Here is a 72089-nt window from a genome sequence, read left to right on the forward strand (position 1 = left end):
TGTCCCTCATTGCTTTGAAAGACATAAAAGCAAAAGGACTGACTTTATCGGATGCATGGCCGGCACAAGGGGAACCATACCATCCTTCTTTTGCATATTCGTAACAGTACAGGGTCTCTGACCTGTACGGGAAGCATGCGGATCGTTTTTGAGCCTCAGCTGTTTCAACACCGCATTTTCGTATGTAAAAATTATTTAAAGTACGAGTCAGCTCGACGGGCATGCAATGCATGTGTTCAGGAATTCCCTGGTGAAGTGCAATCTTCATGAGCACGGATTCATATAATTGTAAATGAATTTGAAACAACTGACTCAGTGCTCGATAAGAAAAATGGGCAAACACGAACAGTTTTAACAGAGGAAAAGCTAGATGACATTGATGCAAATCCTGAACGTACACCGAATAAATGAGTCTCAAAATTAGCACAAGTAGGGGGTTTCAGTTTCTTCTATGCACAGAGCTACATCAAACCGTACAGGTTTACATGGGCACATTGTTTTAAACCAGCCACTTAATGATCGCTTATTCGACCCACAGCTTGTGAGACCTAGCTTCATCTTAATGGTCGTGTGAACAGTCATAACTCACGCGGCTGAAACACTGTGCGCTCTGCCTGGGCTTATAAGAGAGATCCTGAGCAGCCCATCAAGCAATACTTGGGCACCACCTACACCAACAATGTCTTCTTCCATTGCAAGCCACTCATCATCATTGTACAGTTCCAGTTTCCCTGGTATTGTTTATGAGCCTCTTCCACTTCTTCTTCTTCTTATTCTTCCTGCCCATATACAACTTGTCATGGAGAACATCATCCACTGTCCATCCTCTGGCAACTAGATCAACCTTGATCATGCCCATCCATCGAGTTTTGGGTCACCTTGCAGATCTTTTCCCCTCCACCTCTCTTTCCAAATTTATTCTGGCTGTGCCAATTCTAATACGAATTTGTTTATTCCGGCTTCTTTCCTCACCTCTTAATTTCTTAACTTGTCCATCTTGGTCTCCTGGATGGTGGATCTAAGAAATGTCATCTCTGATGCTTGTAGTCTTATTGAATCTCTTTTTGTGAGGGTGCACACTTCAATACCATAGGTCAATATTGGTATGAAATAGCTGTTAAACATAATCAGTTTGGCCGGTTTTGGAATCATGTCATCATAAAAGCGTTCTTACTTCTTGGTAGAATTCTGATCCCTTTTGCACTCTGTTTGTAATTTCCTTTCTGACCACATTATCACTGGAGATTATACTTCCAAGGTAAGAAAAACTATCCACGCACTCTAGCTGGTGGTCTCCTAGTTTTACACTTGCTGGACGCCCTTCTCTGTTGACTGCCATCACCACTGTCTTGGCCTCACTGATGCTTGAGGTTATATTCCTGGAACTGGGATTTCCATACGTTGAGTATGGTCTCTACTTCCACTTCTGTTTCACCCCAAATCATGACATCATCAGCAAAGGCCACTGCATTCAGTTCACCTAACTTTTCCTTGACGTTCTTCATGATACTGTCCACAACAGTGATGAACAGTAGTGGGGACAGTGTACTTCCTTGCTGAACTCCACTCTTGGTCTCAAACCATGGTGATCGAACTTTCCCAATTTGTACACAGCTAGTACAGTCTTTGTACAACATCTGAATTTTCCTTACCAGTCCTTCAGGCACTCCCAGATCTTATCTCTTATAACACCATCATAGGCATTTTCTATATCCAGGAATACAATGTCCAGTTTCTTGCCTTTCTACAAATACTTTTCCATTAGCATACGGGTGCTAAAAATTAGATCTATTGTTGATCTGTTAATTTTGAATCCATATTGCTCCTTCTCTAACTGTGGTTCATTGATGGTTCTCAATCTCCTTACTGTGACCTTCTCTAGAATTTTTAGCCCATGTGACAGCAGTGTGATTCCTCTATAGTTGGTGGGTTTCCATCTGCTGCCTTTCTTAAACAGGGAAATATAACGCCCTTGCTCCAATATGCAGGTATTTCGTTGTCTGTCCATACAGCATTTAGTACTCTGTGCAGCCATTGTAAACCCTGGATGCCGGCTGCATTTATCACGTCCGCATTCACTTCATCTGCACCTCAACATTTTTCTTTAGACATAGATTTTAAGGCTGCCTCAGTTTCTGTCCAGATGATGGGAGGTTCCTCATTGTAGGCTTGGATTTCCGGTTCTGTATTTTGTTCTTGAACTGGTCTATTCAGTAGGCGGTCGAAATGGTTCTTCAGGCTTCTCACATCTGTCCAAACCAGATTTCCATTTTCATCATCAAGTGCATTTGTGGTATTCATTGGCTTACTTTAACCTCTGACAACACTATGCAGTAGTTTCATATTGTCTTTGCTGTCTTCCATGCTTTGGTGTTTTCTTCTGTAACTGTTCTTTTAACGTCCGGTTTCTTGTTTCAGCATAATTGTTTGAGGTTTGATCTTTGCCTCGTCTCTAGTAAGATCCGGTTTATTTTTCTCCCGATACATTCCTTTCCGTAAGAGATTTCTTTCCCTGATTGCTTCTCTCACTCTTTCTTGGTTTGAGGTTACTACGTTTTCATAACTGTGTTCTGTAATGTGTTAAGGTAATTTACATGCTAGCCACCTAAGTAGTTTGAGAATAGCCCCTGTTTCATCGGCCGAGAGCCCTGTAGGATTTTAATTCTTTGTCATTATGTCGGAACGCAGTTTCGCCGCCATTCAGTTTGTGTTCGGGCCGTTTATTTAACCTGTTCTTCTTCGCAAATACCCTGTAGGTTGGGTACTAGATACCCCTGTATTAAGCAGTTCAGTTTGTAAATTGTGGCTTGAGAGGCCAAAGATTGTAAATTTTGATGTAATGTTGCCTTGAGCCTGAGGAACTGAGAGCCTGTTAGCACTTTTTCAAAGTTTGTAAAAGTAACGTGTGCCTCTGGAAGGCTAGATATTGTATTGTGGGAGCAAGTCCTCTTGAATTAGAGTATTTCTGCCCTTAACTAAATAATGCCACTTCCATTTGTAAATTTGTAACCTAGGGGCTTGAAGCCCAGAATTGTCAAAGTCTGAATCTTGAATTTTCCAATTAATGAAATTGTCATTGTACCTGATGTTTCATTGTTATGAAAAATTGTTAAGTTTGAAGTTCTAAAAGAAATATAATTAAATTAATTTTGATATTGTAGGTAGACCCATTCACCCCGTCACCTCCTTTAAACTCATTCTGCTCCACGGGTATTCCCATAACAAGTGGTAACAGCGTGTGGTTGAATGGGTCTAGAATAAGCCCTTTCGTCGGCTAGAATCGAAACCGATCCGAAACTCTAAGAATTTTTCTCGGTCGCTGAATTTTTTCTCTAAATTTGTAAGTTTTCTATTATCATGTCTGGCCCTCGCGAAGTCCTCTATCCCGGGTATTTGCGCAACGAGGAATTATTTATGAATTACTCATTCGAATTGTTCAGTCTGGTGGCACGGTTGCGGCTGATACTCACAAACTTAAAGATTCCTTAGAATTGCCAATTTGTATCCCAATTTCGGGGGAGAAGGAAATTGATGAGGCTCTCTCCACTATTACGGACAACACCACCGAGCTCGCGTCTGAGCCACACCCTCCCTCAAGTAAAAATAAATACGTAGACAAAAAAAAGGAGGATAAAAGAGGAAACTGCACGTGAATCACGATCAAGAAGGGCGTATAAATCTGCCCTGAACTGGAAATGTTATTCACCTAATTAGTTCTAGCATAAACTAACACTACTAAGAGTCGAAACCCGAATAAGTGATAAATGAATGTTTATTGAAAAACAACGTTAATTAAAGAATTAATTGAAAAGGAAAACATAAGATATAATAGGGTAATACATACGTATATGGGTTAGCACCAATGACAATTAATCGTGATATCCATATCTCATCAATACGTACATGCACAGTTGCAGAATTACGCAAGGGATCTTAGCATTTTTACTCACGAAGATTTCGCATATAACAATTGCGAGAAGAATAACTAATGAGGGTCAACACATGATTACAAATCGGGAGTACCTTATTCATTCCACCCCCTACTTCTTATCCATTTCCTTTCTTCTTTTTTTTTTTTTTTTTTTAAACAATACTATGATCTCCTTTCATTAGGATCCCCCACACACCAAGGAGCGCACACACCCCAAAAAAGGGTAGACCAGGTAAAGAATAACCCCAGCGGGCAAAGAGAAAAAGATACATAGGATGAATCAATCAGATAAACACGGGCCATCGTGCGGCCAAGGAACAAAATAAATCAACATGGCGACGCCCAGGTCGAAAAAGATCAGGGCGCGCACCAAATAAGGAGAAAAATAGAACCCGAGATAAAAGGGGCAAATAACGAAAAGTTAAACATAAATTAGATAGGCCGACACTTCCTCATCTAAATACTCGACTCATTCATTAATTCATTCATTCAGCCATAGGAACCAATCGCCTCGAGGGCAGATAACAGTGACAAATGGTGCGAATAGATCAATCCAGTCAACTCGTAGAGTGCAATATTACCTAACATCAATGAGGCCAAACGTCAATAGTAGTAGAATGACAACAGCACATGTCGTGGCTTCAAGGCCACGCGTAGATCTGCCACAAACATCGCTGTGTACGGCCATAATAATTCGACGGCCGACACACAGATCATAATTCCAAACGAGAGCAAAGACGTCTCATTGAGAAATTCATTATAATGCACAGAGACTCAGATTATGAATGCACCACTATTATATCAACAACACACTCTCACACACGCCTTCCTCTCTTCGAGTATCAAGACGGGTTACGGTCGGCCAAAAAAGGGAGAAATACAAATACTAAATGGTACATCACCCACAATAACAAGCATCAGAACACGTTAATCGTGCAGCGATCAGCACGGTTTTAAACTTACGATACATCCATTTGAAAAGCACTAACATAGCTCCTGTGTGTGAGGGTCCCATATTATTATAAGCCACCATCCTCAGAACAGAATATAAACCAAGGAGAAGATAGTTAAAGACTTAGTCGAGAAAAGATCATTAATGTTCTCGACAGAGGGGGCTGTCCTCTATCGATTAAAACCGGAAACACATATAGTAACAGGTCGAAACCAATTCAGTGAAACATTGGTAATAAATTATGGAAACCATGCTGGAGCAGCATGTTTCATCATCACACCCATGCGTCTTTAAAATGTGTCCGATCTTGACGAAGGGTCAAAGGGACACATTTTAAAGTGAGGTGTAAAGCTTATAATAAGAATACATACATGAAGAAATTCTATATATATATAGTGCGCACTATATAACTAAAATTAACTAACCTAATTACTAACCTAATTAATTAGAGTAACGACAAATAACACTGAAAATCACCAACAGTCACAAGGGAGCATAGATTGGAGGATTACACATTGCTTTAAAGTTCAGTACATTAAAAGAAGGAAAGGCGCTGAATTTAATCAGTCTTTTTCCTATCATTAATATGACACTTTCACGAATCGGTTGCAGGCAGGTAGAGGATAAAAGCAGTCATACAATTTTTGTGTCCTATCAATAGGTCCGTTGTTTATTTTATATTATCCTTGTCATTCGATACTGAAATATCCTTTGACTCTTCTTTTCTTTCCCTTTCCTTTTTTCATTTTTCCCTGAAAAGAAAAAGACTTTAGAACAACGAGTCTAAGAGTGATAAACTGATCAAACCATGTTACCACCAGGTACTAATAGCTACTAGATCAATTATTTTTGGCCCGTGAATGGTAGGGCTTCAACAGACTCACGTGAGCTCTGGATACCCTCTTATTTATTTCATCCTCCAACAACACGGTAACAGGTCCCAAGAATTTCACAATACGGTTGGGACCAGACCATTTTAGGCAGAGTTTCGCTCCAATTTGGTCTGCTGCCGAGCTTGTCGGGAACCTTTTAATCATTACTAAGTCTCCAACCTTTAGGGTGACTTCTCTCCTTCCCTTGTTGAACCTTTTGGCTACACGATCTCTGGCTTTGATCAGTTGCTCGACTGCTTCCTTCCATTTTTCTTCGACGCTCTTGGTCCTTAACGGTTCGGACAAATATCCAAAATTCCATTTTAATTGTAACGGGTCAGCAACATTCCTGCCCAAGAACAACTCCGCCGGTGTGTGCCGATGCGATTCATGTAGAGCACTGTTGAAAGCTAGAACAAAGAAATTTAAGTTTTCGTCCCAACTGCGCTGGTCAGCGCTGTGGAACGCGGTTAGGCAGGCCTTAAGATTACGATGAAACCTCTCAACATGAGACGGTTTAGGGTAGTGAGGGCTGAGAAATATCTGGTTCACTCCCCACTCAAAACACAATTGACGAAAATTACTACCGCTGAAAGTGGATGCATTGTCAGTTACCAACTTTTTGGGGGGGCCATAAATTGCAAAGACGTGACGAGACAAGATGTGAACGGCGTTATTAGAATTGATTTTGCGCACTGGGAACAACCAGACGAATTTTGAGAAACCATCAATGACAGATAGGATACCAACGTTGCCTTTACGGGACTTGACGAGAGGGCCAAAATAATCTACGAATAACCTTTCTCCGGGGTACGTTGCCACATCAGCGGAATGCAACCCAACTTGAGATGATTTGGCAGGTTTAGACCGTTGACACACGTCACAGCTTTTCACGTAATCAAGCACTTCTTTTTTCATATTTGGCCAGTAGAAATCGCGAGAAACGCGATGTAATGTCTTGTACTGACCCAAATGCGCCCCTAAATAAGAGTCATGGTAATAATGTAATACCATGCGCCTTATGCTATCAGGAATGTAAATCTTGTCCTTTCCCTTATTACCACAACGACGAACTAACAATCCACGCTTAATACAAAATGATTTATCATGAAGTGACCCATCGGTGACACCTTTCATCAGTTTTTGACACTCGTCATCAGTATTTTGGTGCTCTGAAATATCAGAAAATGACCAAGGATATTTCTGCATAATATTAACACATCCAGCACCATCAGATTTATGGTATTTCTCCGCGTCATCGGCTTCACTCATGTTTATTCCGTCAAACATACGTGACAGACAGTCAGCCACGACATTTTCCTTTCCGCGAACATGTACAATGGTGAACTTATACGCAGACAGTCGAAGAATCCACCTGGCTGTTCTTCCAAGTCGTTTGACGTTGGCACTCATCCACGACAGGGCCTGATTATCAGTGTGGACAAAGAAGTGACGGTGTTCGAGGTAAGTTCTAAATTTTTCTACACCCAACACAACGGCCAAACATTCCTTTTCGTAAATGGAGTAACGTAACTCGGCCCCGTGTAGTAGCTTGCTAAAATAAGCGATCGGGACTAGTTTTCCGTCCTCATCGGCTTGGTTTAGCACGGCGGAAATCGCAATTTCACTGGAATCGCATTGGAGCACGAAATCGCGGGAGAAATCGGGGCTGTGGAGAACAGGGGCTCGACAAAGGGCATCTTTCAGCTGATCGAAGGCAAGGATTTGGGCTTCACCCCAGACGAAACGACAATTCTTCCTTTTTAGAAGATTCAAAGGGGCCGAAATTTGAGAAAAATTCTCGATGAACCGACTGTAAAAACCCACCATACCCAAGAACCTTCTTACGCCGCGGACGTTCTTGGGCTGAGGAAACTCTTTAATACATTTAACCCTCTCAGGGTTTACAGCTATACCGGAATCCGAGATGACATGCCCCAAGAAATTCAATCGTTTGGAACAGAGAGAGACTTTTTTGGGGTTGATAGTGAACCCGTGTTTGCGCAGACGACTAAGTACCTCACGTAGGTGAGCCAGGTGTTCGTCAAAGCTTGCAGAGTATATGAGGAGATCATCCAGAAAATTAAATACATAGGAGAACTTTAGATCGCCAAAGATCGAATCCATGACCCGGCTAAGTGCTTGTCCCCCTATCGAGATGCCCATGGGTACTTTATTGAAATGAAAAAGGCCAAAAGGGGTGACAAAGGCTGTACAAGGGCGACTTTTTGGGTCCAAAGGAATCTGGTAATACGCCGAGTTAAAGTCGAAGACAGTGAAAAACCTAGCACCATGAAAATGCTGAAAGGCGCTTTCGATGGTGGGCAATGGGAAGCTGTCAAATACAATGTTCCTATTTACCTTGCGGTAATCCACAATGAAACGAAAACTCCCGTCTTTTTTAGGGATTAGGAAGGCGGGGCTACCATAAGGTGACTTGGATGGACTGATGACCTTCTTTTCTAAAAGTTCATCTACACATTCTCTCATGGCGGACAACTTCGGAGGCGAACATCCGAAAGGAGGGGACCTAACAGGAGTTTTATCTTTGAGCTCAATTGAATAAGAAAAGTTTTTCGCACAACCTAACTCAGGCGTCAAAACATCAGAAAATTCCTCTATTAAACTGTTTAGCATCAAATTCTGTCCGTCGGTTAGGTCACACGACGCACTTGGAGTCACAAAAGTAGAAAGAGGGCACACAATATTACGCAGAAAGGGGGTTTCGAAAGGATAATTTACGTCAGACCGGAAGCGGAAGGCGAAACTTCGAGTAATGAAATCAATGGATAGACCCGTCGCTTGCATAAAGTCAGTCCCTAAAATGATCGGGACAGACAGATCTGCAACAACATAAAATTTCCAATTCCACGAAAGATTATGAATTTTGATGTGGCACACGACGCGGCCCACCGGACACACTTGACGGCCTTCAGCAGACATAAACTTATCTATCTTCCCGCTGTCCGAGAGATACTCTAAATGTACGGAAGACACAAGGCTCAGATTCAAGAAGGAAACGCTGGAACCGGTATCCAGCAGGGCGTATAGCGTGCGGGACCCAATACAAACTTTGGCCCAGGGTGTCGACGAAGGAAGGCCCCAGATCCTTTTGTTAACACCGACATTTTGCGCCAACGAAGGGCCATTTCGCCGGCGCGCGTTCAGTTTCCCTGCCCGGAACTACATCTAGGACATACACGCGCAGTGACACCAACGAGGCCACATTTAAAACACTTCAGTCGCGATTTTGACCGACAATTATTAGAAATATGTCCCGCCTTACCGCAATTCCAGCACTTTCTTGTAGCGGAACCGCGTTCAACAGGCGACTCGGAGGGTTGGATGGCGTTAATATAGCGTCGGGCCGGAGACACAACGCTGGTCCTTCGCTCGGGACTACTCGAGGGGCGCGACGCCGAAGGGGGCGCATCAAAGGATACTGACTTGAAGGACGTGTGGCAGGCGACGTCGGGGAAAGAGCATTCAGACGGAGTCGGAGGGGGACGATACTGTTTATTTTGACATACGATTGATTCAAACTCGCGACCCAAGTTAATAACATCATCGACGGTCTGAACCTCGGATCTCTTAATGAATAATTTGTATTGAGGGGACAGGTTTCGGTAAAACTGGTCGAAAATTTCACACTCAGGAACCTTCACACTTAATCGGTTATACAGGGTCAAAATACCAGTTGCATAGTCGTCAACACCTTCCCCAACACCTTGGGTTCTTCTAAAGATCTCTTGTTTCAGACGATAATCCATATCGGACAACCCGAAACGTTTTTTAATGCGATCAACGAAATCCTCCCACGACCGGACATTTGCTTTAACCAACCTAAACCACCTTAATGCCGGCCCTTCAAGCATCCCCGGAATTACAGGAACAAAAAGGTTAAGGGGTATCGAGCTGCATTCAGCGATGTCCTCGACTCTTTCAAGAAATTCAACCACATTAGAATTTTCCCCTTCCCCGGAGAAATTGAGCTTCCATTTCCTAACTATATCGAAAACGGGGTTAATATGAGGACTACGTTCACTACTGGGTCCATAACAGGGGGAAACCAAACCGACACGATTCTCATCGAGGCCACAATTTCTGTCAACAACAGCATTGTTATTTCCTAAGCACACATTACTCTCACTACCTGACAGGGCAGAAGCATTATCCCGATTAATACGTTCACGCCTTTCTCTTTCGACATCGCTGACCTCTCCAGCAAATACATCACTCTCACCACTCATGTCAACAACTTTATCACTTTCCATGTCTCAACCGAGGTTTTATCCGCAATGAAAAACCCACACATACACAATGGTCATCGAAAGAGTTAATTAATAAACGACACACAAGATCAGAATTAATATAACAAGTTTCAAAAGGTTAAATCGAAAAGAAATAATGGTTTTCCTTAACGTATCCGAAACAGAATACCATTCCCAGTTCTATCTCACCCGTGCTTTTTCCAGATGAGATATCTTGATCGAGCACGTCTCTGCTACCATTTACTGAGCCACACCCTCCCTCAAGTAAAAATAAATACGTAGACAAAAAAAAGGAGGATAAAAGAGGAAACTGCACGTGAATCACGATCAAGAAGGGCGTATAAATCTGCCCTGAACTGGAAATGTTATTCACCTAATTAGTTCTAGCATAAACTAACACTACTAAGAGTCGAAACCCGAATAAGTGATAAATGAATGTTTATTGAAAAACAACGTTAATTAAAGAATTAATTGAAAAGGAAAACATAAGATATAATAGGGTAATACATACGTATATGGGTTAGCACCAATGACAATTAATCGTGATATCCATATCTCATCAATACGTACATGCACAGTTGCAGAATTACGCAAGGGATCTTAGCATTTTTACTCACGAAGATTTCGCATATAACAATTGCGAGAAGAATAACTAATGAGGGTCAACACATGATTACAAATCGGGAGTACCTTATTCATTCCACCCCCTACTTCTTATCCATTTCCTTTCTTCTTTTTTTTTTTTTTTTTTTTAAACAATACTATGATCTCCTTTCATTAGGATCCCCCACACACCAAGGAGCGCACACACCCCAAAAAAGGGTAGACCAGGTAAAGAATAACCCCAGCGGGCAAAGAGAAAAAGATACATAGGATGAATCAATCAGATAAACACGGGCCATCGTGCGGCCAAGGAACAAAATAAATCAACATGGCGACGCCCAGGTCGAAAAAGATCAGGGCGCGCACCAAATAAGGAGAAAAATAGAACCCGAGATAAAAGGGGCAAATAACGAAAAGTTAAACATAAATTAGATAGGCCGACACTTCCTCATCTAAATACTCGACTCATTCATTAATTCATTCATTCAGCCATAGGAACCAATCGCCTCGAGGGCAGATAACAGTGACAAATGGTGCGAATAGATCAATCCAGTCAACTCGTAGAGTGCAATATTACCTAACATCAATGAGGCCAAACGTCAATAGTAGTAGAATGACAACAGCACATGTCGTGGCTTCAAGGCCACGCGTAGATCTGCCACAAACATCGCTGTGTACGGCCATAATAATTCGACGGCCGACACACAGATCATAATTCCAAACGAGAGCAAAGACGTCTCATTGAGAAATTCATTATAATGCACAGAGACTCAGATTATGAATGCACCACTATTATATCAACAACACACTCTCACACACGCCTTCCTCTCTTCGAGTATCAAGACGGGTTACGGTCGGCCAAAAAAGGGAGAAATACAAATACTAAATGGTACATCACCCACAATAACAAGCATCAGAACACGTTAATCGTGCAGCGATCAGCACGGTTTTAAACTTACGATACATCCATTTGAAAAGCACTAACATAGCTCCTGTGTGTGAGGGTCCCATATTATTATAAGCCACCATCCTCAGAACAGAATATAAACCAAGGAGAAGATAGTTAAAGACTTAGTCGAGAAAAGATCATTAATGTTCTCGACAGAGGGGGCTGTCCTCTATCGATTAAAACCGGAAACACATATAGTAACAGGTCGAAACCAATTCAGTGAAACATTGGTAATAAATTATGGAAACCATGCTGGAGCAGCATGTTTCACGTCTGTAGTTAGTTTTTTTGAAATAAGCGATATATCTCCTAATCAGCTTAAAAGAGTACTGGCGAGATTGTTCCATTTTTATCATAGGGCTAAGGACCTATTGTCTCTGAAATTACAAGAAGATCATGCTAAGAGGTTAGTAATTTAGTTGACCATCTATCAAAAATGTCAAATAGATTTAATCAATTGTTGACTGGGGCAGCTGCTCCCAAAACTGACCAAGCCCCTGTGATAAATATAGCGACTGAGGAGGATTCTTCAAAAATAGTAGAAAGTAGAAAATCTGTAGCAACTCAACAAATATCAACCCCGTTGGAAAATGAGTCGGGTCATCCGAAGCAAATCCCACCCTTCTTTTTGAATAATGCTGTGTCTGAAGCCTCTCAACCCTCTAGGCCATCAACAATTATGTCACCCTGTTTTAGCAGTCTGCCCCATCCACTGGCTATGTTGCTTAGGGGAATTTCTAAATTTTCAGTAAACTCCACCAAAGATGTTATTTCATTTCTCAGGTTCCTTGTGGAATTTCAAGATCACGCTCTAGTGTTTTCCCTCTCTCACTCTCAAATTCTTCAAATTATGTACCCATATTCTATAGGCGTCCTATCGGACAAGATAGTTAAGGCTATAGCGGATAGATCAACCCTAGAAGACTTCCATGCTCACCTTTTGGGAAATTTCATTCCGGCTAGGGCAATGTCATCTTTAATTCAGAAGTTCTATTTTAGGGTACACCGTCTGGGCAAAAATTTTGCGGATTACATCCAAGATATCAAATTTTATACCCGAGTGCTCGCCCTGCATTTTTCGGAAGACCAAATAGTGCAAACTATTTTTGAAAGAATCTCACAACCTTATACATCTTATATATGTTTTGAGTCTCGTCCCCAAACCTTGGCAGAAATAGAGTCTATGGCTGTCTCAGCCGAAGGAGTGCGTTATGCCGACACCTTAAGAGTTGCGAAGGAACACCTCCGTCTTCTAATAATTTTCGGCCTTTACCTCGGCGTCCTTTCGCCACCCGTAAATGCTACGCTTGTGGGTTGACGGAACATCTACGTAACAAGTGGCCATTGATTAAATCGAGTGGGACAAATAATGGAGCAGGGTCATCACACGGATGTTTCAAATGCGGCTCTTTTACTCATCTAGCCAAGAATTTCCCTAATGCTAATAGCACCACCTCTCACTCAACTTCTAGTGCAACCTCCACGAACCCCAATAATAAAAAGTGACTAGTGTCATCGGCTGAGTCGGCATGTTCATCTTCCCAAGGCTTAGTCCCTGTTAAACCCACCGAAAACTCGGGTAAGGGTGAAATTTATTCTGATCCATCATTTGAATGCCCTAAAGAAGGCCTCAGAATTGCGGGGGGGCCTCCGCACTTGTACCTCTTCCTAAAATTGAATTGAATAGTGAACCAGTCACTGCTCTATTAGACTCTGGGAGTGTTTGTTCTATTATTTCGGCTGAATGGTATTCCAGTTTAAAGACTGTTTGTAAATTTCCTAAATATTGTTCATCTTCATTCCAATGCGTTGCGGCTAATTACTCTCCATTGGAAATTTTAGGTGTCATCTTTGCCAAAATTCGTATTTCTAAATTCACCTGGAAAATAACATTGTTTGTGGCTGAACACTTGTCTTGCCGTGGATTTTTCGAGCTGATTTCATTTCTTATACCGGTCTGGTGCTCGACATTCAGAGCAAGTCGTGCACCTTCAAATTTGCTAATAATTGTAAAATTCCTTGGCTCAAGTGTAATTCTGTATCATGTTCATCTGTTTCGCCTACCCTGGATGAGATGTTAATAGACCTTAGACATCTACCTGAGGAGCAGGCTGAAGGTATTCGTAAAGTGTGTCAGTCGTTTCCAGATGTTTTTTCTGATAATCTTTGTGTTACTGACCTTATCAAATACAAGATTGAGGTCACGGATTCGATTCCAGTTAGATTTTCACCTTATATGCTGTCTCCACCTAAAATGAATGCTCTTGAGGAAATCATCGATCAAATGCTAAAATATGGTATTATTCAACCTTCTAAGCTGGCGTATTCATCGCCCAATTTTATAGTGCCGAAACCCCAAGGCGGCTTCAGGCCTGTGAATTACTATAGGGCTTTAAATCGTAAGGTGCTGTTGCCATCTGTGCCCCTTCCTGATCTTCACTCTTGTTTTTCATGGTTTCGGAAAGCTGAGTTCTTTACCATCTTAGAATTTAATCAGGCGTAAAATCAGATCCCTCTAGCTGAAGAATCGAAACATCTCATTGCTTTTGCCACGGATTGGAACTTGTATGAGTACAACTGCGTGCCTTTCGTGCTCCCCAAGATAGCGTTTTCTCCGACATCAAATTTGAACACTTGTATTACTATCTTGATGATGTCGTCGTATTTTCTGAGACATTTGAAGATCACCTGGATCATCTAAAGGAGGTACCCAATCGCCTCCGTAAGGCCGGGTTGAGGGTCAAGTTATCTAAGATAGCTTTTGCTAATCTTTCTATGTCATTCCTAGGGCATATTGTGTCGCCCGATGGTGTTTCTATTGATCATTCCAGAACAGAGTCCATCCGTAATTTCAAACCCCCTAAGGATATCAAAGGTATTGCCAGGTTCATCTGCATGGTAAATTTCTTCAGAAAATGTATTCCTAACTTTGCTAACAGAGCGGCGCCCTTGAACTTGTTCCGGAAAGGCATCAAATTTGAGTGGGGACCGTCTCAACAAGCCCCTTTCGACGATCTGAAATTAGCTCTTTGCATCGCCCCTGTTCTCGCAATGCCAGATTTCTCAAAGAAATTCATTTTCCAAACCGACGCCTCACCATCGGCGGTGGCTGCTGTCCTTCTTCAGGAAACGGAACTCGGAAGGCGACCCTTCGCCTATGCTTCTAGGACATTGTCGGCCCAAGAGACCGAATATTCCATCTATGAACTGGAGGGTTTGGCAGTTTTGTTTGCACTAGAGAATTTCCGACTCTATCTGGAGCATGTCAAGTTCGACTTAGAAGCTGATAACCAAGCCTTAAGTTGGGTATTAGCTAGGCCGCGTCGTACTGGTCGTATTGCCCGGTGTTCCATCAGGATTTCTGCCTTCCATTTTGATGTGAGGCATATCCGAGGATATGAAAATGTTGTTGCGGATGGACTAAGCTGTTTTCTCATGATGTGGAAACCACCGAACAGGTAGATAGTTCTTCTGTTCTCACGCCAATACCTTCGGGCAATAATGCCATTCTAAATGTAGCCCGCATTTGTTTAGGGATATTGAAAAATATAAACGTGAAAATCCTGTGCTGGCTCCTATTTGGAAAACCCATTCTTCTGGGGGTACATATAGTCCCTTATGTATTGAGAAACGGGATTTTTTGTTGCCCGTCGAGGCATGACCAAAAGATTAAAGTAGTGGTTCTAGCTGTTCTTGTGCCTATGATCTTCACGTATTATCATGAGACCCCATTAGAGGGTCATTTAGGCTTCTGCAAAACTCGGCAAAAGATCGGAGAGATGTTCATTTGGAAAGGTATGGACGGCGAAATTCGGGAATTAGTAAAAGCTTGTGCTTGCTTAGTAAGCCCACCATGTCCACTAATCTAAGTCTATTATCTTCTCATCGACCGTTGCGCCCCATGGAGTGCCTATATATCGACTACGTCGGACCCTTCCCCCAATCAAAGGGGAATACCATTAAATTCATTCTGGTATGTGTAGATGGTTTCACTATATTTTGTGGGTTTTTTTCGACTAAGCTGGCAACCGCTCAGTCCACCATTACTTGTTTAAATACCATATTTGGCCCCTGTCAATACATTTTTCCGACAATGCTAAGACATTCTGGCTGAGCGGGTCAATCGTAATCTTAGACCTGCTTTAATCGCATTTCATCATGAAGATCATTCCAGGTGGGATACGTCCCTGCATTGGTTAGCCTTTGCTTTAAATTCAGTGGTTCATGAGTCCCATAAGTTTACTCCAGCTTCTCTTATGTTTAAATTTGTTCCTAACACGCCGCCCTCTAACCTTTGGTCGCTTAATGATGTATCACCAGAGACAATAGATCCCGATAATATTAGAGATCTATAGAAGAAGGCTAAGCACAATTTGAAGGTTTATCATGAAAGGGTTAGGGAAAGATATGATCGTGGACGGAGGCCCACCAATTTAAAAGTTGGAGATCAAGTCATGGTTGGGAATTTTGTTCCTGCGGGGAAGCTTGCCCCCAGATTTCATGGGCCGTGCATTATATTCGATTTTTTGACGCCAGTTATATTACTGGTAAGTAATCCAGCCACAAAAAGAATCTTTAGTGTTTACCTCTCCCAGGTGAAACCTGTATAATTGCATTGCTATTTTCGTTAGCCGCCCAATTTGTCAGAAGCAGAAGGTTATATCTTATTAATTCTTTATTTCTCCAATTGGAGGCCTTCTGCCCCAATGGTTTCATTTAATAAAGGAAATGACCTGTTATGTACGATCTTCCCCTCTGGTTTTCCTGCTGTCAATTTCTTGGTGGCGTTTACAAAGCCCCGTCTCCTGCATCCACGCATTGTTCACACACACACATCTCCACCAACGCCGCCCGCTCCTCTGCCTCTCAAATAAAGATCGTACTCTCCTATCTCAAGCAACAACACTTCTCTGTCGCCTAGATCTTACTGATTCAGTGCCCTCTGGCTGTCTGCCGCCGTACTGTAACATCTTGTTAGGGACACGAGAGAGGAGATAGGGTACACTTCGCTCTAGTAAGGCTTCCTTCTGAACGGCGCGCCGGAGTCCATCTTCCCGGCAAAGGCTGAAGTGCGGTGACCCTACCGCCAACATATCTGGGGACTGCACATGTATATCTCAACTGCGGCGTCCATCACCACGACTACCCCTCTCATACTAATGGGAGAAATGTATCCGAGGGTACTGTGGGGGGTCCGGGCGACCTCACCGGGGTGTCGGCAGCGGCGGCAGGTCTTACCGTCAAATCTTTCTACATGTATGTAACTTCAACGAACACAAGGACACTCTAAATTTGAATCTACAAATTTGTCTACAAATCAACTTCCAAAAAAACTTAGAAACTTTGTTTCTCAATTGGAAATTTTTCCTCAATATTTCCTCACTCCAAGGAAGACCATTTGGGTGGGTGAGGTCTGTACCGGGAGGTACACCTCAACCCCACGCATTCAAAATAAGCGCCTTAATGAACTCCTCTATCGGTCAAAAGGTAAAACTGATAATACCCGAACTTCTAAACTTAATCGGAAGATGTCACCACTGAAAAATTAAGGAATAGTGTTGTTAAATTTTCTAAACTGGCTGAATTTCTCCTTGTTTTGTTTTGCTATACATCAAGAAATTTGGACATTTTTCCACAGATGACACTACTAAGAAAACTATGATCATGCACTCTGGTGCAAGGTGAAATAACTTATAATTTAAAGAAGATTTTGTATCTCTAGGTTGTCCATAACTGAATCTATGTTCATTTATTATTGGATTGGCAACACTTCCTTTTCTTTCCGCCAGTTTTGAATCGGACCAATCATAAATTTAGGTAATTATTTTTCAACCAATCCCGTATTTCTTGTTCACTTTGAATCTGCCAATGAAATTAAGAGGGTGTGTCCTGATTAGTCTTGAATGATCTCGAACCTTCCCTGAGGGTATATAACCTGCGGCTTTTAATGTTTCCTTGTCAATTGATCATCGTCTGTATAAGTGTGTGTGTTAAGGCAGGAGGCGGGGCCGCCTCTTTCTTCGGTCAGCAGAATATCTATAAGGTAAAGGCCACATAACTTCATTCTTTCTTTCTACCTCCGCAGCTTTATTCGAGGGGAAGTTCCGAATTTTTAATTATGTAACAGTACTTTTTTTAAATGTAACTTTTCTTTTGGCTAATGTAAAAACTTCATTAAGTCTTTAACTGTAAATTGGGGATAGAGAGTGAGTTATCCTCTCGAGCTCCGCTTCATCTTGGTTTGAGGTTACAACGTTTTCGTAACTGTGTTCTCCTGTAATTTGTTAAGGTAATTTGCATGCGAGCCACCTGAGTAGTTTGAGAATAGCCTCTGTTTCATCGGCCGAGAGCCCTGTAGGATTTTAATTTTTTGTCATTATGTCGGAACGCAGTTTCGCCTCCATTCAGTTTGTGTTCGGGCCGTTTATTTAAGCTGTTCTTCTTCGCAAATACCCTGTATGTTGGGTACTAGATACCCCTGTATTAAGCAGTTCAGTTTGTAAATTGTGGCTTGAGAGGCCAAAGATTGTAAATTTTGATGTAATGTTGCCTTGAGCCTGAGGAACTGTAAAAGTAACGTGTGCCTCTGGAAGGCTAGATATTGTTTTTAGGGAGCAAGTGCTCTTGAATTAGAGTATTTCTGCCCTTAACTAAATAATGCCACTTCCATTTGTAAATTTGTAACCTAGGGGCTTGAAGCCCAGAATTGTCAAAGTCTGAATCCTAAATTTTCCAATTAATGAAAATGTTATTGTACCTGATGTTTAATTGTTATGAAGAATTGTTAAGTTTGAAGTTCTAAAAGAAATATAATTAAATTAATTTTGATATTGTAGATAGACCCATTCACTCCGGCACCTTCCTTAACCTCTGTCTGCTCCACGGGTATCCCTGTAACAGTTGGTATCTAATGAGACTGTGGATTTTAGTACCCGGCATGTGTCTTTCTGCGTTTTGCCATTGTACTCGGTTGCTCAGACAGTACTGTTTCATAACCAGAGTGTCGCGGACAACCTTTACTTATTTCGCTCGTGTTGTGATTATCTATCCCTTAGGTCATTCGTATTATTGTCAGACATAAAAACTTATCATATCCAACGTATCCAATCGCCGCACTATAAGTGATTCAAAGTGTGAATTATGCGTGTAACGTGCAAAATTTACTTACAATGTTGATAAATAGAGACATATCTAACTTATAAGGAATAGAGATACGACAAAAGTCATAGGACCAAAGTTGTAGATCACTCCAATTTGAACTGAGATTGTGCCATCCGCTTTGTGATAGAACTTACTGATTAGCCACGAAATACCTCGAAGCGAAGGTCTACACCGTCATTAAACTTGCCTCCATATTTTGATATTCTTCATAGATAAAAAGTAAAAAATTAAAGATCTTGGAAGTCTTGCGTCGGTTGCAGGCTAGTACGTATACTTTTGCGAAATTTCAATTTTCTAGCTCGTCTGGCAGATTGTTCCTTTCGTTGAATATCCAAATCTTCGATCTGCTATTCGAAATATTCCACGTTCAGATAGTTCACCAGTTTCTACTCCACCTCAGAATGATGGAATGAAAGTAGAAAATGAAGATAGTGCAGAAGTAGAAGAACCCAACAAGTGTTGCTCATCCCATGGCCCTGATTTTGAGGAAAAACTTGATAAACCGCACAGACTGAGTCAAGCGGAATTGAGTGATGTCATTCGAGACCTTCACTTAATATAGGACAAGGCAGGACATCTAGGGTTGAGACTACAGCAAAGGGTACCACAGTATAGTCAACGTGAGAGGGAACTGCTTCCTTTTTCAGAAGAAAACTATCATGTTTTTGCTGCGACGTCAAAGGTTTGATAAAAATTTGGATTTGAACCATGTTCCAACCGAATAGAGGCCATCCATACATGCCTGCAAGCCTAGTTTGAAAGCTGTATTACTTCACTATTCCTGTTGGTCATGCAATTCACATTGTACCGGGAGGTACACCTCAACGCCGCGCATTCAAATAAGCGCCTTAATGAAATCCTCTATTGGTAAAACAGTGAAACCGAAACTACACCAACTTAGAACTTTAATCGTTGTCTCCACGGAAATATTATGTAATTTTGTTATTGTGCAGTTTCCTAACCTGAGTGAATTTCTCTTTGTTTTGTTTGCCATTTCATTAAAAAGTTTGGACATTTTTCCACAGGTGACACCACTAAAAAACTATGATTATGCACCCTGGTGCAAAGTGAAAGAACTTATAATTTAAAGAAGTTTTGTATTTCTAGGTTTTTGTATCTGACTGATGTTCATTCATTCTTGGGTTAGCAATATTTCCTGTTTGTTTCCGCCAGTTTTGATCTAGCCAATCACAAATTTCTGTAATTAATTTTCAACCTCTTACAGGCTTGTTGTTAGATTCTGAGTGTTACTTAGAATTCATCCAATAAAATTGAGAGGGCGATGCTAGTTTAGTCTTGAATGATCTCGAACCTTCCCTGAGGGTTTATAAACTTCGGATTTTCACATTTCTTGGCCAATTGATCGACGTCTATCTGAGTGTGTGTGTGTGTTAAGCAGGAGGCGAGCGGCCTTTTTCGTCGGCAGCTGGAATATCTTGAAGGTAATGGCCACATAAATTACATCTTTCTTTTTGTAGCTACCTCCGCAGTTTAATCCGAGGGAAATGTCCGAATCTTTAACTATGTAACCTAATTTTCAAAAATGTAAATCATCTACCGGCTAATGTAAAAATTTCATAAAATCTTTAAGTGTAAATCGGGGATAGAGATTGATGTACCCTCTCGAGCTCCCCTTCATCTTGGTTTGAGGTGACTTTGTTTTGTAACGGTTTTCTGCCTGTAATGTGTTAACGTAGTTTCTATACGAGTCACCTCAGTAGTTTGGGAATAGCCCCTGTTTCATCGGCCTAGAGCCCCTTAGGTTTTTTTAGTGTTCATATCTAGGAGTGCAAGTATACGCCTCCATTCATTTTGTGTTCCGGCCATTAATTTAACCTGTTATGCTTATTTCACGAAGGCCCAGTAGGTTGGGTATTTAATATTCCTGTAAAAATAAGTTCCATTCGTAAATGGTGGTTTGAGAGACCCGAGATAGATGTAATGTTGCCTTGAGTAGGCACTTTGGAACCGAGAGCCTGTTAGCTCTTTTACAAATTTCGTAATTGTAACGAGTGCCTCTAGAAGGCTAGAAATTGTATTTCGGGAGCAAGTGTTCCATGAATTAGGGGATTTTTGCCCTTGAATAAATTTGTGCTCCTTGTAAATTTGAGCTGGGAGCTCTGAAATTGTGAAGCGAGGGGCTTGAAGCCCAGGATTTGTAAAAATACTAAAATTTGGATCTTTCTTGTCTTGTTTCTAGTTTGTCATTATATCTGATATATTATTGCGTTCACTCAGTGAAAGATTGTTAAGTCTGAAGTTCTAAGAGAAAAATATAACCTTTTACAATTTAATTCAATTCTTGATACTGTAGATAGACCCATTCACCCCTGGCACCTACTTTAACCCCTTTCTGCTCCACGGATATCCCCGTAACACACATGAAGGAGACTTATGCAAACATGACAGGCCTCCTCGGCGCAATAAAATACACTGAACACAGGTGGAAAATCTGTGGCGATCTAAAACTCATATCTGTACTCTTAGAAATGCAACTAGGGTACACAGAATACTGCTGCTTTTTATGTATGTGGGCCAATAGGGATAGAAAATCACATTACATTAGAGCAGTCTGGCCTAAAGAAATCTTAACTGAAGCGAGAAAATTGTTGTTGCTGAGCCTCTTGTGGACCTGAAAGATGTTCTTCCACCCCTACATATACAGCTCGGTTTGCTGCAAGTTTTTGTCAAAGGAATGAACCAAGAAGGGCAGGTCTTTAAGTACTTAAGAGACAAAATACCTACACTAAGTGATGCAAAAGTTATAAAGGATCCTGCGTTTGAACGAGTTTTGGAGGGGAAGGTAAAGAAAGCTTGGGAAGCTTTCATAGATTTTTAGGCAGCACAAGAGATGCTACACTCAGTTGGTGACAGTGCTTCTGCAAAAATACCATCAACTCGGATGCAACATGTCTCCTAAAATCCATTTTCTCCACTCGCACCTAGACATTTTCCCTCCTAGTTTTGGATCTGTCAGTGATGAACACGGAGAAAGTTTCCATCAGGATATTTCTGTAACGGAACAAAAATATCAAGGCCGCTGGATGAAGCAATACTGATCGGCATTTAGGGCAGTCGCCCAGGTGGAATATTCCCTATCTGTTGATATCCTAGCCCTTTCCTAAACGATTTCAAAGAAATTGGAAATTTATTGAATGTCTCCCTTTGTAAGTTATTCCAATCCCTAACTCCCCTTCCTATAAATGAATATTTGCACCAGTTTGTCCTCTTGAATTCCAACTTTATCTTCATATTGTGATATTTCCTACTTTTATAAACGCCATTCAAACTTATTCCTCTACTAATGTCATTCCACGCCATCTCTCCGCTGGCAGCTCGGAACATACCACTTAATCGAGCAGCTCTTCTTCTTTCGCTCAATCCTTCCCAACCCAAACATTGCAACATTTTTGTAACGCTACTCTTTTGTCGGAAATCACCCAGAACAAATCGAGCTGCTTTTCTTTGGATTTTTTCCAGTTCTTGAATCAGGTAATCCTGGTGAGAGTCCCATACACTGGAACTATACTCTAGTTTGGGTCTTACCAGAGACTTATATACCCTCTCCTTTACATCCTTACTACAACCCCTAAACACCCTCATAACCATGTGCAGAGATCTGTACCCTTTATTTACAATCCCATTTATGTAATTACCCCAATGAAGATCTTTCCTTATATTAACACCTAGATACTTACAATGATCCCCAAAAGGAACGTTCACCCCATCAACGCAGTAATTAGAACTGAGATGGCTTTTCCTATTTGTGAAACTCACAACCTGACTTTTAATCCCGTTTATCATCATACCATTGCCCACCGTCCATCTCATAACACTATCGAGGTCACCCTGCAGCCGCTCACAATCTTGTAACTGATTTATTACTCTGTACAGAATAACATCATCTGCAAACAGCCTTAACTCTGATTCCACTTCTTTACACATATCATTGATATATATATATATATATATTGCGCCGTCCCGGCTCCCTGAGAGGACGCATAAAATCCAGGCTAGCTTAATTACGGTCCGTTTGACTAATATAATCTACCATTTGTGCTATGAGTTCCGAATATGAGAAAGACATACCATACGGAGCCAAAGAAATCTTAAATTACACATAGAAACAACTCATATACGTTACTTTTTGAATTTCTTACGCTACCAAGATGTTGCAGCATTCATCCACTTAAATCTAAGTCTCTACGCTACGATACACATTGAAAGAACGGTTTAAGTTTTACATATCTTGTTTATTATATACTTGTTTCAATCCAAAGTTCGAACGTTATGCTATCCTCCCTAAAGAATTTCTAGTATAGGAAACTGTATGATCATATGATTATTTTTGTCCATCTCTAGCGAACATGGCCTTAATTTCTTAAATCTATCTACTTCTTTTACCCGAATGCATAATCAATCATTTTATTTCCTTTCTTAGCCTCTCTCCATATCAACATCTCAATCAACACTTCCACATTTCTGGCATAAGGAGAAATCGAAGAAATGTCAGTATCGGGTAAAAATACATGCAAGTGACGTTCATCTTGAATCTGCCGGTAATTGATACGTCCGGCACCCACTGTGCATTATATAAGAAATGCTATTCGAGTTAGTTATTTTTTTTAATGAATCAATTGAAATCTATCGCACTAAGTGCTTAAATCTTGACTGACCCAAAAATCAAGGACAGAATGTAATATACGGCAAATTATTGAAGTCCGTATAAACAATCATTTAACTGAACCTTGCTATAATTCAGCTCGTAATTAACAAATTTAAAAAAAATTATAAGTCCAAGATGTCAAACTCACCATCTTAGGCTTTTAAAGAAATGATCAAATCGAAATAAAGTGAAAAATTAATAGACTGAAACAATTAAGTTAAATGTGTTTGGGTAATTAAAACTTGAGTGGGTAATTAAAACATATTGGGGTAATTAAAACTTATTTGGGTGCACCCTAGCAAAGAAAAATATTTACAATATGATACCTTACAAGCTAAAGTGTAGATTGAGGGCGGTTTCAAGATATTCAGGACGCATTTTAGGCCTAAAACCATATCTCATGAATTGGAATCCTCCTCTGTTGCCTATGAAGTCTTTGAGTTAATTACTGGCTCTCACTCGGAGCTCATATTAATCTGCTGACCTATAATTATTCCTATCTCTCACAACATACCAATAGATACCTATAAATGTCAACTTGGGAGGATAGTTCCCTAATACTTCTACAAACAACTGATTTACAATTATGAATATTCATACTTCTTATTTCTCTTCTTCTTCTGCGTGAATATTGATAAGTCCTCTTTTAAATTAATGTAATTTTTATAAATGGTTCAGTAAGTACCAGTAAGTTCCACATACCATTCTAAGATCTGAATCTTCTCATTATTTTAAATTGAACATACGTGCGACATTATATATATTCTAACGACTACTCTACTAGTCTCTTCTAAAGTATACTAGTTAATGTGGTCTGCATTGTGTGAAGACTCGACCATAAGATACAATTCATACATCTTCAGTCAGTCATCAGTGATAGGATGTTGCCTAAGAAGTTACTACATTTCCTTTCGCCTGAGAATAGATTATAATTAGAAAACATCTGTGACATAGTGCATGTATCTAGTTCATCCTCCTAACTGAGACTTCATTGGTAGTACCAAGTATGTACGCTAACCAACAGGTGTCACTCCAATCCTACTTGAACTTTCTCATGCTTGCTCGTAAGGGAAATAGTACATATAAATGCTACATATTCATTTCCACTTAGTAAAAACTCAATTTAAAACCATTAAGTCCACTACTACATCACCGTGCTCATATTCACGAAGAATCAATAACTACTACCATTCTAAATTATCAATCTCATATCAACTTCTCTTAAAATAATCGTTATTGTACTTCCAAACCTATATTCGGTCTCCTTTACTAAATACGTGTCCACTCCATTCAATCGTGGCATCTGTTATTTTACCCATGGTTCATGGACATATTTCACGACATTATGACCTTAACTCCGTCATAACCTTAAATTATTGTAAACACATCTGTCTATTTAGCAAGCATATCCTACTGCTGGTTCCTAACTTGACATTCTTTGGTCATAACCAACGTATCCGCGTACCTAAATCTCTCTTTGACATAGCATACAATTCACTGTCACCTTAACGAACTCAGTATTTCACACTACATGGATCACATCTCGAAAGTAGGCTTTCATCACTGATTGACTACCTATCTATGGATTTGTCATTCATATACGAAGATTACCTATCCACCTTTGCTCTAACTCAATACACCACTTTCGTCGCTTCCTTATTTTGCATGGAACAAATTACCAAATCATATTACACTTACATATGAATATAAAACATTACTACACTAATTTCAAAGGAAGACTTATCTGAATTCAGCAGCTCCAGTCGTCGGCATATGTCCAGCTGACAGGACATAGGAACACGTCTCTTTTTACTTCCCTAGGTGAATGGGAAATACTGGCATGATTCTCCTCTGGGCTTAGTCATCTCTCGGCGGGCAACGTCACCCGACGGCACCCATTTGGGCAGTCTGGCCTATCATCTTCTTAGAACATCTTGCTCATCTCTGGACTAGTTGGAATAGAATAGCAAACAAAATCAATTAGCATTGCCATCATGAACAGCTGTGATAATCTGTTTAACGCGAAAGATTGTTTCTTTTGAAAGAGTTGATCTACTTGACAAATAATAATCTTGGGGTAGTATAATTCTAGGACTTGAAATGAACAGATTTTTCTCCTTTATCTTTCCAGGAGTTATTATAGGATTCCCACTTCTGTAGTTCTTTAACTCGGGTGATATCGAGTAATACGTCAGCAGAGACTGCCGTGACGTAAGCTTGACGTAGTTTATGTTTGAATTTCCACGTATCTTAAGGTTCGCGGAACAAAATTAACAATCTTCTGCTTGATCTGCGACGTAGCTTCCAATAAATCTGTTCTTTGCTTCTGCTGAAATGATCTCTCGTTGATACCCTCTTTAAACTCTGACGTAGTTGCTTTCCGTCTTCGATTCTGATTTAGAAGTAGCAATTCAATCTCGTTTTCTTATTTTTTTCTCAATAATTGTTAGTAACAATCTTCACATTCGTTCTTTTTCACTGCCTTCTAGATCTAAATTCTTTTCTCTAGCGCCTGAGGTGAATACTTTTGCTTTCGCTCGCGGTATCATTAGACATTTTGACGTTAATTATTCTCGGAGACCTGGACTCCATCTTTGTCCTTCTTACGGACGGAACTTCTTATAACAGTGAAATGGCACATTATATATATATGATATATATATATATGTTCCCCAAAAGGAACTTTCACCCCATCATCGCAGTAACTAAAAATGAGAGGGCTTTTCCTATGTGTGAAACTCACAACCTGACTTTTAACCCCGTTTATCATCATACCATTGCCCACCGTCCATCTCACAACACTATCCTACAAGTTGGGCTTCAGTGGAATAACCTTTCCTAAAACCGAATTGCCTTCTATATATATATATAAGAATACATAGAGGTCCAATAATACTGCCTTGAGGAATTCCCCTCCTAATTATTACAGGGTCAGATAAAGCTTCACCTACTCTAATTCTCTGAGATCTATTTTCTAGGAATATAGCAACCCATTCAGTCACTCTTTTGTCTAGTCCAATTGCACCCATTTTTGCCAGTAGTCTCCCATGATCCACCCTATCAAATGCTTTACACAGGTCAATCGCGATACAGTCCAGTTGACCTCCAGAATCCAAGATATCTGCTATATCTTGCTGGAATCCTACAAGTTGAGCTTCAGTGGAATAACCTTTCCTAAAACCGAATTGCCTTCTATCGAACCAGTTATTAATTTCACAAACATGTCTAATATAATCAGAAAGAATGCCTTCCCAAAGCTTACATACAATGCATGTCAAACTTACTGGCCTGTAATTTTCAGCTTTATGTCTATCACCCTTTCCTTTATACACAGGGGCTACTATAGCAACTCTCTATTCGTCTGGTATAGCTCCTCCGACCAAACAATAATCAAATAAGTACTTCAGATATGGTACTATATCCCAACCCATTGTCTTTAGTATATCCCCAGAAATCTGATCAATTCCAGCCGCTTTCCAATTTTTCAACTTTTGTATCTTATTGTAAATGTCATTGTTATCATATGTAAATTTCATTACTTCTTTGGCCTTAGTCTCCTCCTCTATCTCGACATTATCCTTGTAACCAACAATCTTTACATACTGCTGACTGAATACTTCTGCCTTTTGAAGATCCTCACATACACAGTCCCCTTGTTCATTAATTATTCCTGGAATGTCCTTCTTGGTACCTGTTTCTGCCTTAAAATACCTATACATACCCTTCCATTTTTCACTAAAATTTGTATGAGTGCCAATTATGCTTGCCATCATGTTATCCTTAGCTGCCTTCTTTGCTAGATTCAATTTTCTAGTAAGATCCTTCAATTTCTCCTTACTTCCACAGCCATTTCTAACTCTATTTCTTTCCAGTCTGCACCTCCTTCTTAGTCTCTTTAATTCTCTATTATAATAAGGTGGGTCTTTACCATTCCTTACCACCCTTAAAGATACAAACCTATTTTCGCATTCCTCAACAATTTCTTTAAACTGTCATTTTAAAAGTTTCATTGTTGTTGGCATATGTAACTAGAATGAATCGTTTTCTTTCGATCCGATAAAAGAAAATAATTCCAGGTATTGAATATCACAGAAACTAATGTTAATAAAAATTTTCTTTGTGATATTCATTTTTTATCAACCTTAAATTAGTAAGAATTGGCTCACGAAGTGAAAGAAACATTCAGATTTTTTTGTTGTACAGTGTAATATAGCATGAACGTATGGCATAACGGGATTCATAAATTCTCGGAGATTCAATTCCAAGTCATTACCATGAATAAATGGTATTCCAACAAATGTATCAATTACACGCATCATAAAATATCCACTAAATTTTTTAAACGATTCGGACATATAATTATTATTATTATTAGCAATCTAGAATTTAATTTGCAGAGTTAACTACACTACCATTATTGAGAACAATAACATGCAAGATGCAATATAATTTGAAAATAATGTTCAGAAGAAATAAACAATTGACGAAGCTTAAAGTGACAATAACTTAGGTTTGGGTAATAAAAAAAATCGATTTTCATATCACTGAATGTAATTTGGTGAAAAATGTTAACTCGAGATATGGCCATCTAAGTTAAGGTTAGAAGTAGGGCGTGACATCCATCTTATCAGTTGCTGTTCGGTTGGTGTAATTAGAGCAACAGTCTTGTAGATACCACCGTAAAACACAAACATGTTCACCCTGTAGCAGAGGTGATCAAGCCCATATATAGAGACTGGGATCGAGGCCCTGAATGCTGGGATCCGGAAAGATGCCTCAAAACAAAATTTGTGGGAAATGAAATTCTGACTACAGCTGTCCTGGATAGAGTTGCAGCCTTCAATGATGGAGCAGGTTCGTGGTGCTATGCCACTCCAGAGAGCCTTGATCTGAAATATTGTGACAGCCAAAAGGAAAAGATAACATTTGAGACAGCAAAATGAGAAGAAGATCGATAACGAGGAGCAAAAAAACAAAAAACAAAAAACAAACGAACAGGACTGTTTCGATTGCTTACAATGAACTGGTATTAAATCATGTAGATATTGCTTTAATTGCCATTTCCCACAAATGTCATTTTTATAGATAAGGTACATTTATTTCAGAAACTACTGCATCAATGCACTTGAAATTTTCACGGTATGTTTATAGGTTTATTTCCATTCATTTGACAAAAATAATTGTTGTACACTATTTATACAACTTCATAAAAATAACATGGTTTTTTTCTGCTGTCGGGAATTTCGACATTTAGAAAATTCTACAACGAAATTTTGAAACACTAGAAAAATAATTCTTCGTTGAATATACCTTATAGACCCTTCTCTCTCTCTCTCTGTGTGCCAAATTTAAACATTCTCGTTCTATAGTTAGCTCATAAAATGTACCTTTCTATAATTATTACGATCTATGACACCAAATATATATAATGTTGGTAAGAATGAAACACGTTCAATTTTAGGCATTAAACTCTTAAAATCTAGTACAGTGACTTTGGTTATCTATGAGTATAAATTGAATAAGTGGTTCTGACCAAAAGATTTTTTAAAAAATGTGAAAATCGATTTTTTCTACCCAAACGTAATTCAGTGCCACCTTAATATCACGAAATGTTGCGATAATTCTCAGCCATGTACTTGCCTTACTAGCAAATATACCCGTGCTTCGCTCCGATATTCTACATTGTATACGGATATCGAAGTAAAGTACTGTACATGCAGTAAGTAATACTTTTTAAAATTGCATATTTCTTAGCGTTACCCAGAAACGGCAGGAGGAGGTTGTCATACGTTGTTTCCAGTGTAAAGTGCGAATTACGGAGTTGTGGTGAAAACGGCAGGCTCACTTCCCTACTGCCATTCACAATCGAGCAGGTAAGTTTTCATTATAAAGGGAGACCCCATTATCTTCCTAGTGGCAAGCGCCCTTTCTTACTTACAGACAGATTAAAGTTGAGAATTTTTTACTATAATAGCAGGCACCTCTCCTACTGCCAGTCAAAACTGAGTTGTGCTGTGATCATTATAATAACGGGGGCCTTTTCTTAATGACAGTCATTTTTAGATGACTAAATTCGTTTACAATGTCGGTACAGTTACACAGTTACACTCCAAATCGAAGAAGAAGCCGGTGATTGGCTGAAAATAAATTACAGAAATTAGGGATTGGCTAGATTCAAAACTGGCGGGAAAAAAGGAAATATTGCCAATCCAAAAATAAATGAACATCAATCAGTAAAAAACTAATGAATACAAAACTTCTTTGAAATATAATTTATTATACCTCGCACCAGGGTGCATGATCATATTTTTTAGTAGTGTAATCTTTGGAAGAATGTCCAAACTTCTTTTTGGATAGCAAACAAAACTAGTAGAAATTCAGTCACCGAGCTCGATGGCTGCAGTCGCTTAAGTGCGGCCAGTATCCAGTATTCGGGAGATAGTGGGTTCGAACCCCACTGTCGGCAGCCCTGAAGATGTTTTCCGTGCTTTCCTATTTTCACACCAGACAAATGCTGGGGCTGTACCTTTATTAAGGCCACGACCGCTTCCTTCCCACTCCTAGCCCTTCCCTGGGTTGCGATCTCTACTTGAAAAGAAACAGTAACGTTAGACACGCCATCTTTAGAAATTGCGTTTCCTGTACTAATAATTACGTCGTATGAGGATGAAATTTTAATCTATATGTCTCACGGGCATGGAAATACTGGGGTATCGGTGTAACACTTTCCATTTCCGCTAGGGTATCTCTATAGAGTAATGGAATTTTCCCGGAATTAGAGTCGGATATTTTTTAATTGATGAATATTCAAACAAGGGAACACAAGAGTGTGCTGTCAGTGGTGGAGATACATCGGATGAAAGCAACGAGTGGCTTTCGGGAGCTCATTTGCAGCAGGCATTCTTTCTTATTATATTAGACATGTTTGCGAAATTAATAACTGGTTTGACAGAAGGCAGTTTGGGTTTAGGAAAGTTTATTCCACTGAAGCTCAGCTTGTAGGATTTCAGATAGAGGAGGCCAAATGGACTGTATTGCGATTGACCTATCTAAGGCATTTGATAGGGTAGATCATGGAAGACTACTGGCAAAAATGAGTGCAATTGGATTAGAAAAAAGACTGACTGAATGGGTGGCTATATTTCTAGACAATAAAAATCAGAGAATTAGAGTAGGCGAAGCTTTATCTGACCCTGTAATAATTAAGAGGGGAATTCCTCAAGGCAGTATTATTGGACCTTTATGTTTTCATAAATTTATAAATGATATGTGTAAAGAAGTGGAATCAGAGATGAGGCTGTTTGCAGATGATGTTATTCTGTACAGAGTAATAAATAAGTTACAAGATTGTGAGCGGCTGCAGGGTGACCTCGATAGTGTTGTGAGATGGACGGTGGGCAATGGTATGATGATAAACGGGGTTAAAAGTCAGGTTGTGGGTTTTACAAATAGGGAAAGTCCTCTCAGTTTTAATTACTTCGTTGATGGGGTGAAAGTTCCTTTTGGGGATCATTGTAAGTATCTACGTGTTAACATAAAAAATACCTTTATTGGGGTAATCACATAAATATGATTGTAAATAAAGGGTACAGATCTCTGCACATGGTTTTGAGGGTATTTAGGGGTTGTCGTAAGGATGTAAAGGAGAGGGCATATAAGTATCTGGTAAGACCCCAACTAGAGTATGGTTCCAGTGTATGGGACCCTCGCCAGGATTACTTGATTCAAGAACTGGAAAAAAAGCAAAGAAAAAAAAGCAGCTCGATTTGTTGTGGGTGATTTCCGACAAAAGAGTAGCGTTACAAAAATGTTGCAAAGTTTGGGCTGGGAAGACTTGGGAGAAAGGAGACGAGCTGCTCGATTAAGTGGTATGTTCCGAGCTGTCAGTGGAGAGATGGCGAGGGAGGACATCAGTAGACGAATAAGTTTGGATGGTGTCTTTAAAAGTAGGAAAGATCACAATATGAAGATAAAGTTGGAATTCGAGAGGACAAATTGGGGCAAATATTCGTTTATAGGAAGGGGAATTAGGGACTGGAATAACTTACCAAGGGAAATGTTCAATAATTTTCCAATTTCTTTGCGATCATTTAGAAAAACGCTAGGAAAACCACAGATAGGGTATCTGCTACCTGGGCGACTGCCCTAAATGCAGATCAGTAGTGATTGATTGGCAATGTTTGATAAACAGGAAGTCAATTCTCAAACTTCTTGTAGAACTTCGACACCTTACTAACTTGGTCGCCCTCGTACCTAAAACACATTTCACAGACAAAGACGCTGTTGGTTTAGGTGCAAATATAGTTGTTTAGTGAGACGCACTCTGAAACTCATTGTAAGGTCACAAAATATTAAATTTAGGAAAGGATGTCGACATTGAATTATTTTTCTATCCCTCTTTCATCTTACGACAAGGGTAGACAGTTTAAGAATCCGTAGATATTTTTGCTATTGATCGAATTACACCTAAAGTTAAACTATTTTTAAACCTTATTATAGAATGTATGCAATATTCATTGTCAAAAATGCACGAGTTTTGTATAAATCTGGTCTTTATTCACAGGTTTATGCCACAGGTTCACACAGTTAGTTTATGCGCGGTTATGGGTATATGACGTGAAAGACTCTGATAGGTCGGCCATTGAGCTGCTGGGCTTTATTACCAATTGAAGGATATAAATGGGAGGCCAGAGCTAATGTTCCTCAGTACAGCTGTCGAATCGCATCGTGTGTCTATCAACCACTAACGCCACACACAATGATGTCGCTGCATTGGGTGAGTCGCTTACTTATTTCTCTGAAACTGATATCAGGCTTGGTCGTGGAGTGGTGGCCATGCACACCAAACTCTCTGATACCGACGTTAGACGGTTCGAGTCCCATTGCTTCACCATCACAATGTTAGTATACAATTTGTAATCCCTAGATTTCGTGTCAAAAGACTGGATTATTTTCATACGGTGTGGGGCCATATGACGCTGTTGACTGTGAAAAATTTCATTCTTGAGCCGTTCGACACGAGTAGGCTACGTGCCGGCATCTTTGTCATACTATCACATATCACGTCATTCAGTAACTTCTCTGGAAGGGGAGACTCATCTCACCTCATACACGACCCCGTACAGGAAGGGGAGCAGGCCTGGTGCATGTCTCTGGGGATGCGGCCCCTACTTCAAAAGACATCACAAACACGCAGCCCACGAAATCTGTTCCCGACGGATCGTGGTAACACTCTGCCAGGGCCACCTTCTCCTTCTGGAAGGACCCGTGCCGCAGTTTCGACCCTACAGCGGTATCCCTCACGCCCATAAGCTGCCAGTTCACGTCCTCTAGGCATGCTGGGTTGCGATCGCTCCCTGAAGAGAGACAGTAACGCTAGACACGCCATCTTTAGGAATGGCGTTTCGTGTACTAACAATTACGTCGTATGAGGTTGAAATTTTAATCTATATGTCTCACGGGCATGGAAATACTGGGGTATCGGTGTAATACTTTCCATTTCCGCTAGTGTATCTCTATTGAGTAATGGAATTTTCCTGGAATTTGAGTGAGATATCTTGTGAATGATGAATATTCAAACAAGGGAACACAAGAGTGTGCTGTCAGTGGTGGAGATACATCGGATGAAAGCAATGAGTGGCTTTCAGGAGCTCATTTACAGCAGACACCAACCTACACAGTTACATTCCTGGTAATTGCCGTCCCTCCACACGTTATTAATAGTACATTATTCTGTGCATGTAGTAATGGTTCTCCTCCCGTCTCTTCGGACGCTCAGTCTACCGCAATAATTAGCATCACACTGGACACCGTCCTAGTGCCGTACCCGTCATCGGACGTTGGCGATCTTAGGCTTGTTCTTGTCTGTTCCCCAGTCAAGACGTGTGGGGTTCCCATGATCCCTCCTCCCTCGATCTCCCGTTGTATAATTAATAGGAGGAGGGCGTCCCATGATATGTGCACAGTGGGAGAGCTTGTTGATCTTAGGAGCCCTGCACAATTCTAACTCCTCTACCCAGCAAACCACGGGAGACCCACATTTCAAATGCTCCTAATCTTTCCTCACAGTCCAGAACACTGCTCCGAACGCCACAATGCGGGACAGACAGCACCGTGCTATCCTGCACCTGCTCCCAGCGCTCGTCTATCCTCTGTATCGGAGCTCCATTGACCACAATAATGTATTACGTCTTCTTTAAGCTCACGTTTAGACGAAGGTTTCCACATGTTTCCACCACTTTCGACAAGACCTGCTGCATGTCGTCAGTCAATTTCTACAGCATTCCTTCATCAAAGAATATGCGTACAAAGTGTGGTAGGAGGCCACGGTGATGGTGCTTAGGTCATAACACTTTAAAGACTATTCCTGACAATTTTCATGTATAGAGTTAGTATGTTCATCTCTCCACTGACAGCTAGTTTCCAATGTTTTCATAACACTACTAATTGTCGGACTCGACCCAGAGCAAATCGCGCCCTCCTGTGTTATTGTTGAGTCAAGTAATCCTGGCGAGTCGCGTATACGCTGAATGGGTCTTACCAGTGACCTATGCGCCTCTGTTTTACATCCTTGCTGCGACCCCTAAGTACTGAACTTGTGGTGATCCACATGCGCTACTTTCACAACACGGTAATTAATATACAAGAAAACAGCGGGATCAGAATATGAGCAGACAATGCTTTCTGAAATGTAGACAGTCACACGCTGTTTCGCCCTGTTAATTGGCCTTACATCCGTAAAGAGCGCTGCAGTCGCTTTGTCCTTGCTTGAACCCTGCTAGTTGGTCCCCTTCCTAAACACAAATTTAATTCTATCAGACCAGTTTGAATTTTGAAATTGAAATTGTGTGCAAGATAACCGTAAAGAATGCTTTCCTCAGCTTCTGTTCATCACATGTCAAGCTGACTGGCCCATAGCTATTCTCTTTATGTTTATCACCTAATCCTTTGTACACTGGGGACTCTGTAGAAACTCTGAATTAATTTGGTATAACTCCTTCATGCAAACAGTCAAGTAATGCTCCAAGATAAATAGGTAGTTATGGCCAACTTTGACACATTTACAGAAGATGTATCGTAGAATACTAGAGGAAAAGTTGTAGGTATTACTGGCATTTATGTTCACTGTTTCGAGACTGAGGCCTCGTAAACTTGTCTATGCTGTCACTTGTGTAAAATATCCTGAACCGTCAGATATTCTAGTAGTTTGACTTTCTGGGGCAAGATGTCCCTAGCATCGATTTTGTCCTGCCCCTGTTGATAAAAGCACTTCATCAAGGTGGAAGAAAATTAGTATTTTGAAGTTGGGTAACCTATCGGCAGTAAGTTTTCTTTTAACCATTCAGAAGTTATCAAAAATAATATTATTTTAATTAGCCCATAAAATGATTGAATTGTGTGTGTATCATCTGATGGCGGATTAAGGTGGAAGAGCAGTCTGAACATGAGCTAATTAACAAGGTATGGCACAACATTAAATATGTCAAACTTCTGGGTGTGAAACTCGGGAAGATCTCGATGTTTTTTTTTTTGCTTTACGTCGCACCGACACAGATGTATCTTACGGCGACGATGGGATATGGAAGAGTTAGGAGTTAGAAGGAAGCGGCCGTGGCCTTGATTAAGGTACATCCCCAGCATTTGCCTGGGTGAAAATGGGGAACCACGGAAAACCATCTTCAGGGCTGCCGACAGTGGGGCTCGAACCATTACTGGATAGTGGCCGCACTTAAGCGACTGCAGCTATCGAATTCGGTTTTCGAAGTTTTAGTAAGCATGTAACTGTCAGGGTGTCCGTATTTCTCTAAAATTCATGTAGGCCTTACCCTCTTTCCTTAATTCAGAGAACGTAACCACGTAATAAGTAATGATGTGGGTAATACACTCCTTCTGCGTTAAGGGTCTGTGATTCAGACAATTGTGAATAACGTACGCTACTGCCCCAACAGAGCGCGTATTGTAAATAATTGTGAACTAGAATCGAGGGTTCGAGTCTTGTCTGATGTAAAACTAGAAGCTACAGCTGCTTCCAATTCTGTGTATTTTTGTAAACCCAAATATAAAGTGAACTTCGGTGTTCGAGGCCGGACCTAGGTAATGTCCTCTGGAAGCTGCGACTTCTCCTCGTGAAGAATGTGTTTTCGATTTGTAAAGGCCTATGGGTCATCAGACTGTGATAGAGCGGAATATTCGGAATAGACTGTTTTAGCAAACATTGCTTGCGCACCCATTACCCGTCACGCAATCTGCTACGTGGAAATAACTACAATCCATGCTCAGTGAGAATACAGGACGAGTTCTCCGTGCAAGCCACTCCTACCTAATTACTTGGACTAGACGGGGCTGAAAACGTACTGTCCATAGTTTTCAAGGCTCCGTTTTGGAAATATAGGCCAAGACAGGGAAGACATGTGGCAAGGGATGTGAAATGGTCAGATCATTTAACAAAGAAATTAAGGCCTTAAATTAATAATAAGAATGTTATTTGTTTAACGTACCACTAACTACTTTTTAAGGTCTTCAGGGACGCCGAGGTGCCGGAATTTAGTCCCCCAGGAGTTCTTTTTACGTGCCAGTAAATCTTTCGACACGGGGTTGTCGTATTTGAGCACCTTCAAATACCAGCGGACTGAGCCAGGATCGAACCTGCCAAGTTGGGGTTAGAAGGCCAGCGCCTTAACAGTCTGAGCCACTCAGCCCGGCGAGGCCTCAAATTAGCATGTAATGATTCAACATAAGATTTCATAACTTTCCAGTATAGCTGTTTAAAAGTTCGGTTACTTTAGGACACAAATAACTACTGAAGTATTTGCTAGCTACGCTGGTGTTTACTGTTCCGGGGTATTTGGGGATCGTAGAGGTGAAAGAAGGTGCCGGGTGAATGGGTCTAACTACAATATCAAAGTTAATTTAAAACTTTAACAAAGGTTATATTTCTTTAGAATTTAAAAAATCAACAAATAACAATACAACAGGTACAATTAGCAATTTTGGAACAAGTCAATGAAAATACAATATTGGTGAATTCGACAGGTCCTGGGCTTCGAACCCCTCGCTTTACAATGCTTCAGCTCCAAGCTCAAATTTACATGTTAAAGAAGACCACTTTAATAAAGAGCAGAAATCCCCTAATTCAAAGAGCACTTGCTGTTAAATTTGCAATATCTAGCCTCCCAGAGGCATACTTTACAATTACAAAATTTGAGAAAGAGCTAATAGGCTCTCCGTTTCCTTTCAGCCTCCTCGAGGCAATATCAGAAATCGTACACTCTCTGGCCTTCCATGGCCCAACTTACAATGTGAAACAGCGGTATCTTGTACCCAACCTACAGGGCCTTTGCGGAAAAGAACAGGTTAAGTAAAATGGCCCAAAACACAAACTGAATGGAGGCGTTCAGTGCTCCAAGATAGTGAAAACTTAAAAACCTAAGGTGCACTAGGCCGGTGAAACAGGGACTATTCCCAAACTACTGAGGTGACTCGTATAAGGGTAAACTAATATATTACGGAAAGGAAGAAGAACAGTTACAAACGTAGTCACCTCAGTCCAAGATGAAGGGGAGCTCGAGAGGGTACTTCACTCTCTATCCCCGATTTACAGTTAAAGATTTTATGACGTTTTTACATTAGCCGTCAGAAGTTACATTTTCAGAAAAGTATGTTACATAGTTGATGATTCGGACCTTTCTCTCTGGTTAAACTGCGGAGCTAGCAAGAAAGAAAGAAAGAAAGAAAGATGTTGTGTGGCCATTACCTTGTAGAAGCTCTAGCAGCTGACGAAGAGGCCTCGCGCCTCCTGCTTGACACACACACTCCCGATCAATTGGCCAAGAGACGTGGAAATCCGCAGTTTATAAGCCCTCGGGGAAAGTTCGAGACCATTCAAGATTAAACTAGCCACACCCTCTCATTTTATTAGGTAATTTAAAAGTTGCATACAAAATCGGAGAAGAAGGCTGTGATAGGTTGAAAATTAATTACAGAAATTTGGAATTGGCTAGATTCAAAACTGGCGGAAAGAAAGGATAAATGTTGCCAACCCAAAATAAATGAATATCAATTAGTAAAAATCTTATGAATACAAAACTTCTTTAAATCAAAAGTTCTTTCACTTCGCACCAGGGTGTATGATCATAGTTTTTAGTAGTGACATCTATGGAAGAATGTATAAACTTCTTGATGAATGGCAAACAAAACAAGTAGAAATATAGTCAGTTCAGGAAACTTCACAATAACAAAATTATATCATATTTTAGTGATGGCATCTTCTGAGTAAATTTATAAGCTGGTCTAGTTCCAATTTCACACTTTCACTAGTCGAGGAGTTCTTTTAGGCGCTAGATTTAAATGCGCGGCGTTGGGATGTACCTCCCGGTTCATTTACATTTTCATGTTCACCGCTATTCCGACGTAGATTTTTTAGCGAATAATACAAACATATATTATTACGGTCTAATCTTTTCATGGAGATCTATCTGTCGATACTAAGTCTCTGAGGTTTTATGACTTGCAGACGATCACTGAAGACACTATTAGCAACACTACTGCACGTTACAAGAATTATCACATACCTTAGCGATCGGTAATCACAGCCAGCAGGAATATCTGTTATTCATGCTGAGGCCTGTGTTTTGCCCTTTCACCGTCTGGTCCCGATGTCCTGCCTCTCCGCAGTAGCTGCAGTGGGGGAGGGTGTCGAATCCACTTCTTTGGGGAGAATTTTCTCGGAGTTGGTGCTTTTCTCTTCTGAGCCTTACTTGTACTTTTAGGCGTTGCACTTTTTGAAGGAGAAGATGATGATGGTGTGATTATTGGCAGAGGAGGAGAAACAGAAGCCGGCTCCATAAGATTAACACTTGAGATGATTGGTGGTGGCGTTGCTGGAGCAGTGAAAAATGTTACGCGGGACATAGTATACCTCTCTTATGTTCTGATACCAAATGAGATACGTCTGTCTATGGATGCTAAGTCCTTGAGGTTTGATGACTTGCGGAAATCAGGCGGCGATTCTTCCGGAAGGATGATGTAGAGTACTTCATCAAAAACTATGCATTTCTCTGTCAGCACTTCACCAGGGAGCTCTTTCGTATACATGAAGTGATGTATGTGGGTTATTTATGCAATGTCTTCCATTCCAGCGTGGAACTTGTTTTCTCACTCATAAGTAGGAACTGTTACATTTCTGGATTCTGTGCCATAGCGACAGGAATAATATAGCTAGAAATCTGACAACTAATACGGGTGACAACAGTTACATCTTCAACAACTGCACTTTATTTCGGAATGCTCTCTTGAAGCATCCAAAATACAAATCAGGATGAAAGTTCCTGGGTCCCACTGGCAAAAATTAAATTTTGCAACTGCTGGTCTTCCTGCCCTAACTCTCCATATGAGGTATCTCATTAAGGCGTTATTATTTTGCCCGACACAGTTATCAGCATGGAGTTCTAAATGCTCCTCACCTAATGAAAAAGACATGGCATGACAAGGGATAAGACCCGCAGTACAAGCTTCTGGACAAAACAAATTTGTTAAGTGGTTCACATGCTAGCCTGTAAGAAAGGAAATGGGTCAAACTCGTTGCGGATCGTATGGTGAGTGCACTTGTTGGGCAAAATCAAAAGTATAATGCGTTGAGCCTACAGCTATGTGGCGCAAGAGACAATCAACTCTGATGTTTTCTTTTTTTCCTCCTCATCAGAAATTAACAGTTTTGCTATTACAGTCTGATTTCTTCTACAAGTCATACACACATCAGTCTTTATTTTCTGAACTACTATGTTACTGCAAATTGTACGCCAGATTGAATACCAGGACGAGAGTGATACAGGAATTCTCTCTAATGATTTACAACTGAAGAGTATAATGTGTGAACGTACTTCTTAGTCATGTCTGTTGGGAGAAGCATCAGATCACTTTTCCGCATTGTAGGGGCCCGGCCTGGCATGACAAAGTGCATTTTGTTCACTGAAATTGTTTTACGACCATCAAAAGGAATAGATTTTATCTGAGAAGTCTTTAATACGTTTCGGTGAATTTTGGGCTACAACCTTTCTTTCTTGAATTGTTCCTTTAAATTCTTTATCTACTTAGAGCCACAAGCGAATACAAATTGAAAGAATGGCTGACACACCTGCCCTTTGAAGTGATACATTGTGTAACTATTTTTCCTGTCATATTTTTTCTCTCAGTAGCTGTCGTCATTGGCTGGTTTTGTACTAATGCAGTCATCTCACCTATCATTAATATGTGGTGGTGATTGACATGTTCTCCCCAATTGTAATCCGTTCCTGACATTCTACTCTGGAAGAATGGATGAAGCCACAACACTTGTTTACAAATTCTTTAACCTCCTCCGTACATTTGGAGACTGTTTGAACTTTGGGAACATCATGTATCCTGAAACTCGTCTGTTCAGAAGGTTCACTTTCCTCACCACAATTTTCACTTTCAAAGTCACTCTCAGGAGATTGTTTTAAAGCTTTCATTTGGTGCATCATTAGTCCCTGACACAGTGAGAATTATTACTGCTTACTTTTTAACCGAATATATTTTAATGTTTTAAAAGACTTAAATTCACAACTATACGAATAATAAGGAGAGAGTCACACTACGAAATACACCGGAATACTGCATCGGTATCGGAAATTTTGGGAGAAGACTGGATGTTTATGCCGAGGTAGGCTTTATTCACCATAGGATAAGGTATCCGAGTAATTTTATCTTATGTTCGCGCTGCTAAATGAGCGCGAGGGAGTAAGTTTGTGGAGCCTCGCTTACGATGCGAAGAGTGGTCCCTTTCCTTATCCTCGCACATACATACTTAGAAGTAAGTTCATGAAGCTCTCGTTACGATAATTAACAAATAATCAGGACGAAGTACATTAATCCTGTGCGAATACCTAAAACTGTGGAGGGAAAGAGACGATTACTTTACAAAGGAAAATGTTTTGCGCAGTGCTTTGGTAACTGACCACCAAAGTTTTCAAAGTAGGCTGACGATTTAAGGTAATGTGTTTGTTTGACTGAGGGTGGACAGCGAATGAACCTGAAGTCAGTATTCTGCTCTAAACTACCAAATTTTCCATCATAACCTCCTTCAGGAAGTCATATTCGTCATAGTTAACTTCTGAACTCTGTACTTGTTCCAGATTCTTTTGCCCCTGACACTAGCAGTTTCACTGGCAGGAACATATCAGTATTCATCACCCGTGGATTCGACATTGCACGTTACTGTTCGTGGAGAGAAGGACGCCCATAATAACTGGAAGATAACGGTAACGTATATTCTCAAATACAAAGTTCTGCCCCCGTGTTGGATGGATAAAATTGTGTGTGATTAACTTGGTGTTTTGTATTCAAAATATGTGCATGTGCCACTCAAATTGAAGCCAACTTTGAAACCACAGCAATACAGTTCGCGGAAATAATCTAATAGGTACGTGATATCAAAATGTATCAAACCCAGACCTGCTTTTCGTGTGCTAACCACTGACTACTTTAGTAAGGGACAACGAATTGCAGTGAAGTAGCACATTGCAGAAGTAATTACTCACATTTCTTGTGTAACTGAAGGAACAAACGTGCATTTAAAATTATATCTGCCCTGTACCTAATCTGTTTGAACGAAGTCAAGCGTCCTGCTAGTTAGCGATCTCGTCACGGGATGCGCTAGAAATTAGTAGTTATAGTTCACAGACACTGTGACATTTCACACAGGTTGCCTTTGTGACAAACAGCATATGTTTAATTTGTTAAACAATATCGGTACTACAGAAATTGTGGAGATATGCAAAATAGATGAGGGAGAAACTAGTACTTTCCTTTAGCAAATCATTCAAGGAACATCCGTGTGGCTGGAAATACCTCCCCGCTTTAAAGTCTCACAGTGCAGATGGAATCCTTGAGAAGAAACTGTAACGTGAAACACATCCGACCTGTGTATTTCCGTTCTATCGTACATTCTTTGGTGCGCCTGTTTAATTTGTGCATTCTACAATTATTTAAAAGTGTGATATGTAATTATTGCGCCGTGGCTGAGATGAACGCTATTGGTCCCTTGGAAATCAGTACTGGCGCGCATGCGCTGTATGTTCCTCCCTGCACTAGAGTTCTGTCTGGATGTGTGCACGTTCGGCGGAATGGAGGAAAACCTAACCGATATTTAAGGCAAAGCCTTAATTTCTAAATGTTGGAAATTATTTTATTTTCTTCGTTTTCCTTCCGTGTGCATAGTAGTGGCGTGGGTTATTATTTGCTTACGTCTGTGTGCCGGTCTTCAACTGAGTGCTAGGTGAAGGTTTAGATTACTTTGCTAATATTCATACAGGCTGATGTAAGTAGTGTCAAATGTTTTAAATATTTGGAACTGGAATTGTACTATCGGTTTGGTTTATTCAAGAAAATATTACCTTAATCGCCCCATATGTGCATCATGCCATTTACGATGCCACCTCACATTAAATTGCATAACCACGATTTTGCCCTCTGTTAAATTTAATGTTAATGTGCAATTTGAATCATACAATCTAATATAATTACTATTATTTTTATTATCTGTATCATGGCGGTTGGTAGAGAGTTGAAAATTGATTCTCCTAACTGTTAAATTTTCTTTTCTTAAGCGCTCACCAGAACAATTCACATCCCTGTTTTCTCTCTTCTTGATTGTGTACTCTGTAGCCTTGCGTGTAGCAGCATTACAGTTCGTGCGTGACTTTGTTCTGTAGTTTTGCTGGAACGCTCATATTTTCCATTAAAATTTTATGGTCGTATGGGGAATATTTAAGTAGGCTATGATATTTAAAAATTTTATTTTATTATAAAGCATAACTGGCTTACATTAATTTCAATTCTGGACGCACTGTGCGTTGCAGAAGTAATGTGGCCCTGTTATCGTGTTTATTACAATTATTGCAATTGTAATGTGAGCTTTGATTACGTTGAAACAAATTTCAAATTCATTTATGTAGATTTATTTGATCCAATTAACTTAAATTCAGTTATCAGGAGGAAACAATTGTTGCAGGCCAGTATTTCATATTTACTTAAGAATTCTTTCGGTTATCCAAAAATTAGTATTTTCTTTAACCTTTGTTAAAATGGATGACCTATTCAAATTCTTCCAGTTTCAAGTCATTGTAAGTTAAATATATTTCTGTTTCCGCCTTAAGAAAGTCTCGTAGCATTAGTGACTTGTGAAGTGTAAATTTTTATTTGACACTGGCCTTTTACCTCTAAATAATTTAAAGGCACCTTCCATATTTTGATTATGCAGCTTACTGCACCTAAGGTAACTAACATTTGTTTCCTGTTCTTGTATTTGATTGTTTGGACAGTGTTGGTTTTGAGTGTCCTCGGGACGTTGCAGTAAGTTGCTACAACATAGTAGTAAGCTGCATTTATACTTCGTAGACTCCGTAACATTTCACACAGGTTGTCTTTGTGGCAAGCAGCCTATGCTAGGCCCGCATAGAATTTGTTAAACAATATTCATACTACACTGGTTGTGGAGACATGGAAAATGCATCAAGGAGAAACTAGTCGTTTCCTTTAACAAAGAAACATCCGTCTGGCTGGGAACACCTCCCTGGATACGCTCCCTGCTTTACCGTAAACCCTCCTAGGTGTTCTCAGCTCAGATAGAATACTTGAGAAGAAAGAACTCGGTGGATATCGGGATGCCACTTTCCTGAGATTCAAGAAGAGGTCCACATAGGTTATATCCACTGCTAAACTGAGTGGAGGCGTAAGGAGTATTAAAGCCTAGCGTTACCTACTGCTAACTGCATGGAGCAGTAACTAGTAGTCCAGTCAGGTCATACCTACTGCTACACTGCACGGAGCAGTAACAAGTAGTCCAGTCAGGTCATACTTACTGCTACACTGCATGGAGCAGTAAAAAGTAGTCCAGTCAGGTTATACCTACTGCTAACTGCATGGAACAATAACAAGTAGTCCAGTCAGGTCATACCTACTGCTACACTGCATGGAGCAGTAACAAGTAGTCCAGCAAGGACATATCTACTGCTAAACAGCCTGGGGCTGTAAGAAGTAGTACAGCCTTGTGATATCGACTGCTAAACTGCCAGGAGCCGCACGGAGTAGTCCAGCCTGGCGCTTTCTGGTGCTAAATTTTCTTGAGCCATAAGAAGTATTACAAACATGTTATATCTACTGCTAAACTGCTTGGGGCCGTAGGAAGGAGTCCAGTCAGGACATATCTACTGGTAAACTGCCTAGGGCCGTAAGAAGTAGTACAGCCATTTGTTATCAAATGCTAGACTGCCAGGAGGCGCAAAAAATAGTCCAGCTTGGCGATATCTACTGCTAAGTTGCATGGAGCCGTAGGAAGTAGTCCAGCCTTGCGATATCTACTGCTAAGTTTCCTGGAGCCGTAAGAAGTAGTCCAGCCTGGCGATATCTACTGCTAAAATGCCTGGAGCCGTAAGAAGTAGTCCAGCCTGGTGATATCTACTGTTAAAATGCCTGGAGCCGTAGGAAGTAGTCCAGCCTGGCGATATCTACTGCTATATTGTCGGGAGCCATAAGAAGTAGTCGAGCAAGGACATGTCAAGTGCTAAACTGCCTGGAACCGCAATAAATGATAAAGCTTGAACATGTCTACTGCTAAACTGCCTGGGACCGCAAGAAGGGGTAAAGCCTGAACATGTCTACTGCTAAATTGCATGGAGCCGTAAGAAGTAGTCCAGTCAGGACATACCTACTGCAAACTGCATGGAGCAATAACAAGTAGTCCAGCAAGGACATGTCTACTGCTAAACTGCACGGAGCCGTAAGAAGTAGTCCAGTCAGGACATAGCTACTGCTATCTGCATGGAGCAATAACAAGTAGTCCAGCAAGGACATTCTACTGCTAAACTGGCTGGAGGCGTAGGAAGTAGTACAGCCATGTGATATCTACTGCTACATTGCCTGGAGCCGTAGGAAATAGTCCAGCCTGGCGATACCTACTGCTAAACTGCTGGGGCCATAAGAAGTAGAACAGCCATGTGATATCTACTGCTACATTCTCTGGTGCCGTAAGCAGTAGAACAGCCATGTGATATGTGCTGCTAAACTGCTGGGGCCATTAGAAGTAGAACAGCCATGTGATATCTACTGCTACATTGTCTGGTGCCGTAAGCAGTAGAACAGCCATGTGATATGTGCTGCTAAACTGCTGGGGCCATTAGAAGTAGAACAGCCATGTGATATCTACTGCTACATTGTCTGGTGCCGTAAGCAGTAGTACAGCCATGTGATATGTGCTGCTAAACTGCCTGGAGGCGTAAGAAGTAGTCCAGTAAGGACACACCTTCTGCTACACTGCATGGAGCTGTAACAAGTAGTCCAGCAAGAATATATCTACTGCTAAACTGCCTGGGGCCGTAGGAATTAGTACAGCCATGTTGATATCTACTGCTAAACTGCCTGGACCCGTAAGAAGTAGTACGGCCATGTGATAGCTACTGCTACACTGCCTGGAGCCGCAAGAAGTAGTACACACCATGTGATAGCTACTGCTACACTGCCTGGAGCCGCAAGAAGTAGTACAGCCATGTGATAGCTACTGCTACACTGCCTGGAGCCGCAAGAAGTAGTACAGCCATGTGATAGCTACTGCTACACTGCCTGGAGCCACAAGAAGTAGTACAGCCATGTGATAGCTACTGCTACAGTGCCTGGAGCAGTAGGATGTAGCCCAGCGTGAACGTATCTACTGCTACATTGCTTGGAGCCCAGCCTGAACGTATCTACTGCTACACTACCTGGAAATGAGCCTTCTTCTATAGTACTGCATTTCCCCAAGTGATCTCTCAAGCTCTCCCTGATTTTCACTGTAATTGGCTGTTGATTTCCTCCACCACTGGTATTACTTGTGGTCAGCAGATGTTGATAACTTTCAGTTCGTCGTCAATCTTGTTCTTTAATATTTGAAAGCAAATTCCTAAACACAGTTACGTAGTTTCTTTACCTGGGTATTACGGTCACTGAAGCCGGACATGGAAAACACCAGAATCCCCGTTTAATAAACAAATGGCTTGATTGACGTGTTGTCCCTTTTTACAGCAAGGGAATGATGTGCAGAGAGACGGACATTCCTTCACTTTTAGCACACACGAACAATAAACCTGCCATTTTCAATGTCATATCTAAGAATATGGAACTAACAGCATTGTTACCCGTAAGTTGCCACTATATGGTATGGCGAAAAGTCCAATAAAGCAGCAATAACCTTGTGACGTGCGAGTGAGTAAACACAAGTGTCAGTGTGAGGAGGACCAGCTCACAGTGAACCTAACTTTCTACGTCTAAAGTTTTCGAAATTTGTTACAGGTTGACACGCGACGAATTACTTCGCCCGATAACCAGTATGAGTTAGACGTCAATGTGTTCCAGAAAATGTCGTATCTTAACTCAAGTGACATTCGGCACATGGTTTTGTTGACGTCGGTACATCCACCAGTACACGGTAAGAATAGAACTCTTTTCACAGTTGGTATTCCAGTGCGTGTCTCCTCCGTGTGCAGGTAACAGCAGTAAGAGAAACGACCGACGCCTCTAGAGCAGGCAATCCTAGAGTTTCAGGTGATACAAGACTAGGAAATGTACTCACCAAGGAAGTAGGGGAATTTGGGTAGCTAGGAAGTAACATAACCAATGGCAGAAGAAACTAGCAGAACATTTATCGAAGAACAACATTTGCTAAAGGAAGCCTTCTTGTAAACGAACGTTCTCTCACCATAAATATACAATTCGGACAGTCGTTTGTGGAACATATGTCTGGATCGTGAGACTGCATGAGATAGAAACATGCTTATCAGAGAAAGGGAATAGAGGTCTTTGAAATGTGGTTTTACGGAAGAAGGCCTAAGGTAAGCAGTGGAAACTCGTGTCATTGCCTCGAGGTTGAGCAGTTCTTTCCAGTAGCACCCCCAATGAATGTGAGCGTATTTAGCTATATACCTGCAGTCCTGCCAAATTCGTGTGGAAAATGTGTGGGCCCACTTGCATTGCGCTAACCGTTACAGTTCGTAGCTTAAGGGGAGATAGCACGAAGGAAGAGCGGGTGACAAGGGAAGGAGAACAGCAGCAAAATACAAGGTGCGGTGGGAGGGGAAGCTCCGAAAAACAGGTACGCTAAGGGCAAAGGGATCAAGTGAAGTATCCGTGAGTCAGCGCTCGTAAAATACAGATGGAAATAGGGGGAAATGAAAGTGTTAGAGGAAGGTGGGAGATAAGTGGAAGGAGGTACGTTCAGTAGAGGATAGGAAGAAGGCCTAGAAAAGGGCCACGAGAAGGAGAAAACGGAGGAGGAAGTAGGATCTGTAATCATCATGGAAGACTAGGGAGACTAATAGGGAAAAGGATCTAATGAGGTGGATGGGGTCGAGGATCTGGTCATTGAGGACTCCATAGGTAGGCTCTGGGAGAAAGTGCGTGCAGGAAAGGGAACCCAGGTATACCAGAGGATAGGAAGAGGGCGTGGAACAGGGCCACGAGAAGGAGAAAACGGAGGAGAAAGTAGGATCTGTAATCATCAGGGGAGACTAATAGGGAAAAGAATCTAATGAGGTGGATGAGGTCGAAGATCTGGTCATTGAGGACTCTATAGATAGGCTCGGGGAGAAAGTGCGTGGAGGAAAGGGAACCAAGGAGTTGAGGAAAGAGGAGGGTATAGATTGTGTGGTATCGGTTCGAACAACGTATGGCAAGCAGGAATAACTACCAACATAGTATGGGATCTTGTTATGCAGTTGAAGGGAGAGGAGAGTATGATCATTGGGATACTCAGTGGAGGGGTACTAAGGAGTAGGTACGTGTGAGTCTTTTAGTGCGTGTGTATGTATAGCTTAGGGGTGAGATATAGGAGCGGAGGTGTGAGTACAGCGACAGGAAAAGGTTGTAATGAAGTAATTCAGTATTTACCAGATGTTATATAAGGGGTTGAATCATGGCTAAAGAGTGACATAATGATACGCAAATTCCTTCCGGAACTGGAGTGTTTATTGTAGAGATAGGATGGGGAGTATTTGTACGAATGAAAGAAGAATGTGTTAGCTAATAAAGAGTTAAAGGTGACAAATATGAAGTTCAAGAGATCAATCAATCAATCAATACTGATCAGCATTTAGGGCAGTCGCCCAGGTGGCAGATTCCCTATCTGTTGTTTTCCTAGTCTTTTCTTAAAGGATTGCAATTATATTGGAAATTTATCGAACATCTCCTTTGGTGAGTTATTCCAATCGCTAACTTTTGGGGTGTACAGACATGAATAAATTGATGCAGACGTGAAATATTTAATCATATAATCAGGGATGTAGGCTACTTCACAGAAAATAATGTGATTGTAGTGATTGTTCTAAATTAATAAACTGTTAACTCGGAAGGTGATGCGAATGGCAGAAATTTAAATTAATCTGGGACGAAGAGGTGGATCAGAAAGTATTTTGAGAAGATACGATGAAAGGCGGTATAGATGATCACGAAACTCTTTTAGACGTAGCTAGGAACAAATGCGATAAAACAAGGTTATAAAAGTCAAAGAGTAAATTGATCGGTATTAACGAATAGATTGGATTGGTAAAAGTTCATATGGTTATGGGGAATTAAGGTGGTGTTTTAAGAGGAAGTACAACCTTTACTTACAACAACCAGTAGGAAGATGGAAGACTCGCTTATACCGTCAGGGTCGGAAAAGAACAAGTGGTAACCCGGTCATTCGCCTCTTAGAAATGCAAGGGATACCGTTTGTGTATTGTACTGTCCACTCGGCCACGAGTGACAGATTTGATATTAGAAATGACGTAGAACGTCAATAGTTTGGTGTTGTGAACACGGAGAACTGCGAGAAGGTCAGTACGTAGAGTAGGGAGTCATGTACGTTGTGGCCCTTACATTCCTTTGTGGTTCGACCAAAGGAGACCTGCAGAGAACAAACTGACTCTAGAACTCTGAGATTAATTAAACGTTTTGAATAAGATTTATGATTTTCTTCCACTTTAAGCTGACTCTGACGTCGAGGAAGACTTAATATGGTACTCGGGCTTCGGAGTCTCCCTAAGAAACACGTGGTGCTGGGAGAGCTCACTGCTCGGTGAATGCTGGGATTGTACCTATTTGTCTTCCCTCTCCAAGCGACAGTTCATACGTTCTTGGGCTCACTACTGCAGGAGAGGAGGAGCAGGCCACATGTTGCTAAATGTGTTCCAAACACGTGACTCTCCGAAAGTTTCGAATGAAGACTTCGAGCACACGTCACCACCCGGGAACCAGCTGGTTAAAATGTGCATGTCCTTTTAGTTACAGATATTTCCTCAGCTCAGAACTCTCAAACTTATGTTCCCCTTGTCTTCCAGGTCAGACCGAAAATAAAATCTTCGGCATAACATTTGTAACTTACTTACTTGGCATCAGCTCTAAGAGAGACGATTTAGATCTTGCTGTAAAACCAAGGTTACTTCCGGTAAAACTGGCACCGCAATTTAGGTCCTGTGTGAAAGGGAACTACGATGTAATATGCCCGTTGATATATAACTCTGCTTCGAAAATACAGTAACATCAACTGTAAATATCTTTATTTGTCATCATTCTGGGTTTTAAGCTTGTAATTCTGTGTAAAAGGAACTGCGCACTTTGAAGAATGATAAATCAAACGAAATGGACCCTTCTGGAGCAATATTATCATAACGAGTAATGTTTCCACAAGTCTTTACACGAAAGAGAGAAACACATACATTTTCCAATTCTTGGTGTAGAGCTCTTTTCAAACATATCCATTTTTTGAAGTAGACATTGTCGGTGACCGTGAAATAATTCTGTACGGATTTTATGTACACAGATTCTGATAGATTTTCAGGATTATTGCTTATCAGAAATTAACTATTTCCTGTGTATTTTTGTTTTTGGTACCTCGACGTCTCAAGAAGTGGAGCCGGTCACAATTTCCACGACTACACCAGCTACAAGTACTACTCAAAAACCGAAGACATGTCCTCATCCAGGTGAGTTAAGCAGATTATCAGCGAAGAGTGTACGAGAGACCAGCATACCTGTGTCCCTTGGAGATATGCATCTAGAGGAATATTCATTTATGGCTGTCATATTAGAAAAGGAACCACCCTTTCTGTCAAGAAACGTTCTAAGTATAGGTACTTTACGGCCGAAACAGGTTCCAAGGAGGATCTTCAAAAGACAGAAGTATTCAGTCAGCAGTATGTAAAGATTGTTGGTTACAAGGATAATGTCCAGATAGAGGAGGAGACTAATACTAAAGAAGTATTGACATTTACAGCAAGATACGTTAGTTAAAAACTATAAAAGCGGCTGGAATTGATAAGGTTTCGGGGGATATTTTAAAGACGATGCGTTGGGATATAATACCATATCTGAAGCATGTATTTGATTATTGTTTCCAGGAAGGAACTTTACCAAATGAATGGAGAGTTGCTATAGTAGCCCCTGTATATAAAGGAACGGCTGATAGACATAAAACTGAAAATTATAGGCCAGTCAGTTTGACATGCATTGTATGTAAGCTTTGGGAAAGCATTGTTTCTGATTATATAAGACATGTTAGCAAAATTAATAACTGGTTTGATAGAAGGCAGTTCGGGTTTAGGAAATGTTATTCCACTGAAGCCCAACTTGTAGGATTCCAGCCAGATATAGCAGATATCCTGGATTCAGGAGGTCAAATTGACTGCATCGCGATTGACCTGTCCAAGGTATTTGATAGGGTAGATCATGGGAGACTACTGGCAAAAATGAGTGCCATTGGACTTGACAAAAGAGTGACTGAATGTGTTGCTGTATTCCTAGAAAATATAAATCAGGGAATTAGAGTAGGCGAATTTTTATTTGATCCTGTAATAAATAAGAGGGGAATTCCTCAATGCAGTATTATTACACCTTTACATTTTCTTATATATAGGTAAAGGATATGCGTGAAAGAGTGGATCAGAGATAAGGCTTTTCGCACATGATGTTATTCCGTACAGAGTAATAGATAAGTTACAATATTGTGAGCAACTGCAAAATGACCTCGATAATGTTGTGAGATGGACGGCGGGCAATGGTATGATGATAAACGGGGATAAATGTCAGGTTGTGAGTTTCACAAATAGGAAAAGTCCTCTCAGTTTTATTTACTGCGTTGATGGGTTGAACGTTCCTTTCGGGATCATTGTAAGTACCTAGGTATTAATATAAGGAAAGATCTTCATTGGGGTAATCACATAAATGGAATTGTAAATAAAGGGTACAGATCTCTGCACTTGCTCTTGAGGGTGTTTAGGGGTTGCAGTAAGGATGTAAAGGAGAGGGCATATACGTCTCTGGTAAGACCCCAACTAGAGTATGGTCCCAGTGTATGGGTTCCACACCAGGATTACTTGATTCAGAAACTGGAAAAAATCCAAAGAAAAGCAGCTCGATTTGTTCTGGGTGATTTCCGACAAAAGAGTAGCGTTACAAAAATGTTGCAAAGTTAGGACTGGAAAGTCTTGGGAGAAAGGAGACGAGCTGCTCGACTAAGTGGTATGTTCCGAGGTGTCAGTGGAGAGATGGCGTGGGAGGACATCAGTAGATGGTGTTGTCTTTAAAAGTATAAATGATCACAATATGAAGATAAAGCTCGAATTAAGGAGGGCAATTTGTTGAAAATATCCGTTTCTAGAAAGGGGAATTACGGATTGGAATGTTTTACCAAGCGATATTTTCAATACATTTTCCAATTTATTTGCAATCATTTAAGAAAAGGCTAGGAAAACAACAGATACGGAATCAGCCACCTGGGCGACTGCCCTACATGCAGAACAGTAGTGATTGATTGATTGATTGAATTCCTACATATGAATAAATTTCCCTCCATGGGAAGAGTAAATGGAGAGAATTTTAATCACAGACAAATCTTAAGTTGGCCTTCCGTATCACTTATAAAGAAGTATTTTCGGCCGTTTCCCACTCAAGCGAGGGATCAGAAATAACTAGGAAAGTAACGTAGACAGTTTCACATGATGTATATGTCACGAGGCAAGAACTTCCCACATCACAAATGTTTCACAGATGTAATGCTCATCGTGTAGTTTCTACGGTTAAGACTGTTTAGGTGCTGCATTCTGCAGAACGAGTGCACTTGTTGTAGGAGAAGAAACGAGAGTGTCTTTGGTCCGAAGTGAATGCGAGGCACCGTGAGTGTTCCATGGCTGAGCGAAGTCCCCTCACGCAAACAACTGTAGGCCGTGGGTTCGACAAACCTCAAGGTGACTGCGTGGCTCCTGAGTTTTCCTCGAGACAAATATCTGGGTGTGAATCTTTAGCAAGGTACCGTTCTTTCCTACTGTGACGTTATCTGAGTTTGTGTCACGTTGTAGGGGAGGAAAGCAACAAGAAACTACTCCAGTGTAAGTACTAGGGATACATACTTGCTTATTTATAGTTTCCAGCTGAAATGCAATGCATCCACAATTTAGCAAGGATCCTGCATGATGAGGGCTCGTCTCACTCCTCAGCTTCTGGATGATGTGAGGAGCCACTAACTCTACGTATTTATTGTACCCGTTCCTCGAACAGCAGATTGCAATGGAACAGAAGGAATTTGCGGCTCAGTTCACGGTGTTGAAATGATGTGACAGTAATGTGAAGTATTAAAATCCTGACCCAAACCCGGACAGAATGCAGTAAAACACTGACGCCGTCACGAAACACCTTGTTGATGAAGTCTCCTTTTTTGTCTGCGCTATCAAGGAAATAAAATATCTGCATTGTTCCTTCTCTAACGTCACCGCGATGTGACATGGACACAGTATCTCATCTCCGTTATTATCCGTAGTGTCGTATCCCCGCCAACAGGTGAGACGCCGAGCGGTGAGTGGAATCACCTGGTGGCTAAAAACACCACCAAAAAAGAAAAGGAATATAAGATGGTAAAGATATAGGCGTTAGGTAAGTTGGTTGTTAAGATTTGAAACTCATATGATTTCATATATATATGTGCGTATATTGACAGATGATGTACAAAGAATATACACGCGCAATTGAAGTCGGTATTTAGTGTGACATACTGCAAGTAGCCGTCCTTAGAACGGCTACTCCAAGTAAATGCAAGTGGACTCTAAAACATTAGAGTACCACAGAAATGCTAAAGCGATTTAAACGGAGTATCGTGGAGTCCCACAGAGATTCCTCAAGCTTTAAGTTGCCAACTACGATAAAACCCAGAAGAACTAGGGCTTATATCGAGAATCGAAGTATGAATGATGAATACCAAATGTTGGCACCACCGTTATAACCTGACGTACTAAGAATTATTCTAAGCAGCGAGACCTCCTGAAGAATAGATCGCGATTTCCTGACTTGAGCGCAAGGCAAGGCTTCCAAAGCGAAGACTAAGCAATAAGAGGCTTGTTCCTTCAATTACAACCATATTTAAAGAAACTAGCAATATGTTATGAGGGTATCCCTCCTCTTAGATAAAGCCTTTCTGGCTTCCTATTGGTTCTACCACCTACCCCATGTTTCGTAACTCGCATTCTCAGTACGTGGCAATTTTTATTGTCATGTACTCGCCTTCTCGCCTTTAACCCTGTCCTCATAACATTCCTCCCCCTTTCTAATACTTGTCATCATAAACATTATTCTCCGTCTCGTACCACTTAATTGGGTGGCCCTTTAAATTTAAGTATGGGATCCTTCAAACCACCCCCTTTCATGCTATCTCCAGACTATAGGTGGTCACTATTGAGATAGCCCGTATCCACTCCTTGCCAGACCTCCTGAACTCACAAGGCTCTGTTTTTATCTTTATTCCTTATGACCCCAACACATGGCTGCTTAGACAGCACGACAATGGACTGAGTTTTCAAGTAATCGCTATGTACTACTTATGCAATGCTACTTGATGGACGTTCGTGTCCCTGGACATGACAGTAGTAAGATCAATTTCTATGTTACGTAATCGATGGAAAGTTGCGATTCCTACTCACATCACATTTTACAGAGAACTTAATTTTAACTCTGATGACTGTTTACATGTGAAGACATGCACCCTATAACAGAACCGTGAATGCTTATGTCCCGCCGTCTTCCAGGTTTAAGAACACAAACATACAGAAAGACGTATGAAACGAATAATTATCAAGATACTTTACTCGAGTACACACATGCGAAACTTGGTGAAGTACGTCTCTATGTCACGTCATTCCGTTCTTTCTCTGTCGCATCCCTGGACACTCGAGGACTCTGAGGTAGACAGTGGTCATGCGCTCGGTAACAGTTATTAGTTTACTCGGCACATCTCAGTCGCCCCCCCCCCCCCCCCCCCACTTTGTGGAGAAAACATTCCATGTTTTCCGTCTGAAACAAGGAATGATGGGAATTATTAAGACAAGCAACTTGTACAGGGGGCCAACCGGGGTGTACTGAGGTGTCGCGCTCATAGTTCCTGCGCTGAATGTTTTACTGCATTCTCAATGAAAGCCTCAAAATGTATAAGTCATCTCTGTCGAACTTGTAACTCCCAATCGCCACTATTGCCACAGTAAGTGTGGGTTCAGGTCATTCTAAGATGACAAGAGTTGCCTTGGGTTTCTTTCACAGTATTCTCATAATTTGGCCTGAGAACGTCGGTTCTTCCAAAACTGGGATTCCGTGGACCATTGCTGATGTTCCCAGTTGTATCTGTCATGTGTGATCCCGTTGTTTCTACTCTGACGTACAAAAGCTGCATTTTATGACTAAAAAGTCGAAGTGAGGGAGAAATGCAGTGTTGCCAACCGCTCAGAGTTACAATTTCAAATCTTCCAAACGGCTGGCGTAATTCAACCAAAATACGAACCAACGACCTGGTGCTGCCGACTACTTTGACTAAACACTGTACGTTGGAGAAAAGCCCCTCTACATTAAGGTGGCTCCAGAATTATTAATAGTGAGCAGATGGAGGTGCCAACGAAACTGCAGCTAAAGTCGAGAAGAAATAAACACATCTCTTACTCACGATACTCACTCTCTTCTTGCCGTGAAGGGGTGGGGCAGGCCCCTCTCAGTCCCAGTCCCAGCATTTGCCCTAGCGCATTAGTGTTGTCTTACTGCGCCTCCACGTGTTTCGTACAGCAGTAGGAGGAGGCTGTCTGCGGAAAGGACACCAACCTGACTTCCTGATACAAGTGTCATTTAATCAATCACTACTGATCTGCATTTAGGGCAGTCGACCGGGTGGCAGATTTCCTATCTGTTGTTTTCTTAGTCTTTTCCTAAATGATTTCAAAGAAATTGGAAATTTATTAAACATCTCCCTTGGTAAGTTTTTCCACTCCCTAACTCCCCTTCCTATAAACGAATATTTGCCCCAATTTGTCCTCTTGAATTTCAACTTTACCTTCATATTGTGAACTTTCCTACTTTATAAGACACCATCCAAACTTATTCCTCTATTGATGTCCTCCCACGCCATCTCTCCACTAACAGCTCGGAACATACCACTTATAATACCAATATAAATGGTCCGTTATTGGACATTATAAATTTTCCAGCTAGCTCATTCTTGGTTGCCAGCGTTTCGCCCTCGTGTGCCAGGGTGGGCTCATCAGTTGGTACCTAGCACACCTACCAATACGCTGGCTAATGCATACCGTGGAGGCCACTGCGTAGGCTAATTGTAGCCACAGGCAGTGCCAATGCACTATGAGAGACTTAGTCTTCATAAATTGATGCCTGCTTGGCCATCAGATGATATAGATGTTGATTCCCATAGCGAATCTGAAATATTTGTCCTGAATGAGCAAATTTATAATATCAATATAAATGGTCCGTTATTGGACATTATAAATTTTCCAGCTAGCTCATTCTTGGTTGCCAGCGTTTCGCCCTCGTGTGCCAGGGTGGGCTCATCAGTTGGTACCTAGCACACCAAGAATGAGCTAGCTGGAAAATTTATAATGTCCAATAACGGACCATTTATATTGGTATTATAAATTTGCTCATTCAGGACAAATATTTCAGATTCCTTATGGGAATCAACATCTATATCATCTGATGGCCAAGCAGGCATCAATTTTTAGTGATGAGACAAAGTCTCTTAGTGCATTGGCACTGCCGGTGGCTCCAGTTAGCCTACGCAGTGGCCTCCACGATATGCACTAGCCAGCGTATTGGTAGGTGTGCTAGGTACCAACTGATGAGCCCACCCTGGCACACGAGGGCGAAATGCTGGCAACCAAGAATGAGCTAGCTGGAAAATTTATAATGTCCAATAACGGACCATTCATATTGGTATTATAAATTTGCTCATTCAGGACAAATATTTCAGATTCCCTATGGGAATCAACATCTATATCATCTGATGGCCAAGCAGGCATCAATTTTTAGTGATGAGACAAAGTCTCTTAGTGCATTGGCACTGCCGGTGGCTCCAGTTAGCCTACGCAGTGGCCTCCACGATATGCACTAGCCAGCGTATTGGTAGGTGTGCTAGGTACCAACTGATGAGCCCACCCTGGCACACGAGGGCGAAACGCTGGCAACCAAGAATGAGCTAGCTGGAAAATTTATAATGTCCAATAACGGACCATTTATATTGGTATTATAAATTTGCTCATTCAGGACAAATATTTCAGATTCCCTATGGGAATCAACATCTATATCATCTGATGGCCAAGCAGGCATCAATTTTTAGTGATGAGACAAAGTCTCTTAGTGCATTGGCACTGCCGGTGGCTCCAGTTAGCCTACGCAGTGGCCTCCACGATATGCACTAGCCAGCGTATTGGTAGGTGTGCTAGGTACCAACTGATGAGCCTACCCTGGCACACGAGGGCGAAACGCTGGCAACCAAGAATGAGCTAGCTGGAAAATTTATAATGTCCAATAACGGACCATTTATATTGGTATTATAAATTTGCTCATTCAGGACAAATATTTCAGATTCCCTATGGGAATCAACATCTATAACATACCACTTAGTCGAGCAGCTCGTCTCCTTTCTCCCAAGTCTTCCCAGCCCAAACTTTGCAACATTTTTGTAACGCTACTCTTTTGTCGGAAATCGCCCAGAACAAATCGAGCTGCTTTTCTTTCGATTTGTTCCACTTCCTGAATCAGGTAAACCTGCTGAGGGTCCCATACACTGGAACCATACTCTAGTTGGGGTCTCACCAGAGACAAATATGCACTGTCCTTTACATCCTTACTACAACCCCTAAATACTCTCATAACCATGTGCAGAGATCTGTACCCTTTATTTACAATCATATTTATATGATTACCCCAATGAAGAACTTTCCTTATAATAATACCTAGGTATTTACAATGATTCCCAAAGGGGACCATATCAACGCAGTAATTAAAACTGAGAGGACTTTTCCTATTTGTGAAACTCACAGCCTGACATTTATCCCCATTTATCATCACACCATTGCCTACTGTCCATCTCACAACATTATCGAGCTCATTTTGCAGTTTCTCACTACCTTGTAACCTGCGAAAAGCCTTATCTCTGATTCCACTTCTTTACACATATCATTGATGTTTATAAGGAAACATAAAGGACCAATAATATTGCCTTGAGGAATTCCCCTCTTAATTATTACTGGGTCAGAAAAAGCTTCACCTACTCTAATTCTCTGAGATCTGTTTTCTAGAAACGGAGACACCCATTCAGTCACTCTTTTGTCAAGTCCAATTGCACTCATATTTGCCAGTAGTCTCCCACGATCTACCCTATCAAATGCCTTGGACAGATCAATCGCGAAACAGTCCAATTGACCTCCTGAATCCAGGAAATCTGCTATACCTTGCTGGAATCCTACAAGTTCGGCTTCAGTGGAATAACCTTTCCTAAACCAAAACTGCCTTCTATCAAACCAGTTATTAATTTTGCAAACATGTCTTATCTAATCAGAGAGAGTGCTTGTCAAACTTACTGGCCTGTAATTTTCAACTTTATGTCTATCACCCTTTCCTTTATATACAGGGGCTACTATAGCAACTCTCCATTCATTTGGTAAAGTTCCCTCATGCAAACAATAATCAAACAAGTACTTCAGATATGGTACTATATCCCAACCCATTGTCTTTAATATATCCCCCGAAACCTTATCAATTTCAGCTGCTTTTCTAGTTTTCAACTTTTGTATCTTACTGTAAAAGTCATTGCTGTCATAGGTAAATTTTAATACTTCTTTAGTATTAGTAACCTCCTCTATCTGGACATTATCCTTGTAACCAACAATCTTTACATACTACTGACTGAATACTTATGCCTTTTGAAGATCCTCGCATTCATACTCCCCTTGTTCATTAATTATACCTGGAATGTCCTTCTTGGAAACTGTTTCTGCCTTAAAGTAAGTTTTACCTATACATACTCTCCCATTTTTCACTAAAATTAGTATGGCCACCAATTATGCTTGCCGTCATGTTATCCTTAGCTGACTTCTTTGCTAGATTCAATTTTCTAGTAAGTTCCTTCAATTTCTCCTTACTTCCACAGCCATTTCTAACTCTATTTCTTTCCAGTCTGCACCTCCTTCTTAGTCTTTTTACTTTCCTGTTATAATATAGTGGGTCTTTACCACCATCCCAGAGTCTGTTTACATTTGTATTTACCGTTTTCTACCGATCATAATTACTTATTAAAAACTCCCTAATGCCTGTTTTTATCAGCCATATGGTACTGCCTAACAGTCTTAATTTTAATCTCTTCCTTTCTTTCACATTTATTTTTAACTACGACAAAAACCGCTAATACCATCTATTACTTCGGTTTCTCTATAGAGCTCATCTGGTTTTACCAGCACCACATCCAGAATATTGTTCCCTCTAGTTTGTCCCATCACTTTCTGAATCAGGTGCCCTTCCCATATTAACTTATTTGCCATTTGTTGGTCATGATTCCTGTCGTTCCCATTACCTTCCCAATTGACATTTGGTAAATTGAGATCACCCGCTACAATCACGTTCATTTCCTTATCGTTTCCCACATAGCTGATTATCTTATCAAATAATTCTGAATCAGCATCTGTGCTACCCTTTCCTGGTCTGTACACTCCAAAGACATCAAGTTGCCTATTATCTTTAGAAATGAGCCTCTCCCCTAGAATTTCGTGCTTGTCATCTTTAACTTTTTCGTAGCTTACAAATTCTTCTTTCACGAGAATGAATACTCCCCCCTACCATTCCTATCCTATCTCTACGATACACCCTCTACTTCCGTGAGAAAATTTCTGCATCCATTATATCATTTCTCAGCCATGATTCAACTCCTATTACAATATGTGGTAAGTATATATCTGTTAAATTACTTAATTCTATTCCTTTCTTTACAATACTTCTACAATTGAGCACTAACAGTTTAATGTCATCCCTACTTGATTTCCAGTTCCCTGTTCCTTTAACACCGCTCCCTAGGCCACTCTGTTTCCCTGAATGTACCTCCCTATGACCCTTCCAAACAAATTTCCTAACTTATATGTTCCACTGCGGTTTAAGTGAAGGCCATCTGAGCGCAGATCCCTATCTCCTACCCACCCATTAGGATCTAGAAATTTCACTCCCAGTTTCCCACATACCCACTCCATAGTCTCATTTAAATCCCCAATCACCCTCCAGTCAGTATCCCTCCCTCGCAGAATTCCACTGATAATCTCCGCTTTCTTAAATTTCATCCGTGCTGCATTTACCAGATCCCACACATCTCCAACTAAGTTGGTACTTATACCTGCTTGTCTTACGTTGTTAGTACCAACGTGAAACACTACCACCTTCTCCTTTCCCACCTCCCTCTCTTCTACTACCCTGAACATCTGCCTCAACCTAATTTCTGGATAACACTCTACTCTGGTACCCTTTCCTCCACACACTTTCCCGACATGTATAACAATAGAATCCCCCATGACCAGAGCCTCAACCCTACCCACCTCATTTGATGCCCTCCCCTCCTGGTCAGTCCTATCTTTCCTGACAGCTGCAGAAGCTACTTCCTCTTCCCTTTCCTCGATCCCATGACCCTGTTCCACCTGTCTTTTCCTATCCACTACTCCACATTTCCCTTTCCTACCTTTTCCCTTTCTCCTGCTTCCAGCCTTCTCGGCAAGAGTTCCCTGTTCCTCATCTTCCCTCGGTTGTTCTACCTGCAGTGACTCGTACCGATTTCTCACCGATACTTGTCCTGAATTTTTATCCTGAATGGAGCCCTTAGTCTGCAATCTCCTTCCCCTTAAAACATTAGACCATCTGTCTTCCACAATTTCCCCCTTTCCTTCCAATCCCTCTATTACACCTACTGTATCCTGTACATTGTTTGGAGGCCTACTTTCCTTCCTGTCCTCTGAGAGAATCCTAATTATCTCCCTCAAGCTCTCCAACTCCTCCCTCGTACTCCTTAATGCCTGGCCACACCCACAGTCCCTACACTCGCATTGCTTAGCCATTGTTTACTAAATAATGAAAAGAAAAGGAAAAATAATATAACTTATTCTGTGCGAAATAAAAATGAAAGGAAAGAAATATTGTCTAGGTTAGTTTACAAAGAACACACAACAGTAATTTATTTAATATAGGCTACTACTACACTACTATACTACTTAATTGTACTATTTTTATTCCTACAACACGCTAACACGATAAAAATCGCTGTTAATTACTGGAAACAGAATAATACACAAGAATTATACAATTCTTAACTGCAGTTAAGTCTACCCTAATTACAACAGAATTTTAGTAAGAGAATTACTACAAATACTACAGAAACGGTACTATACTATACAAATATTTCATAGTAATAGGATAAACACACTTCTTACTAATAAGATGCTATAATACACTACAATAATGTTAAACTACGTTCAGACTAAGTACAGATATCGTTACTACAATACGCTACAATAATTTTAAACTACGTATTCTAATTATTATTAAATTACAACAGGTTATTACAAGCACAAACAGAAAAGAACATTACCATTCAAGTTCGAAATTCGCAAAACTACTCAAAATTATTGAATAGGCACTCTAATTCCTAATAAGTTACTATACTACACTACAATAATGTTAAAACTACGTTCAGAGGAATCCTAGCTTCTTACTGAGCACAAATAGAAATAAAAATTCCAATTAGGCCTGAATTTAGATATTCGCAAGAATTACCGGTAGGTACCGTACTCAAAGATTACCAACAAAGTTAAACACTGTTGTTGTTGTTGTTGTTTGAGTCATCAGTACAAAGACTGGTTTGATGCAGCCCTCCATGCCACCCTATCCTGTGCTAACCTTTTCATTTCTACGTAACTATTGCATCCTACTTCTGCTCTAATCTGCTTGTCATATTCATACCTTGGTCTACCCCTACCGTTCTTACCACCTACACTTCCATCAAAAACCAACTGAATAAATCCTGGGTGTCTTAAGATGTGTCCTATCATTCTATCTCTTCTTCTCGTCAAATTTAGCCAAATCGATCTCCTCTCACCAATTCGATTCAGTATCTCTTCATTCGTGATTCGATCTATCCATCTCACCTTCAGCATTCTCCTATAACACCACATTTCAAAAGCTTCTATTCTCCTTCTTTCTGAGCTAGTTATCGTCCATGTTTCACTTCCATACAATGCCACGCTCCACACAAAAGTCTTCAAAAACATCTTTCTAATTCCTATATCAATGTTTGAAGTGAGCAAATTTCTTTTCTTAAGAAAGCTCTTCCTTGCTTGTGCTAGTCTGCATTTTATGTCCTCCTTACTTCTGCCATTGTTAGTTATTTTACTACCCAAGTAACAATATTCATCTACTTCCTTTAAGACTTCATTTCCTAATCTAATATTTCCTGCATCGCCTGCCTTCGTTCGACTGCAATCCATTACTTTTGTTTTGGACTTATTTATTTTCATCTTGTACTCCTTACCCAAGACTTCATCCATACCATTCAACAACTTCTCGAAATCTTCTGCAGTCTCGGATAAAATAACAATATCATCGGCAAATCTCAAGGTTTTGATTTCCTCTCCTTGGACTGTGATTCCATTTCCAAATTTCTCTTTGATATCCTTTACTGCCTGTTCTATGTAAACATTGAAAAGAAGAGGGGACAAACTGCAGCCTTGCCTCACTCTTTTCTGGATTGCTGCTTCTTTTTCAAAGCCCTCGATTCTTATCACTGCAGACTGATTTTTATACAGATTGTAGATAATTCTTCGTTCTCGGTTTCTGATCCCTATCATCTTCAGAATCATAAATAGCTTGTTCCAATCAACATTATCGAATGCCTTTTCTAGATCTACGAATGCCATGTACGTGGGCTTGTCCTTCTTGATTCGATCCTCTAACATCAGACGTAAAGTCAGGATTGCTTCACATGTTCCTACATTTCTTCTGAAACCAAATTGATCTTCTCCCAACTCAGCTTCAACTTGTTTTTCCATTCTTCTGTAAATAATACGTATTAAAATTTTGCAGGCATGAGATACTAAACTAATGGTGCGGTAGTTTTCACACCTGTCAGCACCGGCTTTCTTGGGAATAGGTATAACAACTTTCTTCCGAATATCGGATGGGACTTCTCCTGTCTCATACATCTTGCACACTAAATGAAATAACCTTGCTGTGCTGGTTTCTCCTAAGGTAGTCAGTAATTCAGAGGGAATGTCATCAATTCCAGGTACCTTGTTCCTATTGAGGTCACTCACAGCTCTGTCAAACTCTGACCTCAAAATTGGGTCTCCCATTTCATCAGCATTAACAGCCTCTTCATGTTCCAGAACCAAATTATCTACATCTTTACCTTCATACAACTGTTGGATATGCTCCTGCCATCTTTCTGCTTTGTCTTCTTTCCCTAGAAGTGGCTTTCCATCTGAGCTCTTAATATTCATACACCTAGATTTCCTTTCTCCAAAGGTTTCCTTGATTTTCCTGTATGCAGCATCCACCTTTCCCAGGACCATACAGCCTTCGACATCCTTGCACTTCTCCTTCAGCCATTCTTCCTTAGCTACCTTGCACTTTCTATCCACTTCATTCTTTAATTGCCTGTATTCTTTTCTGCTCTCTTCATTTCTAGCATTCTTGTATTTTCGTCGTTCATCAATCAGGTCTAGTATCTCCTGAGTTATCCACTGATTCTTAGTTGATCTTTTCTTCCTTCCTAACATTTCTTCAGCAGCCCTACTGACTTCATTTTTCATGACTCTCCACTCTTCCTCTACAGTGTTTCCTTCAGCCTTTTCATTTAGTCCTTGTGCAACATGTTCCTTGAAACAATGCCTCACACTCCTTTCTTTCAACTCGTCTAGATCCCATCTTTTTGCATTCTTTCCTTTCTTCAATTTCTTCAACTTCAGATGGCATTTCATGACCAACAAGTTGTGGTCAGAGTCCACGTCTGCTCCTGGGAAAGTTTTGCAATCCAACACCTGGTTTCTGAACCTCTGCCTAATCATAATGAAGTCTATTTGATACCTTCCAGTTTCTCCAGGTCTCATCCACGTATACAGCCGTTGTTTGTGGTGTTTGAACCAAGTATTGGCAAGGACTAAATTATGACCAGTGCAGAATTCAACCAGCCGACTTCCTCTTTCGCTCCTTTGTCCCAATCCAAATTCTCCTGTACTACCTTCTCTTCCTTGGCCTGCCACTTCATTCCAGTCTCCCATCACAATTAGATCTCGTCACCTTTTACATATTGTATTAAATCTTCTATCTCCTCATATATTCTTTCAATTTCTTCATCATCCGCTGAACTAGTTGGCATATAGACCTGCACTATTGTGGTGGGCATTGGTTTGGTGTCTATCTTGACGACAATAATTCTTTCACTATGCTGGTCGTAGTAACTTACCCGCTGCCCTATTTTCTTATTCATTATTAAACCAACTCCTGCATTTCCCCTGTTTGATTTTGTGTTGATAATTCGGTAGTCGCCTGACCAAAAATCTTGTTCTTCCTACCAACGTACTTCACTTATACCAACTACATCTAACTTTAGCCTATCCATCTCCCTTTTCAGATTCTCTAACCTACCACAACGATTTTAACTTCTAACATTCCACGCTACGACTCGCAGAATGTCAGTATCCATCTTCCTGATGATCGCCCCCTCTCGTGTAGTCCCCACCCGGAGATCCGAATGGGGGACTAGTTTACCTCCGGAATATTTTACCCGGGAGGAAGCCATCATCAGTACATCATTCATACAGAGAGAGCTGCATGTCCTCGGGAGTTATTTACGGCTGTAGTTTCCCGTTGCTTTCAGCCGTGTAGCAGCATCAACATAGCTAAGCCATGTTGAGTATTGTTACAAGGCCGTATCAGTCAATCATCTAGACTGCTGCCCTTGCAACTACCGAAAGGCTGCTACCCCCCTTTCGATGAACCATTCGTTAGTCTGGTCTCTCAACCGATACCCATCCGATATGGTTGCACCTGCGGCTTGGCTATCTGCATCATTGGGACACGCAAGCCTCCCCACCGCGGCAAGGTCACATGATTCGCAGGGGAGGAGTTAAACTCTATACAGATTAATATTTGTACTACTTTGTCCTACTATGCTGTAATAGTGCCGTATGCACACGAATATAACTGGCAGGATACTATCTAATATATTGTACCTACACTACAATTCTAAACTGGAATGGGGTTATGTGATCTTTACAGATGGTGGATTTTCCCTCCTCCGCGGGACGGAGAATAAAAATGTCCTTAAATGTTGAAAAATATGAGGTTGTTTACAATATATTCTCAAACGTAACTGAAACGTAACTGTGCCGTGAAGAGAAAATCCACACCGGCAGATGTCTGTATTAAAGCATAAATCAACGAGAACAGAGAAAAAGGTATTGAATACAATGTTAAAGAAATGTCATCTAAAATTGAGAAAGCAATGAGCTGTCTTTTAAAAATGAAATCTTCCAGTGGTTATCGGCACTGCTTAATCATGAGCAGTTACTGCCACTCTGTTTGAGGAAACTGCTACTGCAGCCATGGCACAGTGTTTCAGTGGGAAGGAGCAGCATGCTGATATTTGATGAGCTAAAGTTTACACAAGGAGTTCTCTACAAGTCTGATTCGTTATGAGTGAAGGTTTCTTTATTTGGGAGCATTTACTTCAGAGGAAAGCAAGGATCAGTCGGCAAATCCTGCTCTAGTCTTCGCGCATTTCCCTTTCTGTGCAACTGGATCCAGCCAAAGCAAGCCTGGTGATAAAATTGCAAATATTTTAATTCTTGTCATGATACAGGCGTGTGTAGGAGTCGCTGGTACATGTCTCATGGCAGCAAGTTGAATGGACAGTTATGGAAATCCTTAGGAATATCCGGCAACACAAAGAATCTAAAATGTTCAATTTCGAATCCAGCTGACACCAGCAGAAAACTGTGGCCATTTTCAGACGCGCCACATATCCGTGACAAAGTACATGTTAAAGACGATCGTGATATTGTTGATTATTCGATTTACACATTCGAAGAGAGCTGGCTGCTTCCAAGACACTCGAAACTGTCCAGCTCCTCAAATCAACAGTAGATAGAAGCCCTGGTCCTCCTGCTGGGCAACATTGTTAAGGCGTGGTTAGCAGGTTCGAGTCCCATGGGTCTCCACCATCAGATTGTTGGCCGGCAGGGTAGGATAGGTGCTGGTATAGAATTTCTAATCACTAGATTACATGCGAAAAGCCTGTATTCATTCGAAACAGCACCGCAGTGTAAATTTAGAGCGAGGGCATATGACGCACTTGATGGTGATTCGTCCGTCTGACGGAGAAGTTAAGTCATGAACATTTGATAGAAGCTGTACCGCGTTTCACCCTCTCCTCTTCTGCTATCACACATCACGTCTCCTGTGTACACTACGGTGCCTCCTGACTAAAGAACACGACAAAACAAAGGATGTCATTCTCACTCATGTGATAGTCGAAAAGTGTGAACTAGTTTTTGAAATGTTTTGTCCTAACTGTTCACAGAATACAAACAGTTTGAAGATTTCAACTGTTATAAGGGATACATGGAAAAGAAGAAGTGGATTGACGCCAGGTACCAATGCAAAAGAGATGGTGGTGATCTCATGGTCCTTGAGAGTGTCGGCGAGAGGAAAGAGGTGTTCCCTACAATGTACAAGAGCGTGAAGAAGGACAAATGGCGCCCTTGGATGGGAGTGTACAAGGACACAGGTGATAATAGTTGGGTGTCTGTCTTAGGTGAGTTATTCTCTCTTCTACTAAAGAAATACTGGCTTTCGGACGGAATACCTTTGTCATATTGAACAACAGAAGCTCAGCTGTAGTTAGCGATGTCACAGGCTAATGAGCGCACGGGGGGGTTGATAACCACCCCATTCAGGAGAGGAATGAACAAGTAGCTCAGCTGTAGTTAGCGATGTCACTGACTAACGAGCGAACGGCAGTGGTTAACCACCCTCAATAAAGGGAGGAATGTACAAGTAGCTCAGCCGTAGTTAGCGATGTCACTGGCTACTGAGCGCACGGGGGTAGATAACCACCCAAATCAGGAAGGAATGTACAAGTAGCTCAGATGTAGTTAGCAATGTCACTGGTTAATTAGCGCAAGTGTGTAGATAAACACCAACAATCAGGTAGGAAAGAAAAAGTAGCTCAGCCGCAGTTAGCTATGTCACCGGCTAATGAGCGCACGGGGGTTGATAACCACCCCATTCAGGAGAGGAATTAACAAGTAGCTCAGCTGTAGTTAGCGATGTCACTGGCTAATGAGCGAACGGCAGTAGATAACCACCCTCAATAAGGGGAGGTATGTACAAGTAGATCAGCTGTAGTTAGCGATGTCACGGGCTAATGAGCGCACAAGGTAAGATAACCACCCGCATTCAGGGAGGAATGTACAAGTAGCTCAGCTGTAGTTAGCGATGTCACTGGCTAATGAGCGTACGGGGTTTGATAACCACCCCATTCAGGAGAGGAATGAAAAATTAGCTCAGCTGTAGTTACAGATGTCACTGGCTAATGTGCGCACGGCAGTAGATAACCACCCCAATCAGGAAGGAATGTACAAGTAGCTCAGCTGTAGTTAGCGATGTCACTGGCTAATTAGCGCAAGGGGGTTGATAATCACCCTATTCAGGAGAGGAATTAACAAGTAGCTCAGCTGTAGTTAGCGATGTCACTGGCTAATGAGCGTACGGGGTTTGATAACCACCCCATTCAGGAGAGGAATGAAAAATTAGCTCGGCTGTAGTTACAGATGTCACTGGCTAATGTGCGCACGGCAGTAGATAACCACCCCAATCAGGAAGGAATGTACAAGTAGCTCAGCTGTAGTTAGCGATGTCACTGGCTAATTAGCGCAAGGGGGTAGATAAACACCAACAATCAGGGAGGAATGTACAAGTAGCTCAGCTGTAGTTAGCGATGTCACTGGCTAATGAGCGCACGGGGGTTGATAATCACCCTATTCAGGAGAGGAATTAACAAGTAGCTCAGCTGTAGTTAGCGATGTCACTGGCTAATGAGCGAACGGCAGTAGATAACCACCCTCAATAAGAGGAGGAATGTACAAGTCGCTGAGCTGTAGTTAGCGATGTCACTGGCTAATGAGCGCAAGGGGTTGGATAAACACCAATAATCAGGGTGGAATGCACAAGCAGCTTAGCTGTTGTAAGAGATGTCACTGGCTAATGAGCGCAAGGGTTGGATAAACACCACCAATCAAGGAAGAATGAAGAAGCAGCTTAGCTGTAGTTAGCGATGTCACTGGCTAATGAGCGCACGGGGGTAGGAAACCACCGCCAATCAGGGAGGAATGTACAATTATCTCAGCTGTAGTTAGAGATGTCACTGGCTAATGAGCGCACGGGGGTTGATAACCACCCCATTCAGGAGAAGAATGAACAAGTAGCTAAGCTGTAGTTAGCGATGTCACTGGCTAGTGAGCGAACGGCAGTAGATAACCACCCTCAATAAGGGGAGGAATGTACAAGTAGCTCAGCAGTAGTTAGCTATGTCACTGGCTAATGAGCCCAAGGGGTTGGATAAGCACCACCAATCAGGGAGGAATGTACAAGCAGCTAAGCTGTAGTTAGCGAAGTCACTGGCTAATGAGCGCACGGGTGTAGATAACAACTCCCAATCAGAGAGGAATGAACAAGTAGCTCAGCTGTTGTTAGTGATGTCGCTGGCTAATGAGCGCACGGCAATAGATAACCACCCCCAATCGGAGGAGGAATGTACAAGTAACTCAGCTTTATTTAGCGATGTCACTGGCTAATGAGGGCCCGGGCTTAGATAAGAACCTCCATTCAGGGAGGAATGAGGAAGTAGCTCAGCTGTAGTTAGCGATGTCACTGGCTAACGTGCGCACGGCAGTAGATAACCACCCCCGATCATAGGAGGCATGTACAAGTAGCTCAGCTGTAGTTAGCGATGTCGCTGGCTAATGAGCGAACAGCAGTAGATAACCACCCTCAATAAGGGGAGGAATGTACAAGTAGCTCAGTTGTAGTTAGCGATGTCACAGGCTAATGAGCGCACAAGGTTAGATAACCACCCCCATTCAGGGAGGAATGTACAAGCAGCTCAGCTGTATATAGCGATGTCACTGGCTAATGAGCGCACGGGGGTAGATAACCACCCCAATCAGGGAGGAATGTACATGGTGCTCACCTGTAGTTAGCGATGTCACTGGCTAATGAGCGAACAGCAGTAGATAACCACCTTCAATGAGGGGAGGAATGTAAAAGTCGCTCAACTGTAGTTAGCGATGTCACTGGCTAATGAGCGCAAGGGGTTGGATAAACACCACCAATCAGGGAGGAATGAAGAAGCAGCTTAGCTGTTGTAAGAGACGTCACTGGCTAATGAGCGCAAGGGGTTTGATAAACACCACCAATCAGGGAGGAATGAAGAAGCAGCTCAGCTGTAGTTAGCGATGTCACTGGCTAATGAGCGCACGGGGGTAGGTAACCACTGCCAATCAGGGAGGAATGTACAAGTCGCTCAGCTGTAGTTAGCGATGTCACTGGCTAATGAGAGCACGGGGGTAGGTAACCACCGCCAATCAGGGAGGAATGTACAAGTAGCTCAATTGTAGTTAGCGATGTCACGGGCTAATGAGCCCACAAGGTTAGATAACCACCCCCATTCAGGGAGGAAAGTACAGGCAGCTCAAATGTAGTTAGCGATGTCACTGGCTAATGAGCGCACGGGGGTAGATAACCATCCCTAATCAGGGAGGAATGTACAAGTAGCTCAGCTGTAGTTAGCAATGTCACTGGCTAATGAGCGAACGGCAGTAGATAACCACCCTCAATAAGGGGAGGAATGTACAAGTAGCTCAGCTGTAGTTGGCTATGTCACTGGCTAATGAGCGCAAGGGGTTGGATAAGCACCACCAATCAGGGAGGAATGTACAAGCAGCTCAGCTGTAGTTAGCGATGTCACTGGCTAATGAGCGCACAGGTGTAGATAACCACTCCCAATCAGAGAAGAATGAACAAGTAGCTCAGCTGTAGTTAGCGATGTCACTGGCTAATGAGCGAATGGCAGTAGATAACCACCCTCAATAAGGGGAGGAATGTACAAGTAGCTCAGCTGTAGTTGGCTATGTCACTGGCTAATGAGCGCAAGGGGTTGGATAAGCACCACCAATCAGGGAGGAATGTACAAGCAGCTCAGCTGTAGTTAGCGATGTCACTGGCTAATGATCGCACGGGGGTAGATAACCACCCCCAATCAGAGAAGAATGTACAAGCAGCTCAGCTGTAGTTACCGATGTCACTGGCTAATGTGCGCACGGCAGTAGATAACCACCCCCGATCGTAGGAGGCATGTACAAGTAGCTCAGCTGTAGTTAGCGATGTCATTGGCTAATGAGCGCACGGGTGTAGATAACCACTCCCAATCAGAGAGGAATGAACTAGTAGCTCAGCTGTATTTAGCGATGTCACTGGCTAAAGAGCGCCCGGGTTTAGATAACAAACCCCATTCAGGGAGGAATGAAGAATTAGCTCAGCTGTAGTTAGCGATGTCACTGGTTAATGAGCGCACGGGGTTTGCTAACTACCCCATTCAGGAGAATAATGAAAAAGTAGCTCAGCTGTAGTTAGCGATGTCATTGGCTAATGAGCGCACGGGTGTAGGTAACCACTCCCAATCAGAGAGGAATGAACAAGTAGCTCAGCTGTAGTTAGCGATGTCACAGGCTAATGAGCGCACGGGAGCAGATAACCACACCATTCAGGGAGGAATGAACAAGTAGCTCAGCTGTAGTTAGCGATGTCACAGGCTAAAGAGCGCACGGCGTTTGATAACCACTCCCATTCAGGGAGGAATGAACTAGTAGCTCAGCTATAGTTAGGGACTTCAATGGCTAATGAGCGCACGGGAGTAGATATCCACCCCCATTCACGGAGAAATGAACAAGTAGCTCAGCTGTAGTTAGCGATGTCACAGGCTAATGAGCGCACGGCAGTAGGTAACCACCCCCAATCACGGGAGGAATGTACAAGTAGCTCAGCTGTAGTTAGCGCTGTCACAGGCTAATGAGCGCACGGGAGCAGATAACCACACCATTCAGGGAGGAATGAACAAGTAGCTCAGCTGTAGTTAACGACTTCACTGGCTAATGAGCGCTCGGGGGCCGATAACGACCCCCATTCAGGGAGGGATGAAGAAGTAGCTCAGCTGTAGTTAGCAACTTCACTGGCTAATGAGCGCACGGGGGCCGATAATGACCCCCAATCAGGGAGGAGAGAACAAGTAGCTCAGCTGTGGTTAGCGATGTCACTGGCTAATGAGCGCACGGGGGCCGAAAAAGACCCCCATTCAGGGAGAAATGAACAAGTAGCTCAGCTGTAGTTAGCGACTTCACTGGCTAATGAGCGCACGGGGTCCGATAACGACCCCCATCCAGGGAGGAGAGAACAAGTAGCTCAGCTGTAGTTAGCAATGTCACTGGCTAATGAGCGCACAGGGGGCCGATAACATCCCCATTCAGGGAGGAATGAACAAGTAGCTCAGCTGTAGTTAGCGATGTCACTGGCTGATGAGCGCACCGGGGCCGATAACGAACAATTCAGCGTTCTAAAAAAACATCATATCAGAACAAGATGACATGTTTTGGCTGTGTTAGGCCATCTTCAGCTGTCTACAAATAACTTCAACATAAAATTCATGGATTGAAAGTTGCAAAACATTTACATCCATATGATAGGTGGATGCTGAAACATCACCAGCTTCTAGAAGCGTTTGATGTAGTATGAAGACGTCAGCTCTTCTAGATAATAAATGACAATGATGATTAATTAATATTAATTTAAAGTTTCTTCCATTCCTTAAAATTGGTTTCACATAAAAATATTTACATTTAGTTCATTAGAATTGTTGTTCTGCTTCGTAAAAGAACTTCTGTTTTAAAATGTAGATTAAATTCATTTAAGTGCCAGCCAGACGATTGAGTATAAATTAACTGCCGTCAGGTCATGATGTGTGATATGAAATCTGGAAGGAAAAAGAAGAATTAGTAAGATGAATATTAAAACGAGGGAAGCAAGGTACAGCGAAAGACGAACCGTATAGACAGAAATATACAACAACAGACATAAACTGTATATGTATTGTTGCTTTAAAGTAATAATTTTACAACGTTGAATTGTGGGTGGAACCACTATCCTAGTTGAGAGCTCACAATAATGAACAACTGTAACTGTGAATCAAATTTAATATATCCTATTAGCATTTTAAAATAGATGATTGTGTTAATCTTGACATTCTTTCAATATTTTCATTGTGTGTATAAATATTTGTGATCTGTGCTGAAGGGGCGTGCATCCAGAGAATTTTATTGCCCCTAAATGGAAATTACACAGTTGAACATGTAAATGCTCTGAGCTGAAACTACCTATCACACATTTTAGGTGTTATTTGGGTGACATATTGGTTCAAAATACAGTAGAACACCGATTATCCGAAATAAAAGGGGCGGTGCCACTTCGGTCGACGCGCTTTTTCGGATGACCACAGGGTAAATACTTTTGGAAGTTAAATGTCGAAACAAAATACGTAAACTCGTTAAGCAAAGGTGCGTACTGTATATTAACATTAAAATGTTCACATAATGTCACTAATAGTATAAAATCAGTGATTTTCTTCTGAATTTCCTTGGTGCAGCGCTGTCGTTCAGCTATGTCGCGCCACCGTTTAATCAACTATACATCAGCTGGTGTAGATTCATTGCTTTGTTCAACAAAGCGCAAAGTTGAAATAATGAAATATTTCTTTGTTACTATTGAACTGAATACTGTATACAGTAATTGTATTACAGTACTGTAATTAAAGCGTGTGCTACTGTACTTTAAGAAAAATTCAAAATCAATCTTACCTCTAATGCATTAAATCCATCATCTAATGTTAAATCGATTCTCAGAACTGCTATTGTCAAGGTCGGTGTCGTGTGCATAATCTTCATGACGAATAGTACAGTAATAATGATAATAATATCATAATAGTATCATGGAACGAACTAGAGGGTAAGAAACTGTTCTGTTCTATGCTACACGTGTGGTGGTCTAATGTTCTAAGGGGAAGGAGATTGCAGGCTAAGGGCTCTATTCAGGATCAAATTCAGGACAGGTGTCTGTGCGAAATCGGTACGAGTCACTCCAGGTAGAACAACAGAGGGAATATGAGGGACAGGGAACTGTTGCTGAGATGTGTGGAAGTAGCAGGAAGGG

General features: G+C 41.3%; 1 long non-coding RNA gene across 1 annotated transcript; it reads left to right on the forward strand.

Moving 5' to 3' along the window:
- The first annotated feature begins 32167 nt into the window (after window positions 1–32167).
- On the forward strand, window positions 32168–49393 carry LOC137502900 (uncharacterized). Its single transcript, XR_011018909.1, has 3 exons — window positions 32168–32181; window positions 40556–40681; window positions 49334–49393. It is a non-coding gene; the product is annotated as an uncharacterized lncRNA (long non-coding RNA).
- The last annotated feature ends 22696 nt before the right edge of the window (window positions 49394–72089 follow it).

The sequence above is a fragment of the Anabrus simplex genome, chromosome 13, assembly GCF_040414725.1.
Source record: "Anabrus simplex isolate iqAnaSimp1 chromosome 13, ASM4041472v1, whole genome shotgun sequence".
NCBI classification, from domain to species: Eukaryota; Metazoa; Arthropoda; class Insecta; order Orthoptera; family Tettigoniidae; genus Anabrus; species Anabrus simplex.